This window comes from Rhinolophus sinicus, chromosome 3 (assembly GCF_057876585.1).
Source record: "Rhinolophus sinicus isolate RSI-liver-muscle chromosome 3, RSI-T2T, whole genome shotgun sequence".
In the NCBI taxonomy this organism is placed as follows: Eukaryota; Metazoa; Chordata; class Mammalia; order Chiroptera; family Rhinolophidae; genus Rhinolophus; species Rhinolophus sinicus.
In genome coordinates, this window is record NC_142503.1 from 53,505,844 (window position 1) to 53,577,932 (window position 72,089).

Consider the following 72,089-nt stretch of genomic DNA (forward strand, 5'->3'; position numbering starts at 1 on the left):
AGAAATTTATTGTCAACTTAGAATATTTTTCCTGAAGAGCAAAATAGGTCATTTTCAGACAAATCAAAAGCAAGCTTAGACTGCTAATGGACTTTCTCAACAGGAACAGGACCTTCTAAAAGATGTACTTAAGACAAAGACATTGAACCCTCAAAAGATTCAGATTTAAGAAGGAAAGATGAAGAAAGATATTTTTAAATATGTGGGTAAGCCCTAAAAATTATTGAACACATAAAAACAATAACATTTTTAAACAAGTGTATAAATGTAGCAACATAAACAACAAGATGTAAGATGAAATTGTACTTCAGGAATTAGTGTTCTAAGGCTTTTATATTATATGGGAGGAAGGTAGAGATGATAAACTTTTTAAAAAATCACTGTAACAATGTTAGGGGGTACCAAATGTATATGACTTAAAAACTAATAAAAGAGGGAAAAAATGGAAATAAAATAGCAAAAGATTAAAAAAAAAACTTGGGGGGAAAGGAATCACAGGAAAAATAATACAAATTATAAGCACAAAATGAGGTGGTAGAAATAATAAGTAGATCAGCAATCAAAACATATATAAACAGATGAAATGCACTGGTTAAAAGATTGATATTAACATATTGGCTTTTTAAAAAATTTTAATTCTATGCTGTTTGGAAGAGATATGCCTAACAGGTAAGAACACAAAAAGTCTAAAATTAAAGTGTAGAAAGGAATATAACAAGCAAACACTAATCAAAAGAAATCTGGTGTAAAATCAATGCCAGACAAAATAACCTTTAAGACAATAAAACATATGAGTAATAAAAAGAATTACTACATAATGACAAAAGATTCATTTCACCAAGAGAATAATACAAGTATAATTTTATATACATAGAAATATATAAGTTCTAAATATTAAAGAAACAAGTATTAATAGAACTATAATGAGAAATTGACAAGTCCACTTTAATAAAAGATTTTATGACACCAAAATTGTAACTGATAAAGTATAAAAAACCAAGAATATATAAGATTGAAGTAATATTATTAACAAAATTTGATCTAACAGACATATACAGAAACCTGCTGCTCCAAATACATTTCATAATATTATTAAGTAGACAGGACATATTTACAAAAGTTTACCACAGACTAGGTCATAAAGCAAATCTAAGCAAATTTTAGGAATTCACTGTCATATATGATATAACAGTCAATAGCAATAAGACAATACAAAAGCTCCCATATATTTAGAAATTTTAAAACTTACTTCTAGGCTAAGGATGGAATTAACATGAATTCATTTGAATTTACGTGAATTAATAGGCCAAGGAAAGAATTAATAGAAATATTAAACAAAATTTCAAAATTGAAATTCAATGTTTAAAATAAAAACTAACATATTGAAAAGTACTTATCAAAATTAACTGAAAGACAGTAGCTAAAGCAGTACCAAAAGGATATTTTATAGCCTTAAAATACATATATTTGAAAAGAATAAAAAATAAAATTATTGAACAACAAATTAAATATAACAAAATAGACAACAACACAAAAGAGACACAAAAACAAGATAAATATCTATTTTGACCGGAAATGGAAAAGAAATGCAAGAAATGTGAGGTGGGCTAAAACCCTGGCTGCTAGCATTTTGGTACCTGAAGGGTAAGATGACTAGAAGAGTTCTGCCAAAAATGGGAGCAGGGTGTTACCAGTTCCTAGAAAGACACTGAGGACTCTGTGTGGAAATATGATTGAAACAGGGTATGGATGTAGAAAGGCAAAGTGGGTAGGTTGGGAGGACAACCTCACAACAAAGAACTAAATCAAACCACACTCAAATTTAGATCTTTGATACCTTTCATTTCATCAAAACCCTGAAATGCTATTAAAAGACCTGACTCTGGATGTGTGTCCAGGGATCTGAGTGGAATCAAACACAAAATCTCCTACTCAAAATGGGTCTGACTGGATTTCTAGACCTATATTAAGAAGCACAGCCAAGAGGAATATGAAGGATGAGCTAACCTTAAAAATCTAAAAAGCACCTGGAAGTGTTAAATGCAACATAACAAATGTGTGACATAAAAATTATTTTAGGTATGTGTTCTGTCGGGAGTGATTAAAACTCTGACTACTGCTCCTGATGGAGTTAGTGCCGTTCCTGGGGTTGGTGACAATAGAGTTGTAACCATCCTTAGGTCCGAAGAGAGAAGGGAACCCTGAAGAAGAGACGGTGTCAGGAAGGCTATCCTGAGAAGAATGGTGACCTTCAATGGAGGAACAAAGCAGGCTGAAGGTGACTCCCCAAGAAGAGAACCAGGAGGCAACTTCCCTGATGTCTTTCTCCCTGCCTCCCTTCCACCTGTCAGGATTCCTATTAGTCAAACCCAGCTGGAAGCCAGAGGGCAAGGGAAGCTGTTGTTGTAGTCCATACTGGTCAGCTACCCAAGGCACAGAGCAAGGTGGAGAAAGATGGAGGAGGGTCAAAGAGAAGATGCCTAATCCAAGCTCTTTCTATATAGGTTCTCTCCTGTCTGCTCTCCCTAAAACAATACGTAATTAAAAGGTTTTTCCATTCTGGAACGTATTTCCCTCATTTGTCTAAACTAATTTGTGGTTTGCTTTACATTTTCTTTTGACATAGGACTTTATGCTTACAGATAGAACAGTCCTTTTTTTTTTTAAGGCTTTAGATGAAAAACAGTCTCATCGGCATGTTTTTTTTTCTTTTTTTTTCCTGCTGTCTAATGTCATAGTTATATATTTTTTCCTCTTCACCAAAATGGCTTACTCTGAAATTTCAAAGTACTCTTTAGGGCTGTAATAATGTGATTTCCATTAAAGAGTAAGTAGGACAAAGGTGGTATGAGCAAATCCATCAATGAGACTGTCCCCTGTCATTAGCTCCCAGTGACTTTGCCTTTGGGTAGAAGCATATGGAAAAAGAAGGCCAATCAGATGATGTCTCCAAGTGAGTATCCTTGTGTTCCTTCAAGAAGAGAAGCATGCAGAGCACAAAAATCATTTTAGAAACTGGTCAAAATACACCCAATGGACATCCACTTCTGGGATAATTGGGTAGATACAAGTTTTCCTATTGCTACCACTAAGTAGAGCCAATGATCCTGGAGATAAACTCGTACACAGAACAAACATGGGAAGACTCTGGAAGGTGGAGAGAAGAAATTAGAGCAACTAGGGACCTTGGGACTATCTATCTTTTTATTACTTCCTAATACAGAGTGCCCTTCCAATTGGCAGATTTCATGCCATTATTTCAGTACTTTTTTTCTTCCATTTGTTCTGTTTTTGCTACAAACAACAATGTATACACTGGTATCCCTTTTTCTATCTTTCATCATTTTAAAATCACTTTTGTATCTTTTTCTTTTCCATTTCATTTTGATGTAATTTTGTGAAGCTTTCTTTTATGTCTTTTGTTTACCTTTTATTGTTTTTATTCTGGCTTTCATCCCTGTTGAGGTTTTCTTTTTTCTTCCATTTCTTTTCTGAGCTTTAACTATTTGTTGGTCTTCCGATGTTTCATCATCTCTTCTTTAACCTCATATTTATTTGGGCTGTTTTTGTTTTTTTTCAAAGACTGTATTTCAATCTCTCAAGAGATTATAAGAATTATATGTATGGATGCTCCCTCTTTTGTTTTCATGTCCTTTTCCTTTGAGGTATATGCGTGCATGTATATGTATGTTTGTTTCTATGTTTGTTCCTTTCTGGCTATTACTTACCATGGGACACAAGTAGCTATATCAAAGCTAGTATTTGCTGATGGATAGTGTGGAGAGGGTTAGGTCAGGGATTCAAATCAGTCTGAAGTTTCAGTTCAGGTTTGTTGTCTTAAACATCTTTTGAAGGATTCTCTGTCATGGAAATATATATGCAAATGATCAATAAACACATGAAAAGCACTCAGCACTGTTAGTTATCAGGGAAATGCAAATTTAAATCATAATGCAGTATCACTATACATCCACTCAAATAACTATAATAAAAATGACTGACATTATCAAGTGTAGGAGAGCCTGTGGAGCTTCTAGACTGTCATACACCATTGATGGGAACTGTAAATTGATGCAAATGTTTTGGAAAAGGTTTGGTTACAAAAGTTAAATACATATCTGCTTTCTCCCAGAGATTCTGCAGTAGTGATTGGGTAGGGGCACAGGAAGAGATGGTGGTAATGTTCTCAGTGATAGTTACACGGGTGGGTTAACTTTGGAATAATTCATTGTATACACTTATGAATTATGCATTTTTGGTATGTACGTTATAGTCCAATAAAAATGCTTATTGTAGAAAAATACAACTAGCATCAATTTTTAAAAATTGGTTACCTGCTGTATGCAAAGAATTTGCTGTATTAATTTTATATTTCTTTTCTTCTTTCTGACTTTACTAATAATAAAAATTCTAAAATAAATGAAGATTAATAAATGCATGGTTCACACTGTTTTAGATTGATATGTCAGCATGATCTACTAGATTTAAAAAGACTTATTAGCATTTCTTCAAGTCAGACAGCTTTGAAATGTTGGTAAACTATTTGACACATTCTGCTATCCATTTCTAATTATTGTGCTATGAATTGCTAATTGACTGTTGATTGACCATAGTGCTAACATTTCTCCTAGCTCAGAGGCTTACTCTGAATGTAGGTAGGAAAGACAGGACCCTGGGGAGAGGGGACTATTCCCTGGGCTATACCAGCACTTACCTGATGCTGGTGGAATGATGGACTATCATGATGGAATAAAAAAGCTCAAAGTGAAGAGTGGATTTAACTGCTACACTAATCCTGTTCTGAGTAGCAAAATAGTCAGTCTTTATAAGGTAAAACCTAGTTTCTTATATGAAAAATTTTATATCAATTAGATAAACAAAAGATACAGAAGTAATGTGTGGGGAAATTGTTTTTCATTGAGTCATCTATACATATTTGCTGAGATTCGCTATATATCCCCCAGCACAGATGCCATTACAAGGAGCTAACACCTGGTAGGAGGAGGTGGGTACTGTAAATACACACAGTGCAGTGCTGTGTAGCTGGGATGAATATGTACATGGTTACAATGAGGACACAAAGAAGGAAGTGGTTGGTCTCACCTCAGAGAATCAGGAGCTTCGTACAGAAGGTTACCTTAAGCTGAGTATATCTAGTTATCATTTCTATTGCTATAATTATCATTGTTAAAGCATACAACCATGAAATATATAAACATGGCAAAAATTACAAATTAATAGTTATAAAACTGGCACTTTTGACCTGTAAAGCAACTTCATAAAATGGTGAGAATCAAGAAAGAAAGTCAACGCGGAAAAGAAAGGAACGGATCATTTATTGGGGGTAGAATCTCCTAATTATGACTTTTTAGCTTTGAGTTTGTGTTTATTTGCCACGATTCCCCAGTTTTGACTAGGCACTGAAGCTCGACTGTTTTTCAGGACCAACTCTTCTCCTCACCCCTCGCTCCCTACCTCTCTCCCCACTCTTTTTGTCAATGCACGAGTAGACCCAGTGAGCACACCTGTGAGATCAACTTTCCAGTCTAAATACCTATTTAAAATCATTTGAAAGCAACAGGGTGCACTCACTTAAAGCTTTAGGAATGGGAGCCAATTTTTAATTTGTTCCTCCTGTTTGCTGAAAACATAGTATTTCTCTTTCAAAGACTTTATTAGAAACCTGGTTTTCTTATAAGAACACAGACAAGCAATTTACAGTGATGAATTAGTGATGATGGTTAGAGTCAAGAGGTTCTTCAATTATTAGAGGTTTGTACTATTTTAAAAAGGCATTAGAGCTACATAGATATTTCAGACTTTAATGGAGCCAGTACCAAAAAGAGAATAAAAGCAGATAATAATTACAGTCACGATGATAATAGGGACGATGATGATGCTACCATACCTCCCCATGTGCCAGGCATCATCCAAAGTATTTCATCTATATTTTCTCCGTGAAGGATAAATACAACTGGATGTCAGGTCTTATTAGATTTATGTCAGGAAGTCTATTGTAAAAATGCTGATGGCAGGAAAAAAAAAACCACACAAAAAACTTGCTTTAGATTAATTTTGGAAGCCATAAAAGGAAAATTAGTCCTGTTGCCCAAGGACAGTGGTGCAGTTTTAGAGATACAAAAAGCTGAATTCCACATTCTATTTTGCTTCTCTCTTTTCCATCAAGGAGAATCATCTTGATATGAAAAAACGGTGAGATGAATATGAATACACAAAACGATTCTAAAAGCATCCCTAACAGCTCTAAAGGAGTCCACCTAATGGCTAGAATGAATTTAACCACATGAAAAAATGCTCAACATCATTCAGGAATCTTGGAGGACAGAGGACTGCTGAAAGGCGAGAAATATGTGTGAGTAACTCTGCTATTTTACAACGGGAGAAAAGTATATCCCACAAACTGCTTTGACGTGCACAATTCTAAGATAGATTATTGTATTTTATTGATTTCAAGTCTCACTTTTATTTTTAGCGCATTAACATTTTCAAAAATGGGAGGTATCGAATAACCAAAGACAAAATACCTTCTCCAGCCATCAGAACTAACATAAATTAATGTCTACCAATGCAGTAATGATGATTAACTACCACATGTTCTTCCATTAAGTTATTTGTATTTAACACGTGTGGTTGGATTTGAACTCAAAATTGGATTCTTTTTTTGTCCTATAAAACATCTTAAAAACCAATATGATGTAGCATTGGAATAAAAATGTCTAGGGCAAATAAAATATGCATTACAGAGAAATACAATTTTGAGTGGTCAGAATGGTCAGTTTCTGGAATAGATCATAGATTTTCAAAGTTCAAAGAATTTGGTGTGACCAATATATTTGATGTCCTCTCTCTGCCAAAAACTTTAGGATATATTTTTGAAATGTTATTAATAGCCAAGTCTCAAAGTAACAAGAGATCATAATCGTGAGTGTGGGTTTTGAAAAGAATATCAGGGCAAGGCCAAAATGATTCAAAAGAATCCTTAGGCTCTGAGTGTAAAGAAGACTGAGATTTTTGAAAGTGGTGTGCAATTGTAGGATACCTATGTGCTATTTAATTATAAAAAGAAAAAATAATGTAATTTCCCCAAAAATATTATTAAATTGATGTGTGTGGGGCAGAGCCCCAGAAAGTAGTTTACAGGCTCTCGGCCTCACGTGGAGGGGTGCTGGCTCGGGTAGTAGATGGCCATCAGCTGTGACTGATTGGCCGTCAGAAGTAGCCATTGAGCCATTAGCCACTAATATAACTGCTGCGGCTACGAAGGAGAGCAGAGGAGAGTGGAGGAGAGTGAAAGAGACTCGCCGGTGGGTTGCAGACAAAAGGGACAGCAGGTCGCACGTCCAGTGAACCCAGCCTCCAGTGAGACCGTAGTGGTATGACTCCCCTGCCTATGGCTCCGTGGGTGTTCCTTTTTGGCCTCACCATATCCTGCGTTCTTGTATGGGGAGCGGGACCAGAGACTCTGCATGACACCCCGCACGACAATGTGATTTCCTAGCATTCTGTTATATTAGAATTAGATAAAAATGGCATTAAAAATAAACTCTAACATTTATAGTCAAATGGTTTTAGACACAGGGGCTAAGATAATTCAATAAGTAATACCAGTCTTTTCAACATATGATGATGGGACAAGGTATCTATATGGAAAAAAGAAACAAAAAAATTAGGCCCTTTGCACCATACAAAAAATTAACACAAATTGAGTCATAGACAGGATTGTAAGAGTTAAAATTATAAAACTGTTAGAGGAAAACATAGGAGTAAATTTTCATGATTTTGAGTTTAGTCAATGATTTTTTACATATGACATCAAAAGCACAAATAATAAAAGACTGATAAATTGGACTTCATCAAAATTAAAAATTGTTGTGCTTCAAAGGATACCCCCAAGAAAATGAAAAGACAACCTTCAGAATGGAGGAAAATATTTACAAATCACAGCTCTGTTAGGAGACTTGTAGTTAGAATATATAAAGGACTCTTAAAACTCAACAACAAAAAAGATAACTATTTTTTTAAATGTACAAGGGATTTGAATAGACATTACTCCAAACAGGATGGCTAATTAGCACATGAAAAGCACATGTTCAACATCACTAGTCAGTAGGGAAATATCAATCAAAACCATGTGATACTACTTCACACCCACTAGAGTAGGCGTAATTAAAAAAGGCAGACAATAACCACTGTTGGTAAGGATGTTGAAAAACTGAAACTCTCATTCATTGCTGGTGGGAATATAAAATGGTTCAGCCACTTTGGAAAACAGTTTGGCAGTTCCGCAAAATGTTAAATATAGAATTAACACATGACCCAGTAATTTCACTTTTAAGTATTTATCCAAGAAAAATGAAAACACATCCTCATGCAACAACTAGTCCACAAATGCTCAGCATTATTCATAATACCTAAAAAGTGGAAATAATCCAGATGTCCATCATCTGATAACTAAATGCAGTATATCAATACAATGAAATATTATTCAGCAATAAAAATGAAGTACTGTACATACAACACAGATGAAACTCCAAAACATTATATAAAATGAATGAAGCCAGTCACAAACATACACATATTGTATAACACCATTTATAGGAAATGTCAGGAATAAGCAAATATATAAAGACAGAAAGTAGTTTATTGATTGCCTGTGGCTATAGGGAAAGTGGGGACGGAATTGGGGTGGGGAAGAGGAGTAACTGCTAATGGGTACAAGGTTTTTTGGAGGGTATGATAAAAATGTCTTAAAATTAGGTTACAATGATGGTTGTATAACTTTGGAAACATGCAAAAACTATTGAAGTATACAATTTAAAGAGGTGAATTTTATGGTTTGTAAATTATATCTTTAAAAAGCTATTTTTTAAAGGCATTAAAAGTGAATAGTTCTTGAGCAAATGGAACAGAAACTGAAGATCACAAAGACCCAGACTGAGTTGACTAAATATAAGTCACCTTGCACAAACTTCTTTTTATTCACGGGTGGGGTTACTCATCTACTAGATCCAGAAATGCTGTAAACTTAGTGTATCTGGATTTTATTAAGTTCTCTCATAATGTCTCATTGGACAATGGGGGAAATATTACTTGAAATCATTGACAGTTTGATGGATTCATAACTGATCAAATGTACCAAAATGGGATTGATTTAATGAATGTATATAATTGTTAGAGGGATACTTTATTGCGAGATGCAGGATTATTTATCAAATATTCTTCTGATTAGCATTTTTATCAATGACTTAGTATATGACGGATCATTAGGAATATTCACTTACTGAATGCTAGCAACAAAATGCTAAATATTCTTGACAAAAGGTCTCAATACATTCACTAATATTTATCTGGGTACACCTAGTAAAAGAAGCAAGCAAAAATGAAACTAAAGATAAGAAATACATCCTTGGGGTTAAATTTTTGCAGATCATCATGTATTCATATGTACCAAATAACTTCTTAAACGTTAACTTTTAGAAAAACAGGGTCTCAAGTTATCTAGTTCTACACTTTCTCCAAAGTGCCCCAAATTTCAATTCTGAACTCTGTAACTAACGCCACTGGAAGGTGCATGTATATTAACAACATTACTGGTCTTGGCCAGTGCAGGCTTCTTTGGATGTGGAACTGTGCCCTGGCCAAAATGAGTACTGGGTTTTGTTCTCACACACAGAATTCACTTCCTTAACAAGGAAAAGCTAAGAGATTGTTGGGGAATTCACAGCCTAAAAAAACCCATCAAGTCAACCTCTGCACTTTCAGCCAGTTTGAAAGAAAATTGATGGTTCTGTGCACATTTTGTCCTTCACCTGGATTGCATGCTGGCTGCTACATGATATTTCTTAAAGGTGGAAGAGCCAAGTACAGCATGTTTTGGAAACTAAATACCTGGTGTTCTAATACACACTTTTTGGATGAGCGATGAGCTTAGTGGGTTCCTTATAAACACTGAGTGAACAGATCAGTGTTCTGTTCACTCAGTGTTTACTGGGAAAATGTTTTCTCCTCTTTCTTTTTTTCTTTTTATTGTTTTTGGTTAGGATATATTTTTTTCTCTGGAGCTTTGAATGAAGTTGGAAGTTATAGTACTGCCAAAATACAGGTTGCAAAACACCTCTAAGTGACCTAAGCTATTATGCCAAGCATGAATCACTGAAGTCCATGCTTTCAACACTTTAGTAGAGTTCTTTCAAATACAGTGTTTGGCCTATTCGCAACGAAACGGATACTCTATGCTTTTCTCCCAGGGCTTCTCTCAGCAATCTACTTCTACAAACAATGCAAAACAGAAAAGTGGTAGCATTTCACAGGATAAATGTTGAAAATCCCATTTCCTCTGTAAAGAACATATACTGAAGGGCTTTAATAATTAATTTAAAGTATTTCACAACATTGTAATTTCTACCTAGAATCTTCTGACAATATTTCTTTCTTTTCTGATAACCTAATTTAGACCAAACCCCATGATTGCTTTGGTTTGGATATGAGATTACTTTGCCTTGGTTCTAGCATTGTCAATGACTCTGGTAATCCTGACAGTACGTATGATTTATTAAGAAAAGTGCCAAATATATAGTATACAGCATTTCCTAATCTTGTAACATTCCTGTAAGATAGATATTACTGTTCTGGTTTTCTGTATGAAGATGTTGGCATTCAGAGTAATTAAATAACTTGTGGAGTCTCATTAGCTGTAAGTGGCAGAGTCAAGATTTGAACACATGTTTGTCTGACTCCAGTATATCACCCCCTCCCTTGAGTTAGGTAAGCCAGTCCCACATTCCTTTTCTGTCAGGTTTGTAAAATTTTGTTATTGCTTAAGTGGAAATATGTAGATATGCTTACAAGGCTATGCTGCATATTAAAAAGAGTAACAAATTTTAGGTGAGGAAAGGAATATTCCATGCCAGGGTATATACTATACATGATTTTACGTCTTCATTTTATAAAAGTTATGGTTATTTCATTTGTTTCTTAATAGCATAGATTATTTTCTTAATCTAAAAACCCCCCATTGTTCTACTTATGTTAAGTCCTGGGTCTTAAGGCTTACTTTTTGATTCCTTGTTACCTTTTCTTCTGATTTTTTCTATATTACAGACTTCTTTATTTATTCTTCCTTCCTTCTTTCTTTCCTTCCTTCCTTTCTACTTTCCTTCCCTTCCTTCCTTCCTTCCTTCCTTCCTTCCTTCCTTCCTTCCTTCCTTCCTTCCTTCATTGTATTTATTATCTTAGCTCCAACTTCACATTTTTCTCAGGTAATTTACACACAAGAAGAATATTATGGACCAAGAATATCATAAAAGGTGAGGCTACCAAAAAAAATTCCACTACATAGTCATACGTTTGTCCTTTCTTTATTGGGTAGAAAGAACCATAGCAGAATGTTGTTTCTCTCTTATCTGTATCTTATAATCAAAGATTTAAGAAGTACTATAATTTCAGTATCTTCTCATTAAGACAAAACAAAACAAAAACTGATCTAGAGGAGGAGAGTAATAAGACCAGATTTGTGTTTTAGGAACCACAGTCTGAAGGTATGGAGCATATTTAGGAGATTATTGTGATAGTTTAAGCAAGAGTCGATGAGTTTTGAATCAAAATAGAGGGTGTGGAGGATGGAGAGCTTTCAGATATGGGAGCTGTTCAGGAGATAGCTATTGAACTGGAGGACTGACTGGATGAGGGATATGAGAAAGAGGAAAGGTTCTTGAGTGTCTCCCAACATGAAGAGCAGTAAGTTTGGGAGGAAAGATGACACTTATACAAGTAGGTTTAAAAATTTGCTTATTACTCTGCCATTAGACTGTAAGAGTCAGTAGGACACAAACTTAGTTTGTTTAGTGTAATGCCTGATATTTAACAGATACTCAGTACAGAGTAAGTTCAATTTGGATTGAGTTTTAGGTGCTCATGGGTTACATAGTAAGAGGTGTAAAGAGTTTAAAAAATAACTGAAATACAAATTGTGATTATCTTTGGTTGTTAGAATTATGCTAATTTTTCCTTTATTATTTTATTCTGAATACCCCAGATTTATCTTAATATTCTACTTTGAATACCGCAAATTGCTACAATGAACATATATTACCTTTATTTTAAGAAAAAGTTAAAGCTTATTTGTTATTTCAAAAAAGAATAAGGCTGGAAAAACCAATATGAAACCACCAGGGCAACCTCGTATTATTATAAATAATATTTATGAAAGAAATGGTTAGATATTTGAACAGGAAATTTATACTTCCATCCAAATTTTGGTAGTGCCTATGTCACCACACAATTGAGCATGGGAATCATAGCTTATTTTCAAGTTTCAAATACGCTGTTATTATTTATTAGGGAATCAGTGTTCTGGACTAAATCATTTGGCCCTTCAGACTAAAAAAGCAAATAGCTGATAACACCTCTGAGTCATTTGCTCCCCTCTTACTGTTACCCGCCTTTCCTCTTTTGTGAGTTTCTGAACAGTCTTTTATGTTAAGGCAAGTGAGGTCACTATATCTATCTGTAACTGCTCTTAGTTGTCTTTCAAAAGCACGTTTTATTAAAAATTTCTTACAGGAGGCAGGCCATTTTACAACAAAATTAAGTCTGAGGAAAAATTAAATAAATGCCATACATATGAATTAGACATACGTAAAATAATTTTTTGTTTTCATTTTTCTAGTCTAGAGTGAAACTTTTAATTAAATTTATCTGAAACAGAAAAGGTAAGGTTTAACATTTTATAAGCCAACAGGGCTGCTTTCCATGGCAGCCTGAAAAAACAAAAGAACAAATATAAAAGGTCAAAGAGAGTTCTTTCAAAAACCATGAGAAATGAAGAATTAAAGAGTGTGTAGTGCAGTGGAGGAGTGGAAGAACTGTGACCTATATGGGGAAAACAGGAAAAAAAAATGGCTTAGCAAAGAAGAGAATAAATACAAATACACATATTTTCTCCTGGCATTAATACACAAAATATTAAGAACTCATTTACAGACACCAATGAGAGCAAAACAGAAGAGATGAAGAAGGCAAAAAATAACAAAGGCTGTCAAATGTCGTACTTTGTTTTCTGTCATTAGTTTGTATCAATTTAAACTCTAACCAAGTGTACGAAGCCCTGTTTTTTTACTACAATCTGTAATGTAAACATATACATTTGATATTTCTGGAAAACTTGGCTTTTACTGTCAGCACTCTCTCTGCAAGACATTTCTTGGAGGCGAACATATTTTTAGTGAGATTTGACTGATTAATGATGTACCAAGTACAGAGAACAAAAGATCTAAATGGTCTCGAGTGTCCCAAGGAAAGAAGAAGAAAAAGATTATTTGTGGGAGAAAGGACCAATCTCAAAACGATGATCATAATTCAACATCAGAATGAAGTTCAGAGAAGTTATCAAGTTCCTCTTTCAGGATTTTATTGTGGGCATCTTCATTATAAAGTCACTAGGCAAGTCATCAATGCCGTGATGAAAGACCATGATGTAAAGTTTAGATGTAAGGAAATTCCTGACTTTCCCCATGTAGAGGGAAGTAGTATAAACTGTTGGCTGGAATATGCCACAAACACAAGGATCTGTATTATTCATGTATAATTTACAAGTGAAAGTGTTGATAGCTAGGCCATCATGCACAAGAGCCGTGGCGATGTTGCAGAAGTCAGCTGTGGACCAGGTTCTAGATAGATTTGAGGTATTTATAGAAGAACATAAATATAAGTGACAATTGTGATGAAGAGAGACTACTATAAACCAGCTATCAGGACTCTTTTTCATAACAGTGAAAACCTTCAGAAGATATATTTGGCTTTAGATACTCATTATAAATTTGGATTTTAGATGCACTTAAATTTGACTTGTGCAAAATTTAAATGTTTCAATTGCAGTCAAGAAAGAAATGCTGCAACAAAGAGAAATATATGTATATAGTATTATTTGTTTGTGAACAAAATTTATATTTGTTCTAGGTGTAAAGGATAAATGGAAGCAGTAACTTGGGTAAGACAACTTGTGGGAAATACTGATAAGTGCAGGAAAGGGAGAAGGCAACACAAAGTGGTATTGAAAGGGTGAAACATGCATACATTAATATATTATGATGCATGAAAGTTACTGGTCCAAGTTGTAAATTATATTAACCTAGTACACTCTGTGTTAAAGATGTACATGAACATGAGTATGGTAGACTTATAGCATTAATGATCTCAGTTCTTCACCTACTCTTCCTTGGTCCATATACTTTGCCACATGACTCTGCAGCTTTTGCCATATGGAGGCAAAGGATATTTCCTTGCCTATTGATTCAGAGCTCGGCCATGTGGCTCACTTTGGCTGATAGGATTTATAAGATATGACCAAGCAGAGATTTGGAAAGGTGTTTGCATATTTCTGCTTGTGCTTTTTCCCTCTTTCATCACCATGACAACACATCTGAGCTAACCTGCATGATAAGATCCAGGCAGAGTAGAATTGAGTTATCCCAGTTAACCTGGCCACAGCCATCCTAGATCAGCCATTAGCCAACCAACTCCCAGACATTGCATGTGAATCCTGCCTACATCACAGAGATGCTTAGCTGCAGACCCCAGATGTGTGAGCAACCGATGCTCATTGTTCTATGCCACTGAGGATTTGTGGTTGGTCGTTATAGGGCATTTGGGGGGTCATAAGAAACTAATTCAATGGTAAGGTGATTTTACTTGTAATATCCACAATGACCAAATGACTTCTTACGGATAGACAAAATAGATCATATATTTTTGGTTACTTGTGACTTTAAGATTTGTTTTGAATAGTGAAATGATCAGAGTTTCAAAGACTTTTGTAAACATATCTTCCATTGTGGAAATCTAATATTTTAAGTATTTTATCCAATGAATTCAGAACCTAGTTTTAACCATCTGGCCCTCTATTTAGAAGGATTAATTACAAAATACATATATATAAGACCCCATATAAATTTTTCATTTATATGTGGAACTAAAATTAAACCTAATTTTTATCTGCATCCATTTTCAAAAGATTTGAGTGGTTTTCAGTAGTTAACATTGCTGAATACTTGCTGTCTGTGCACAAAGTTCTAAGAGAGACTTACTAATATTATCTTTACACTGACAAAACGAAAAATCACATAGCTAGAAGCTGGCTTAGCTAGGATTTAGTAAGGCTTCAAACTCCACACTTTCAACCCCAACATTTCTCTAGCATGAAAAATAGGGAATAATTATGTGGCAATATACTTGTGGTTTTCTTTTTATTTTTAAGACAGTATTTCAGTGTAAATGTATTTTAATCTTTTGCAAGTGCCTAATACATGTAATTGTTTTTTACTTCAATAAAATGAAAAGAAAAAAATGTGGAGTTAAGCATTTGGGCACCTGCTGCTAGTTTTTTCACCTTTATTTTTAGATAGACACTTTTATACAAACAGATTAACCACTTTTGTTTTCATTTTCATCATACAAGTTTGGACAATTAAGTTTGCAAATTCATCCTAGAAAAAGTGCTACATACCTCATTGCCAAATATCACTATGGTCACCTTCTAAGTACTCTCCTTGGGAAGCTATGCACCAAAGCCAGCACCTAGTCCACCCTTGAATGCAATTTTGGAACTCTTTTTCTGGAATGGCCCTCAGAGCTGTTGTCATATTACCTTTGATGTCCTGAATGTCACAAAAATGTCTACCTTTCTATATTTCCTTTATCTCTGGGTAAAGAAAGAAGTCACTGGGGGCCAGATCAGGTGAGTAAGGAGGGTGTTCCAAACAGTTATTTGTTTACTGGCTAAAAACTCCCTCACAGACAGTGCTGTGTGAGCTGGTGCATTGTTGTGATGCAAGAGCTGTGAATTGTGGGCAAAAAGTTCAGGTGTTTTTGTCTTTTTCATGCAGCCTTTTCAGCACTTCCAAATAGTAAACTTGGTTAACTGTTTGTCCAATTGGTACAAATTCATAGTAAATAATCCCTCTGATGTCAAAAAAAGGTTAGCAACATCGTTGCAACAAGTTCGCAAACTTAAGTGTCAGTACTCATGTATAATTGGGGAAAATTTGATTCTTTTAAAAAAATACTTTGCATTTCTTACATTAAAAAATACAGAATAATTACATTGTTATTATATTTGTTGCATTAATGTGTAAGAGTTGGTAATGGATGGCAAACTTTTTATCTAATCACACAATTCTTCAATGTATTGATAGAACATTTACCTGTTGATGGCACCACACTCGTCAGTATACTCATAGATGTCAAGACCTTATGCAGTGTTCACAGTCCTAGGCTGATAATAAACTATGGCTTTGCCATTTCTAGGCTGTTGGAAGTAATAAAACTATTAGTTAGCAAAGAACTAGGCCTGGTGAAGGCAGAGTACATCAATTTTATTTGGTTATGCCAACTAATATTAGACACTTAGACACATAAAACTTACACATGCTTAACGATTGCACCTCCAAATATTGTGGAGGCAAGTTGCAATACTGGATATGGTTGGCTTGGGCTACAGATAACTAGAAGGAAAAAAAAAAGAGTTAAAACATTTCACCTAGTTTTGGGGAAATAGCTAGAGAAAATGAGTGATACAGGTCATCAATTTTTACTTCTTTTTTGAGCAGAGTTTTTTATAAATTTATTCCTATCATTCTTAAACATCATGAAATGATCACATAGTGAAAAAAGCATGGGTCTAAAGCAAAATTCTTAGTATTTTGGACCATGGTTCCCATTGGTAGTCTAGTGAAGTCTACGGATACCTTCTCAGTAGAGTGTTTTTACTGCATAAAACAAAGTACTACCACAAAGGAAATTAAATATAACGAAATGTAGTTATCAGAATACTTTAAAATGTAATACAGTACTATATGAGTTGTTTTATTAATGTACTGAATACCTAACGAGATATTTAAAATACAGGAAATTCATTGTTACATGTTGTATTTTAAAGACATAGTGTAAAGGCTAGAATGAGAAAATTAGTTATGGAGTGGTCTTTAATTCACTTCCTTCCAAGTATGGGCCACCAACGATTACACGTGTGAAGTTCTGGAAAGTAACCAAGGTGACTGGATTACCAGAGCGGGAGCCCTCAATGTCACCATGTTGACTGAACTACAAAGCATCGAGTGCCCAAATAGTTCCCATGAGTATCTGTAAGCAGAAAGGCTTCAATCATATGTGCTTCAGCAGTGATTTTAAAGTAGTCGTGTATGTAAATGATACATTTACAACTGTACAGTGATATGAAAATATCTGCTGTTTCTATTGGTGACTGTTACGAACTGACTGTGCCCCTCCAAAATTCATATGTTGAAGCTTTAATCTCTAATGTGATAGTACTTGGAGGTGGGGCCTTTGGAAGTAATTGGGTTTAAATGAGGTCGCGAGGGAGGGATCTCCATGAGAGAATCCCTCTCTCTCTGTCTTTTTCTCTCTCTCTGTCTCTGCCATGTGAGAACACAGAAGGCAGCTATGTGCAAGCTGGCAAGTGGTCCTCACTAGACACCAAATCTGCCAGCATGCCAGCACCTTGATCTCAGACTTCAAAGCCTCCAGAAGTTATAAAATAAAGATATAAATTGGTTTTCCTATCCAAGTTCATAGATCTCCTGAATTAGAATCATAAATCTAGGTTTAAATAAGGGCTCTTCCACGTATTGACTGTGCACACTTTGTCAACTCATTTTAACTTTCCAAGCGTGTTTTTTTAATTTATAAAATGAGGGCATAGATCTGTACTTTATAGTGTTGTTTCATAACCAAATGAGATAATGAACATGGGAAGGCTCTGCAAACTATAAAATGATAAACAAATGTTAGCTAATTTCATTATGTCTTTATGCTTGCATCCTTAAGGAAATTTTGAATTTGGTTTGAATTCAAGCCAAACATAATAAGATTTGAATACAGTTTGTTCTCTCATGAACTCAAATGATTCTTCAAACTACCATGAGCTTCTATTTGAGATTGAAGAGAAAAAGAAATGAAGGAAGCTAAATAAAATAAAATAAAACAAGAACTAGAGGGAGGAGACAAATTAAATCTTGCCTTTTGGACTCTTTATTTTTAAATTGAGGTCAAAGATGCATACGGTAAAGTACATAAGATGCTCTAATCTTAGGATTATACAGTTTGATGCCTTTGTATTTATGTACAGACCTGGGTGGGTACCATCTAGATAGAGCTATAGAACATTTCCCTACCCTAGGAGTCTCCTTCATGCTCTCTCCCAGGCAGGTCCAACCCTCACCCCTGGAAATAACCACTATTATGACTTCAACAATTTTGCCTGTTCATGAACTTCATATAATGAATCATATAGTATGTAGGCTTTTATGTGTAGTTCTTCACTTAATATGTCTGTGAGACTGCTCCATTTTGTTGCATGTTATCAGTAGTTCATTGTCTTTATTGCTGTGAAGAGCCCTTTACTTTTATCATTGGTTTCATCTTGCTCAGAACCCTACTAATTCAACTAATAATCTGTATCTCCAGTATAGAGATGAAAAAAAAAAATATGATGATCAGTTGCCCTCTTAAAAGAAGTAGAGTTTTCAAAGACAGCTCATAATTCCCCTATCTTTCCAATTCAGGAAGAAAACTCTTCCATTTCCTGTGGGTATCCTCTCTCTAGGTCTGGAATGCACAAAAATGTGAATAATCTATAGTGTGAAATGAGATAATATGAGCATTTTTTGGTGGTATTTTCTGCCACCATCTTTGAACAATTTCCCAATAGTACACATGAATGTTGAATCAATAATAACTATTGTTATAAGCTAAAAATATATAGAAAAATAAGTTTCCAGATCTAACATTGACAATAGAACAGAAAATCATCTGTGAATCTAATATAAACCTCTTTGGGAATTTGTGAATATAACTCTGGTTCCATCGTATTAAAGATTGTTATGCTTGTAGAAAAGCTGAGAGACTGGAATCTGTTTGCAATTACCAAATCAAAATGCAATTAACTAGTCACTGGGAACAAACAATGATGTCTTTAAATGCCGTTTTGGAAAAGTAGAATTGGTAACGGAGATCAGGTTCCCAAGGTTCGGATGTTTTCACTTATGAGCCTTCCTATGAAATATCTGTCTGAGGACCTCTGCAATAGTTTCTCTTAGGAGAGAGAAAGGCAGAGAGAGAGAGAGAGAGATGGAAAATAGAAAGCAAATGGCACTTCCATCTGGGCATTGGGGCTTCTCTTAGTCTCAGAACACTTCAAAGGAAACTTTCCTGCCATTCCCTGAGTCATTTTGTTTTGATCTCACTTATAATGTATAAATACATTTCAAACTAAGGATTGAATTTTGCTGGCACATGATCCTTTTTCCTTACAAAATTATTACAAGAAGTGTCTCTGATATGGCTGAGATGTGTAATTTGGGTTGGAAAAAAAAAAAAAAAAAAAACTTTGCTGCTTATGAAAGTAAGAATATTTCATTTCGCTTTCACTAGGGCATAGTTGACAAGATAGAAATGTGCATTTTCCCCCTTCTCATTTGCAAAAGCATTTCTCTAGTATATGATTTCCTAAACATTCATTTGATTTGTGTTAGCTATATATTGTTTCTCCTAAAATCAGTCTTCAGTCAGCTTTTAGTATAGCTTTTAATGGAAGGCAAAAACATTGAAATATATTCATAATAGTGGCAATAATAACATTTTTATACTTCCAATATATGTCCATTACAAAGAACATTAACTCAATGAAATTAATAGCAATTTTCTTTATATTTATCCTGATACTGTACCAGTGGAGGTGGGAAAAGATAGTACAATGGTTTAAAGTTGAGCAGGAGAAGCACTGGGAGATGAAATAATTCCTGAACTGGTTTATTATACTGAGTTTTATTCATTAATGGCTCCATAATGATGGTCTCAGACAGGAACATGGGAGCTGTCAAGGATTCTCCTTCATTCAGTTGACTTCTAAAGCTCATGCTCAGCTCATTCAGAAACAGTGGGCTCCAGAGGTAGATTAGTTGACGCCAAGCACTTTAAGCAAAGGAATAGGAAATTTTGTTATTTCTCTAAGGAGTGCTTCTCTCAGCGAGAAGTAGCTGCAGGGTCACCCCTAGTGATTGCAGACCTGGGGCAAATGTATAAATGGAGGCCCTCTACATTTGACTGAGTACTTAAACATTATACATGAAGAGAAAATATTGTTAAATAAAGTGTCCTAGCCTCCTGCCTTGACAAAGTCACCTTAATAAGCTGAAAGGCCAGGTTAAAACTTAGAACTCTTAGATTCCTCAGAGTTCCCAGCTGGAATGTGGCAGTATAGGGTGAGGTGGTTCAGGCTCTGCACCCTACCACCCTATCCCCAGCTCCTTCCCAAATCTCAAGATGTCTCCTGAGTTCACATGTGAACACCGTAGCCCTCTGGTCCCAGCTCCATCCACAATCCTGCAAAGTCATCCCATGGCCAGGCCCCAGGCCTAGGGTTGTATACATTGTTGGCTCAGGGGGATCTCCCAGGATGTCACACCTGCAGAGAGGTCTGCTAAGACCCTTCAAAAAGTGTTTGAGGCCATTTCACAGAAAATTCCAGCATCCATGCATCTCCAGCCTGGTCCAGAACAAAGGGAGTAGCCCTCGGCCCCAGAGAAACCTCACCCCATTGGGAGGTGCATGGCTGGAGAAGACCAGAGCATAGCCCTTCCCAGAAGGGGCCCCTCTTGCTTGCATCTAAGACAATACTGAGTGACTGCTCCTGATTTTAGTTTGTGCTTGAGTCCTAGCCCACGGACTGCTCCCCATTCCTTTCCTCTGACTGCAATTTCTTAGTTAGAAACACATGAGAGGGGAATCCCCCCACCCCCCCAGCCATCCAGTGCCCAGATTAACCTGTCTGGGATTTAGAATCTTCTTCAGCTCCTGCCAGAATCTTCCTGAGCAGTGGTCACATACACCAGTGCTTTGCCATGGCCTAGACTAGAACCCATGGGAGATGGCCTCTGGGTCCCTTGATTTTCCAATCTCACCACCTCCAACTAGATTATTTGAATAACCAGACAAATTTAAAAGGCAGAACTACTGGCCCTGTCCCTTGAACAAACTGAGGTCATAAAAAATGATTGTGCCTGATTAAAAGAGACCTAAGGAACTTAATAACCAGATACAATGACTCTTCTTGAATCCTGGTTTGGACAAACCTACTGTGAACATGTTTTAGGAACAGTTAGGTAAATTTGAATTTGGTTTCAGTATTAGATGAGATGAAAATTTATAGAAAGGGAAAAATGGAGTTTGTTAACTGGGGGGAAAAATACATGCAAATGCAAGTTGGCAAAAAAAAAAAAAAAAAACTTGCAGAAACATCTAGAAAATTACGCCAAAGAATTTATGGTGGTCATCGCTGGGTGGTGGCAGTGTTAAGGTGTTGTCATTGTTGTTGTTTTTCTAATTATCCACAATGTTTGCATACTGCTATAATAAAATTATTATTTAAAATAATTAGAAGATGTAATATTATATTTATATATGTTTAGAAAATTACTACACACCTCTCACTCAGCCTATCCTTCCAGACTAGCTGAGGCCTGGTGCAGACATCAGAGCAAGTTGTGATATAAAACTTAGGAGTTCCCAGAGGTATTTTCAGACAGAGCCACATTAATCTTTTACCCTCATAAGTTTATTGAGTTAAAGTTTAATGTTATTCCTTCAGCTTCCACAGAAAGATGAAATGGAAACATCTATTTGAAGATTGATTTGTTAAACTATAATGGAAGTCGTTTTGTATTATTTCATGTGGTATCTCTTAAGCAAGTACCTAATTTATGAATTCTTTCTAGAGTTCAGTGCCTGGAAAAAAATTGTCTTTCCTTTTATCAAAAAAAAATTTTTGTTGCACAAGAGAACTCATAATCTATCAGGTTTTCCTGTTATCTTGGCTGCTGAAGAACTCAGATGAAAATTTTGCATGTAACTGCATTAACTAATTACCTAGGAGCTTGAAAGAGTAATCTCTTTTTTTTCTTTATATTGAATTATTAGTTCATAAAAATCTATTTTCACAACAATTCTAATTGCCCTTTTCTGCTCATATGACCATTTTCTACACCACTTAAAATTCATTCTGGAAGAAGGTAGAGTGTTAAAAAATGATAGGACTGCCCTACAGATATCTCTGGAGGAATAACAAGTAGTAGACAGTGTTTCAGAGTGTCTGCCCAGCCACTTTTCTCACTTTCTCTGAGTAGTGAGGTCCATAGGGGCGAACCTTTTCCACTCCAATCACAATTGCAAAACTGGATCAGATGGACTCATGACCAAATCCAGGTATGAGAGTGTCGATTCTGGGAATTTGGAATTGAGAAAACGATTCTCTCTGGTCTTGACTGCTTACTCAGAATCCAGCGAGGCATAAATAGTAAGCCAACAATTAAAACAACCGGTGTGTAGTAGTCGTCTCTTTTTACCTTTAAAAGGAAATACAAATTTAAACCATGTTGAATCATCTTGTTTTGCTTTTTTCCAAAAAATGGATATTGGACCTGGGAGGATATTCTAAGTTCTGAAACCAAAGAGAACCAAACAGTAGTTTAAACCCTCAGCAGTGTTCAATGAAATAGCTTTAGTGAGGTGGGTGGGGGCAGGAGTACGTTACCATCACCTGGGGAGCAGTGATGCACCGAAGCACGTTTCAGTGCTATGTCTCCACTTCCACGTAGAGAGGGCGGCTTCAGGGAGGTTTGTTTTCAAAAGGCTGCAGATAATTCTGATGCCTACCTACTTCATTACCTTCTCCAAGAATGAATGAAGAAGAGATCTGTGTCCTTTTTAGTGATGACTATTCCACGGAACTTCATTGTAAAAACAACGATGTATGCATGACAAAGTCCCTGCCAAGGAAGTGGACTTACTTCCCTATATGTTATTAGCATTTTCAGTCGACTCACCTTTGTAGCTGCATACAGCAATTTTTGTTGTTGCTGTTGTACTATGTGGCATTTAATGCACTGTTTCGCCAACTTTAGGATTATTATGATTGCTGGAATGGTCCCCAGAAATTATGAATGATACCAAATCCATGTTTTGTCTCATTAACTCAGCATCTGTATGTAGGTTGGAATAAGAATTCTCTCTTCTCCCACGCAGAACTAATAAGACAAGCTTTCAATAAACAGTCACTGATTTTAATTGAATTAGAATTAAGATCACACTATTTTAGTGGAATAAGATAGCAAACTTGTTAAATCAATAAGTTCTTTCTGGTTTGGAAGAGTCAATGAGTTTCTCAGATGAGATTGTCTCAGTCCTATTATAACTAAAATGGGGCAGTGAGAGGTGGCTCGAACTGGTTAAACCTCTACCATATCAAGGATCTACCATAAATCCACCGCGCTTCCCATCCACACTCCCAACCACAGACTCATTCTCTACAGATTTCTGATCCCTTCGTTTTCTGATTTTCACGTCTGTTAAAAAATAAAAAAAATTTAAAAAATGATGTATTCTGAAAACAGACACAGATGTGAAATCTAATTTCTTATTGGAAGTAACAAAACATACAAAGATTAGGCAAGATACTTATTTTACACATTTCAAGATTTTAAAAATAGTCGTCAAATAAAAACAAAGCTAGATAGCAGGGTGTCTTTCTGTGGTTTCTGTGTTCCTTTTTCTAAGATTCTCACAATGGTCTATTTTCAATAAGATATAGAAAATACAGGAATGTCACATATAATAGAAAATATTTAAATATATTGTTAAAAATAATGATTTAAGAGAAAAAACAGTAAATATTATTTTAGTTTTAGAGAAAATATAATAATTTCTACATTTCAATCTAACTGTAAACTTTCATCAAGTCACCTTTGACCAAATGAGCTTTTTCTATCAAAAAGAAAAAAAAGCTCAGAAATGAATAATTTTTCTCGTTAAATTCTAAAGGCAATTGCTGTACAGAGCAAAGAAGTGGATGTAATAGCTTTTAAGAGAGAAAGATGTGAGGAGGCATATACTGATGAGTATGTGAGATTGCAGTGAGTAAGTAAATTTGCATTTATATAGCACCATTTTTCAGGTGAGACAATTGGTAATATATTTGCTACAGTGAAGTGCTGTGATATAAAATCCATACCACAAAGAGGTGAAGTGGCTCATTTTAAAATACAGGCATTTGGATCTGAGGAACATTTAGCTAATGCCTAAAATGTACCAGGCATTAGTCTTGCTGTTCTTTAACTTCCACGATGAGCCTGTTTGGTATTACTACCTCTATTTTTGAAAATGAGGAAACTGAGTGTCCAGGAAAATGAAATGACTCGAAGTCACATATTTGGGCAATTGTAGGTCAAAGACTGAAATGCAGACCTTTCTGGGTCTAAAGTTGTTTTCACTTTACCCCAGTGAAGTCAAGGGAAAATGTTACACAATTTCAGAAATCCTTATATTTGAATAGTGCTTCAAGTTTGCAAGTTAACTTTGCAATCTTTAAAAAAAGTCCTTAAAACAGCTTGTAAGGCACACAGGATATACTGGTAGAGAGGGGAAATGGTTCAGAAAGTTTCAGGGACTTGCCAATGTTTGTGCGTGGTTGGTGACGGAACAGAAGCTCGGCAGCATTGTGGGGGGACCTGGGCGAGGGCCTGACACTCCACTCCAGTCAAGCACAGCCCAAAACACATTATTGTATGTGTTGCATGAAAAATCTGTTCTCTTTAGAAGAGTGATCTTCTAACTGTGTCTTGAGGAACCCAAGGGCTTCTGTGAAGAGCCTCCGCTGGGAACCTGGGAGGGAGAGGAAGTATTGATAGCAGCTAGAGAACTACGATTGAATCCATACCAATGGACCTTGAAGCTACCTCTCCCATTCAACCAGAGGTGTCCTCTTTCATTTTCTTTGTATATTTCTCTCCCACATAAGATTTTGCTTTAAGTAACATGTTCTGAAGAAAAGGCTTTAAAGTGTTTGAAAATTATTATATCATTAGCCCACGGAGACATGGCATTGTTTTGAAGTTTTTGTACTTTTTGTTTCCAGGCATTTGAGGAATCCAGTGAAAACGAGTGATTACAAAACAGACAAGAAAGGAAGGTGGAGCAGAGTGCTGAAGACAGCATAAGGTTATGCACTATTTTACGTGTACGTCACAGTCAAGATTCACCAGCTGGTTAATGTTTACGAGTCATCTGAAAATTAACCGACTATGTCTATGTTGAGGCTTCTGACATCAAGCCTAATAGCTGTTCCTACTGAGAGCTTGTTAGTGCACCCTAACAGCTGTCTGCGGAGCCTGACGGAGTGAGCATAGGCTGCTGGTTACACTTCCAATTCTCAGGGCAACTGCCTGTCTTAAAACAAAAGTAAGTTGTGCTAAGATTTCTTCAAGAGGGAGACAAATAAATAGATCTCATTCTAGGCATTCTCTACCAAATTATTTTTTTTTTCTGAGTTTATTTTAAAAGTCTATCTTTTTTAAATTAAAGTTTATTGGGGGTGACAATGGTTAGTAAAGTTATATAGGTTTCAGGTGTCTCTACCAAATTATAAACCACTTGGGGGATATTCACACACACACACACACACACACACACACACACACGTACATTTTCTTCTGGTCACTTCTGAGTCTATGCTCTCACAGATTTTGTGCATCCCTTCAGTGTAGTCTCTACTGCACAGCTCGTTCTGTGCCTGTTTCTCCCACTGGACTGTCAGTTTATCATAAGGATCAAATCTTACTCATAATTGTAATCCCTGAAGTTAGTACTGAGCATGGCACACAAGTGCCCAGTAACAATTTATAGAGTATTAAATCACTATATATATACATATATATATATACACATATATATATACGTATATATGTGTGTATATATATATATGTATATATATACACGTGTATATATATACATACATATATACATATATTTTTAAAAAGAACAGGAACATATCAACTCTGATTTTATCCTTGCTAATACAAAAAGAGAGGTTTCTCTTCATACTGAAAAACAGTATGCTGCCTTACAATTTGATAATATTTATAGTTATTTCTATTTCAGAAGTATTTACAATTAGAAGACTAGTGGTAGAAACAATGTGTGTATCTGCATCTACCTTTCAAAGTCAGTTTGCTTAACAGATGCCTTTTTATAATAAGGGTGTTGACTATTTAAGCTTGAAGGAAGAAGCGTATTGGAATAGCTTCCAAGATTCTTTAATACCAGTATCAAAACCATCTTGACTGTTATACATTGGTTTTCTGCCACCTTTCTTTCACTTTTTCTCAATTTTAATTGTGTTTAAGTAAAATGGTGTGGCATCTGTCTTGTGTCACTCAGAGAGATTCACCATTGACAATCCAGACCAATCCAAGCTCAGGGATGGACCCAAATCCCTGGGGACAACTTTCCCTCCATGGCACCCAGAGAAGCTAGGCTAGTCAGCCAAGACCAAGATCCTGCACGTGCCAAAGTTCTTACTACTGGTTGGGACCTCAGAGGTGTTGAGGGGGGCATTGTGATCATTGCTCCATCCTGCACCTGCTGCCCATAACACCTGCGTTATCCCTTTGTTTAAATGTCTGTCCCCACTTAACTCTGGGAGGTGAAGGAAAATATGGATACATCTACTTCCTGAACGAGAGACATCCCGTTTTAAGATATTTTTTACCATTCTGTCCCTTGACTAATCTTTCTTCTTCCTTCTGGTGTAGGAGTTTACATTTCAATTCTTAATCAAATCTGTGCTCTGTGTGTGTGTGTGTGTGTGTGTGTGTGTGTGTAAAAGAGAGAGAGAGACAGAGAGAAGTGATGGACTCAGAATTCAGGCTAACCATTAATATTTAGAGTTCCATAAACTTGGCTCTGTAAATTTCTGATAGCTGAGAGTTCACCTTCCACACTGTTCTCAGAAATGATTCTATTCTCCTCTTATAGCAGAAAGTAACTGAGACAAATGCAGTGACTTGAATTATGAAGCACCTTGTAACTTCCCACTTGGGTGGCTAGAACATGATGAGCGAAGTTTTAACAATACATTCTGGAACAGAGTTTCTCAATTTTGGTAGCACGTGAGAATGCCATCGTAAACATGAACCCAATCGTACAAGAATCTCTGGGAGCGGAACTAAGGCATAGGGGTCTCTTAAAAGTTTTCCGGGTGATTCAAAAGCATTGCCAAGCAATCACTGTTCTAGAGAGAGTTATGATCATTCTACAGAAATGGTGATTAAAGATAATCTCCTTTAAACATATTTTATGGTTTGGTTCTTGCTGCCACAATAGACACCTTTCCATATCCTAGAGGCAAAATCCATTTTTTTCAAATCTAAGTCAAAAGAAGAAAATTTAACCAAACCAGATTGTTTTCTTCTGTTCTCTTTCAAAATTAGGTACATCATGTAAACAGCATAAAATTGAAACTCTGCTGTCTCAGATTAGCTCAGATGCAGATAACATGTCTTTATGAGAAAAAAAAAATACTACATTTAACATTTATAATTCATTTTCACTGTCATCCAAAATAAATTGCTCAATCACTGATGATTATAGGTTTCATGACTCATGCTAAATGATAGAAAAAAAGGATGAGTGTCTGATTTCCAAAAGCTTTCTCTTATAAACCACTTCATTCTTTCCCCTTCTGTGAAAATTTGGTGTTGGGGATGAAGATTTATTAAGAAGTGGATCTAGAAAATCTAATATTAGTCCAAGAATCATAGATGTTTTTAAATAGTCGGTGTCTTCTGCATGGGTTTCAGTTTTAAATTTCAGTTAATGTTTTAAAATGCATGACTCATTCAAATTCCAAATATTTCTCTTTTCATCCAAACCCAGACATAATTCTTCTACTTTTTGAAAATGGGCAGAGTAGAGATGGTTGTTATTTAGAATGCTTCTTGCTGGTAAGAAGGTAAGGCCTCCATGTTTAAAATGGAGTGAAGAAAGATCCTGGAGAGTTGATGTCATAGAGCTGTGAATTAGGCAAAAGAGGAAAATACTGTTTTCCGACACGGTTTGCAAAAGAGATATAAGCTAAATTTGCTTTGTCAAATTTGATGGATATGCCATATGTGAGAGCTAAATTTATTTTCCTAGAGGAAGAGGATTAATCTCTGGTTGGTAACTACACTCTGTGCATTGCTTTTTTCTTTAAAGTGTTTAAAGATGGGGTGCATGGCCTAGTCTGAATAGGGCATTGGGAGTGACTGCCTCACTAATTACAAGGGCTTGATCAATAACTACCCAATAACTTTGTCTTGTGGTGGGAAAAACACTGCTTTCTCTCCCTACTAGGAGCTGTGTAAATTAACTGGTCTAATAAAGCTGTGGATACTATTCCTATTTTCTGGAAGAGAAAGGAGGGATACATTTAGAAATAGCCTCAAAACTGGGTTGAGGCAGAGTTTCTCTTTATAAAATACCTTCCTTCCTCCACACCCAGACAAAGATAAGAGAAGGGGAACCCTGCTCTCATTTAAAGAATGGAGTATGTTCCCGTTTATTAAAACATGAAATATTTTGATTTGTTCCTTTCTGAAGAACTTTGAAATCTACACTAAAGTTCCAGGGACTTTTTGTTTTGGGTGTCGATTATGAACATAATCAAGACCTAACTCCACTGAGAGAAAATTATTCAGGTAAGTTCAAGAAGGCTCTGCATAGAAGAAACCTCTCTTTGCTCACTCATCTTTAGACCCCTTCCTCTATCACATCAGACCATACAGTAGACTTTGTGGCTAGGAGTCTCTGCCTTTTCTGCCTTCCACCTGCCATTATTTAAAATATTCTCATCTATAAAATGATGTATCAGTTTAATTTATTCCTTTCTATTTCATGATTACTAATCCTCAAAGACTAAGATCCTGAAACTGCTGGATCATTAAAACTTACAAGTTTAACTGTTGTATTATAACGGTATTACACATCAACAGTGTGGTTATGACCTTTATTTATATAAAAACCATATACTTAGTCAACTTACCATGTCTTAATTTAATCTTTGTACACCTTTCATTTTTAAGTGCTTGAATGAGTACTATATTGCAATGAGAATGTAGTAATATAATTAACCAGTCATTAAAAATTACTTCTACAGAAAAAAATAAATAAAACTTAATGTCGCTTATTCTCCCTCCCTGCCTTCTTCCCTCCCTCCCTTTCTCCCTCCTTTCTTTCCTTCTTTTTTTCCTTTCCCCACCATTTCATGACCTAGAAAGTCAGGGTGTGATGAGGGGAGGAGGACAAGAATTTTGATCTGAGTTTCTACAAGCCGGATTGGCATTACTGCTCAGCAATAGAAATATTCTCAAGGAAAAGGTGGTTTTGGGAGAGGCTGAAAATGAACTAAAGAGCAGCATAGCATAGTAGAAAGAGAGAGAGAAAAAAAAATTGTCAGCACAAATTGTGGTTCAGTAACTTGTGGCAGAAAGGACTTTGGTAAAGTTATTTACTTCTATGCATTTTTGTTTCCTTATTTTCAAAATGGAAATACTTAATGTTCAAGGTCGCAATAGGGACTAGAAAAATAAAATACTGGTAAGATACCGATATAATTCATTATATATTCTTAATACAACAATGGGAGGTAAGTATTGTCGTTATCATTTGTACTTTTCAGACAAGGAAAACTTCCATTTAATTCTCACAACCTCACTGTACAGTTGAGGATACTGAAGCCCAGAGAAGCTCTTTAGATGTCTGAGGTGGTTCCTTGCTTCCTGGTCTCTTACTTCCTGGAACATGGAGAGGCCATGTTCTCTTCCTTTGCTAGCTCCAAGTTCTACTCAATAATTGTCACAAAGAGAGCCACTGTCTCTATTTCTCTATGATATGTTCTACTATGTTTATAAGCCAATGGCCATCCTAGATAATATTACTCTTTTATTAATTTCTGTGGGGCCCAGTTGGCTATTTCCTACAAAGGTAACATTTATTAGTCAAGTGCCTTGTTCCAGCTGCATTCTTTATTTAGTGAAACTCTACCATTTGGAATAAAAAAGCAGAAAAGCTAGTTAAAGTTTCTGAACCCCATTTCTAATGTGTGTGTGTCACTGGGAGGGTCTCCACACCACTAATTCTTGGACACCAGTTGGGACAATGCAACTCAATTCTAAAACTATCTACCTGAAGATAGTGTCAGATTCTCTTGCTCAGCCTTACAAGACTACACACACACACACACACACACACACACACACACACACACACACACACTTCAGACACCAATCCTAAGCCTAGGTTATCACCTGTTCTTCTGACCAACTGGCTATAGATTGGAGGTTCCCATGACCCACTTCTTGGGATCAAATAATGAGCTAGAATGGCTCACAAAATTCAGGAAACATGTTTACTCACTAGGACACTGGTTTATTATAAAAGGATATAACTAATGAACATTCAGAGATGCATAAGGCAAGGTATGGGGAAAGGGCTTGGAGCATCCTTGCCACTCTCCCAACACTTCTACATGTTCAGCACCTCAGAAGTTCTCTTAATCCAGTTATTTTGGATTTTTATGGAGGCTTCAGTACATGTGCATGATTGATTAAATCATTGGCCATTGGTGATTGATGCAGCCTTCACTCCCTCTCCCCCCACCAGAAATCAGAGGCAGAACCGAAAGTCTGACCCTCCAGTTACATGGTTAGTTCCCCTGGTAACAAACCCCAATCCTTAAATGAGGGTCCAAAAGTCACCTTATCAACATAACAAAAGACACCTTTATCACTCTCATCATTTAGGAAATTCCAAGGGTTTTAGGAGCTCTGCCAGAAAGGAGACAAAGACCAAATATACATTTGTTATCATAAATTACAATATCCCAGAAATTCTGATTTTACTTTCAACTGGGAGTATAACAGAGGTTATTTCAGCAACCTTGGTACTCAGCATTCTCAACTATAAAATGGAAACTATCAAGAAGATACTTTCTAAGTGTACCTAAATTCTACGGCCATCAGAGAGAATTCTATTAAGTGAAACTAATCAACAAGAAACTCAGTTGGAAATAAGGCAGTATTTTCATTTACAATGATTTTTATGTTCTGTCTGTAGTTGAGCCTAAACAGAAATTAAAGATGAGTGAAGAAGAGAAGGAGAAAAGAAAAAGAGAAGGAAACTTTATAAATAATCTAAAATATACGCACTAGGAAACTGAGGACAAGGGTTTGAAAATGATGTTACAATATCACAAAATAATTTTCAAAAGAGAAATGTCAAATGTCTTCCACATTGCCATGAAGGTTGTTTTAATGTCAAAAATGTGTAAGAGCAATGTGACTTGAATTTTGCCTCCAAATAATGTTTCAAGATTTTTTTCTGTCACTTTTAAGAAAAATCTGCTCGTAGATAACTCTATCTCAAGTTGAAAACTAGTATGAACTAAAATCCTGTTTCTTGAGTTAAGTTATTTTACTTATATTTCATGTAAAATTAAGAAAATAGAAGAATTTCACTAGTTCTGTCTCAGTAAAAACAAAACATATTGCTGCTAGTGTAGCATTAGAAAATTCCTCTTTCATCAAAGCTTTTTTAATCTTCTGAGCCTAAAGGATTAAAAGATACCATTGAAAAATCTCTTGATGATCCTAGGATATGCACTTAAAGACTCAAGTTACACTATATAATTCTATGTTCCATTAACTTGTGCATAATTTGCAATCCAGCAAATTTCAGGAATATCATCATATCATCAGACTGTATTTTCCCAACTTTAAAGATATATACCACTTTCTCCTAACTACTGGACATCTATTTTTTCTGAAGTCCTTAAATTGAAGATTCTTAAGAATCCTCCAGAAGCCACTGACTTCAGAAATAGACTCAAGATGATGCAACATAATTAATTTTCTGATTCTTCAACACCTACTTCTGTCCCTCTACTCTACTACTAATCTTGTCTATCATTCCATCTTACTTCATGCAGGAGGAAACATTCCCGAATGAAATTTGTCAACATTCAGCCACGGCTGTATTGTAACAAGAAAGAAGCTACCTTTTCTCTTTATGATTGGCAAGTAAATGTAAGAAAGGGATGTCCTCTGCTACCAGATGGATAACTCTCTTACTCATGTTGGATTCTTCTGTTTGCAATGTGGTTGTTGAGATCCCAATCCACAGCCCTTGTGGATATAGTGATGGATCTCCTCTGAGGGAAGTAGACATTCACAACTGTCTGTCATACTGAAAATAAGTGGATCCAGGGACAGAAAATGACAAAATGGTAGGCTGAATTTAATCTGGAGGGAAGCTTAGGGTGGGAAGGTTCTCTGGGTATTCTCAGACCTGGGTAAGAGGTGATCATGGGACTTCCAAGATGGTGAGGGAAAGAGGACCTTAGCCAAACAGTCACAACAAGAACTAAGAGGTGAGGAAAGCTTATAAGTGGACAGAGACGAGCCTATGGCCTATCATGGAAGCACCATGAAGGGTTTTTCTTAGGAGGAATCAGGGTTTGTGCTGCAGGGTCTGTCCTATGGGTAAAGAGCCAGTCTTGCATCTCTGTTACAATTCTCTTCCATTAACTTGGAACCTTTACTAAAGTCTTGTTAAACTTTACAGACTAATCTTAGATATGCGGAAGGGAGGGATTGGGTAGAGGTGGGGATGGGAGGGTGGGACAAGGCTTGCATTGTTCAAAACTTTCTAGGTTGCAAGTGACAGAAAACAACTCATATTCACCTAAAGGTTATTTATTATAAATTCACCTAAAGGTTATTTATTTATTCACCTAGAAGTCACAAAACTAGAAAGTCATGGAGACAGCTGGCTTAATTCATGGCTAGATCTAGAAGCACATATGATATTGCTGGAGCCCTCTCTCTCTCTCCATCTCTTGGCTCTGCTTCTTTTTCCCATGATGTTGCATTGTTCCTCTTCTGCTGTGGCCTTTGCCATAGTGGCAGAGAACACTCGCTGGTAGCCTGAGCCCCAGTTTCTCACCAGTCCTTATTTGTTCTTTGTATTGACAACCAAGTATTTGAATCCCAGGTCTGGGGGAAAAAAACAAAACAAATCTTCTATATTTTAGGTTCTTTATGCTTCAGATGGGAAGGATAAGAAAGGAAAAGGAAACTGGAACTTCTGAATTTTAGAAGAAAGAACATCACAGATATGACAAACTGCTTTCTTTATGAATTAGAGAAAATAAATCTATTTCACAATACAGGTAAGAAGACCGCAAATGTTATCACTGAAAATTGCAATGCTGATTTCTGAAAACAAAATTAAAAGTAATTTTTATTAATCATAAGCTAATTACAGCCACAAAGTGTATATGGTTGGGATCTAAGACAAGAATGTAAAATGTTTTTTTTCTTTTTTAGAAAAAAAATAGTGAGATGAAAATGGGATACATTTAGGCCTTAAAAGAGGTAAATCTATTTTATATCCACAAAGTGCCATTTCTGTTTACCTTTCAGAAGTCAGTCTTTTTCAGCTGCAAACTATGCTAATAAACAGGAATATGAAATCACTATAGATAGAAATAGGATTGTTATTCATGTTGCAAGACCACCTTTCCTTCAGGCATCGCAATTTCACGTGAAGGAAGGCAGGATTAACACTGCTGGCCATTTTCTGCCTCCCTTACGCCTGACCAAGGGGAAAGGAGAGACGAGGCACAGGGGCTCAGAACTTCTCAGCTGTCTTATCAGACCACCTGGTCTGCCCGCCATCAGGCTTCTGGAGCCTGCCACTTCAGGGGACCTGCAGATTCCCGCCTTTGTCAGAAACTATTGGATGTCTCTGGTTAATGCTGGATTATACAATTATAAGCCCTTTTGGCTGCAGATCTAAAGGCACATTGTTCAGTTTATCAATAACAAAAATGACACTTTGACCTGCATGTGTCTGACTCTTGGTTCTATCTCCCAATTTTGGTTCAGAATTCAGACAGCAAAGAGAAGGATGCTGCATATGGATCCCCTAAAATCCCAACATTTTAAAATCCCAACATATAGTAAACCACAGCAATATTCATACAATGAAGGGCCAGGTCTTCTAAAGTTGTTTTTCACAGTAGCAAGTGCATAGACACATACAAATGATGTTTGAAAGAGCAGTTTCCAACACTGAATTGGAACAGATGCCAAATAGTTTTTCTCCCTGTGGAGCCAAAAGAGGAGAGTAATTCAGGCTGAAATCCAATGTACATTTCCAGCCTCATGTGGGGTCATGGAGCAGCCCTGAGACTATCAACAACTTTGCCACTAACTTTCTGCTTTGCTAATGCTTGTCTTATGTCTTTATTTATTTAATTTTTCTGAATAATTAGCTTATAACTTGACCAATCTAAAAAAAACTTCAGATACATTTTTTCTTTTGTTTTATTCTAAATTCTCACTTCAATATATATAATTGGCATTTTTGTGCTTATAAGAAAAAAAAAGTATTCCATTTTTGCACCAGTCTCTCAACTCTTACTTATCTCTTCTCAGTTCCTTATAATTCAGTGTGCTTTGCAATTGGGGGAAAAAAAAAAAAAAAAAGCCAGGTCGTCTAGATTTTTGGTTGTGATCCAAAATTACTTCCAAGGATCCCTCTGGTCTTTGGCAAAGGGCAATCTCAGTAAATTAGGTGATTGAAATAATATGACCCCAAGAGAATTGACTCTAAGTGCATGCTTAGCTGCTAAAGTGAACTTGTTTAGTTACTTAGGAAACAATGCAAAATTAAAAAGTAATAATTACACATAAGAGCCACGCCTCCCATTTGTTTTTCCAAGTTGTTTAGGCTCGGTCCACTTCCAAGTCCATTTTGAATTCCAGACTCTGGTAATGAAAGAGCCTTTTAATTCATCATCTGCATCCCTTGGCCAGTCTTCTCACACATGGACAGAGACAACTCAGCTGTACAATTAACACAGCATCACATACAAGGCAGACCAGAAAACAAACCCACCCATCAGCCTCCTTTTTAGTGTTGTTTGTTGCTTTTCTCACTAATGCATTACTATGAGAATTTATGAAAGAACTTTCAGAAGTCAGAGCTTTTTATTTGTTTGTTCATTACGTTCAGCATGAAAGAAGAGAACTGAAAGAGCAGCAGTCTGGGTGACTTTCCTTCCTTCCATTGTCATAACTCATAGTGCCTGTGTAAAATGCACACAAGTTTACTTTTAGAAAGAACTCAGCTAGCACAATTAAGGTCACCAAAGAAAGGAGCTTCAATATGCAGGACTGAAATAGCTCAATCCAGCGTTTCACACCCCGTACCTCTTCCTTCCCATTAATTCTTTGCCTCTAGATGTTTTTCTTCTCTGACAAGAGTTTCTGACAGCTGGAAAGTGGGGAGTAGGGAACGTTCACTCATCTAGTTTTGGGGATTGAAGAGCTACTGGGAAGTCTGGAGTGCCTTCAGAACTTAATGGCCTCACTCGGCCAGCTGTTTATAGTTGATGTGTTATTTATTCCTACTTATTTCATACATATGTTTAGCCACCTTGTTACCGTAGACAGAAAACATAGGGCAAGAACAGGGCTGTGGGGAGACGGGGGAAGAAGGGAAGGAGAAAGTATGGGACACACAGAAAAGAGATGAGATTATTCTTAAGAAAAGGTGCAGCTACAGATAATTATAATGACTTATAACACTATTAGCAGTCATGGAAAAGTCTCCACCCCCTGTATCCCCATGATAGTTTCTACAAGGGAATCCCATCTCCAGACAGGAAGGAGTGGTTAGTAGAAACCCTCCCTGGGACTGCCCTGGGAATATCTGCCACGCCACGCCTGAATGTTTCATGCCCTCATTCAAATATAATCCTAAATTTCTTTGTTCTTGGTTGAGGTTGCCCTTTTCCCTGAACTGCCCACTCTCATACCATCTTGAGAGTGTACTGTGCTATTTTCTTTCTTTTAATAAATCCTCTGCATGCTGGGCTTGTGTGGGGAAAGAGTCCCAGAGAGCAGTTTCCAGGCTCTTGGCCTCACGTGGAAAGGTGCTGGCTTGTGTAGTAGATGGCCATCAGCTGTGACTAGTTGGCCATCAGCTGTAACCACTTAGCCATTAGCCACTGATATAACTGCCGTGGCTGAGCTAGCAAATGCAGATTGCAGTTAGCAAGGGGTTGGTTGGCAGAGAAGCGGGTGGCAAGTTGTGGATCGTGCGGTTCCTGCTTCCTTTGTTTCCAACCCAGCCGCCAGCAAGACTATGGTGGTATGACTCCACTATCTATGACTCCTTTAATGTTCCTTTTTGGCCTCACCATATCCTGTGTTCTTGTGCGGGGAGCGGGACCAGAGACCCTGCATTGACACATGGCGCAGCAAGCAGGGTATGATGCCGACCTGAATTTTCAAAGGGGTAATGGAGCAGTTTATACGTATGAAAGCTCAGTTTCGCGAGCAGGATACAGTGCCGGCCAGAGCTGTCCAAAGGATGGTGGAGCAGTTAGTGCATATGACCACTCAGTCTCAGGAAGCCCTTGAGGAGCAGCGCCAGGAACAGGAAATGGTATCTGCTTGGGAGAAGCATGACCCCTCGGTGAATTGGTGGTCCTCTGGAGCCTCTGGATGGCATGCTGCCCTACTGACCAAAGCAAGTGTCATCTTCCTCTTGGTGGTCTGTTGCTGCCATGGACTCCTAGAGTTGTGAACATTTTGCACCGAGGCCCCCACCCACTCGGACATCTGGCATGACGAGCAGGATTCCGGCCAGGTAGGAATGGTGTCTGACTCTGGGCAGGAGGACATGTGGCCCCCACACAGTGTGTGGTACCTGGTAGCCACTGTTCTCAGGAGTTGGACCCCTGAGGAGGGGTGGGAGGACATGGATGGCTCTCCAGCCAGCGTGGAGAGGGCCCTGTAGGTTCTAGCTGAGCGGTTACGGGAGGAGGCAAAGGGTACAGCCGGTCGTGTGGGCTGGATGTTCCTCACCGCACTGCAGCGTAGCACGGAAGATGCTCTTAATGAAATAGCCCAGGTGCTGGACCAGCAGCCGTGGGGGGAAGTGCTGGGAGCTTGGGACCGCTGGTTCGAGGAGGTTCTCACTGTGGTGCATCATATCTCAGAGGAAGCACTTCCTGGAATAGCCCAGGTGTGGGACCAGGTGTCCCGGTGGGAGGTGCTGGAAGCTCGGGTCCCCCTGTTAGAGGATTAGCCCCACAGTGGAGACTCTGAGGCAGAGGCAGATGATGCGAGTGGAAACATGTAGCTCCCAATCCCCACACCCAGCCCATCATAAAGCAAAAGGTAGAGCATGAGCAACATTTGGGCCCCGGGGTCATTGCTGCTGGTAACCCAGCTGTGAAAGTTCACAACCTATATGCCTTACACTCACACTGAGTTGCAGGAGCTGGGGAGGCAGTGCCAACAGCGCCCTGGAGAGCCAGTCTCGGCTTGGCTACTACGTTTATGGGATGAGGGTGTAGACAGCATTCTCTGCTCCCCAGGCAAAATGGAAAAGCTAGCCTTCATGTCGGGGCATCCATCCCTGTGACAAAGGTTACAGAACTGCCATAGGTTGGCCTAAGACCAGGGCAAACACACTCTAATGGAGTGGCTCACTGCTGCGGTACGCACAGTATGGGGACAGGCTGGTGAGCTGCCAAACACTGTGAGTAAATGGCAGTCGTATACGGAACTTACTCAAATCATCCATGAAATGGGTATGAGACATGCTATGTTCAACCCTAATATGCAGGGGCCGGATGACAAACGTTTTACAAACAGCATGAGAGATCTGGTTTGGGATACTGCCCCTGCAAGTGCTTTTGGATCCTTGGTTGCCATTTTGATTGCCATTCTTACACCTTATGTGGGGCGGCAGATCCATTAAATTACCATTGCCATGGCCACCCTAGGGGATGTAGAAAGCCAGTAGCAAAGGAAGACAGAAGGTCCAAGAGGTCGAGACCTGGAAGCCCAAATCAAAAGTAAGGGGGCGAGGTCGCAAGCCTCAGAGAGTAACACGCACGCAGATGTGGCGTGATCTCATGGCAGCAGGGGTTGATCGGGGAAAAAATAGACCGACAACCCAATACACTTTTGTTGGAATTTTGGAAACAGCTGTGTCTGGAACAGCAATTCCGGCGAAGCCTAAATGAGAAGAATGGGAAAGCGAAAACTGTGTCCCTCCAGGATTTCATGCGGCCACTTAAGGCCGACTCCTTTCAGCTTGATTAGTGGGCGGGGTGGGGCAAGGTACCTGGTCAGAGGGGATGAGCGGGGACTGGAGGCCCCACATGGAACTGTCCATACATTGGTGCCCTTCTAATGTGCAGAGGGTTTTGGCCCTAGTTGACATTGGTGGTACCCTGAGAACCCTGGCTGTGCCCAGGATGTCTGGTTGTGCCCAGGATATTGCATCCACCTCTAGGTTCCTGACACAGGGCCCCTTGCGGAAGACTCTTGTCACGTAGATTGTGAGGCAAGACCCTGTAGGGATGGAGTGTGGGGACAGTCCCAAAGAGCAGTTTCCAGGCTGTAGGCCTCACGTGGAAAGGTGCTGGCTCGGGTAGTAGATGGCCATCAGCTGTTACCGGTTAGCCATTAGCCACTGATATGCCACTGCCATGGCTAAGCTAGCAAGCATGGATTGCAGTTAGCATGGCGGATTGCAGTTAGTAAGTAAGGTTGGTTGGCAGAGAAGTGGATGGCAGGTTGCGGATCGTGTGGCTCCTGCTTCCTGTGTCTCCAACCCAGCCCCCAGCGAGAGTATAGTGATATGACTCCCCTATCTATGGCTCCGTGGGTGTTTCTTTTTGGCCTCACCATATTCTGTGTTCTTATATGGGGAGTGGGAGCTGAGACTCTGTATTACAGGTTGCTTGGCTTTGTTTGCATGGATTACAATTTTTACATCCTGGAATGCCTTCCTGTGATGATACAAGGACCTGATCTTTGGTGACAATCCTTTGAGTGTTCCCTTTCCCTTTGTGCTGGTTAACACCCTGCACAATGCAAGTATGGCTATAGATTTATTAGACAGATACAGTCCATGTTGATGGTAATGGAAAAGCAGCGCCGTCTAAATTCCAAGTCTGAGATCAAGCTCCAAAATCCAGTCGTGTTGACTTTCTTTTGTGGTTTTGCTACTTTGACTTGATTTTAGGAAAGGACTTGACCAAAGAGCCATTGTTTCTCAAGATCGGTGGTTCTTAAACATAATGTGGATGATTTTTTAAAAATCCTAGGTTTCAGAGACTTAGGTTCTCAGAATCACAAAGCATTTCACTTTCATCTAGAGTTGTCCTTTCAGCCTGCACAAATGTCCTCCAGTGTTTCAAATAGAAAATCCTGGCTAGAGGTAAAAACAGCAAGCAAATATAGTCATTACACTCTGCTACCGACTAGTTTGCCTCCAGTTCTCCTGTCCTATGAGCACCTCTGCCTTTCTCCGACTTCTTGTGATTAACAACACACACACACACACACACACACACACACACACACTCCTCCCTGGAAACACAGTCATGTCATTTTCTTTTCTCTCAGGCTATTCAGTGATAAGAACCATATTTAAAAGCCAAATCGAACAAAGTTAACCTCCCTTATGGCTAACACACAAGATGCTATTTAGAAAAACGTTGATCCAGTCACCACTGGCTCTGTTAAATAAGAGATCCCTAATGTGGCCTGTGATCAAACTCACTTCCTCGTTAAGAGCATGAGCATAAGGAAAGACAGAGCCTCCTTTGTTTAAAAGAGGCTGTGTGAACTCTGCCACGAGTCCCCAGACACCCCTAAGTCCTCTGTTCTGAACATGTAATTAATTCGTAAGAAACCAGGTACCACAGCAGCCATGGTTTGACAGTGGATTTATTCAGAACCAGCCAGATGTGAAAGGCTTTCAAAGGGACCAAAAGGCGCGACTATGGCCCAGGGAAGCAGGAGACAGTAACCTCTGGTTTGCAGCCTTATCGTCACCCGGCAATGCCATTTCTAATGCATTTCAATTCACTCTTAACAGTCACAGATGTGTTTGCAAAACCAAAGGTTATTGATTAACCCAGAGTAGGTAGGAGGTCCCTATTTGAGTTCTTCTATTTTTCAACCTAAAAACCACCCAGTAGGAAATCCTCACTTCAAGTGCTTATTACTATTTTTAAGCTCTTTTTCAAAAATGGATAAAGAGTTATTGTAGGGATTAAAGGGAAACACATTTTCTTTTAAAAATTGTAGGTTATTTGCAGAGAATTTGCTGTATGGAGAAGAGTGATAAAAAATTTCCTCTGGAAAGACTCCATGAGAGTGTCACTAGATTCAGTTCTATACAACCTCTATCAGCAATTTGAGAGATATAGATGTCTTTGTTACATTTTGAAATGACACAAAGCTGGGAGAAATACTTAATGCAATAAGGTAATTCAAGATGGAGAATTATCTTGACATCAGAATCCATAATATAGAATTCATCAGCAATAAGTATGTCAACTTACATTCAGAATTTAAAACTCAATTATACAATAACAGGATAGAGGAGCTAGGTTTCTTTGAATTCATGAGAAAACAAATCTGAGGATTTTAATTTATCATAAATATTTATCATAAATTCACTAAGCATTGGCAATGTTGTTTGGTTATTTTAAAACCTAACATAATTTTGGAGTACATTAATAAAAGATCATTTGTATATTAGTAATTTTGTATTCTTCCCTAGCTAGAGCATATCTACAATATTATATTGAATTTTGAATGTTGCATTGTCCAAACTTGTCCACAGAAAATGGCAAGGAATTTGGAAACTTTATCAGACAGTGTTAATCAAACTGAGTAAACATCTTCTAATACAGCCTCCCAACCAGTGTGAGACTATACTGTGCAGTATCCGTGCCTGATGGTCATTTAGCTTTAGGTAGAATACATTGTTGGGCAATTCCCATGTTTAAAGTCTTTTTTAACTCTGCCTTTTATTATTGCACTGTTTAATGGCAGATTATTAGTAACCTATTTCTCTTGACAACCCATTATAGGTTTGAAAGCCTATTATGACTTCTTTGGAGTATTTAAACAAATTACTTCTGTCCCTCACATAAATCAACTATGAGAAACATTTGTCCATGCAATAATGAACAAAGATGTCTATCAACTATTTAAAATACCAGGGTAGGTACAGGTTATAATTCTCAGAGGTTATTTTACTTTTTGATAATCACATTTTTATAAAAGTTCTTCACCAATTGTTATGCTTTGTCATTTGAGAGCCTGGGCTGATCTTTCAACACAGTTAGCAAATGTATCTGATCAAGCAACTTCGACTTACTACAGAATTCTCCTCCGAGTTCATCTCTCTAGTCAATCTCCTGATCAAGTGAGCTAAAGCTGGTAGTTTGGGAATTATTTGATTTTTATCTTTAGGAATATCTAAAATATAAATCATGCCCTAACTAATAAGGGTAATAGGTGTACTGTTTGAGCTGGCCCTAACTACTCTTTCCTCCACTAAATATCTACCACAAAAGGGTGAAGAAAAACTATTGAAAATAATGGGTTTCATGTTACACCATGTTTTTAATTATTTAAGGTCTATTGAGAAAAGAAAGAGAGAGAAAGAAAAAGAGATATTCAGACAGACTGAGATCAGGTCACATAAAAAGAATGGACAAGAGATAAGAGCTAAGAATGCAGAATTTAAAGCAGCACTAATACCCCTAAGTATCAATACCAAGCGTATTTACCAAAGCTCACAATTCAGCCCTAATCTGTTAAATTTTACATCTACCTCTGACAAGACAATGACCTAGAAGGCAGTGAGGAGTCCTTGAACATATCTCCTGAAAGGTAATTGTTATCCAATGTTGCTCCACATTCTTCACAAACATCTGGTTGTTCAGAGTAGGGTTCTCTTCAGTCTGTGTCTAGCAATAGCAGAAAATATTTCCTTGGCTTCCGAATTCGAGGACACTCATATGTAGAAATTCTATTTCCTTTAATTTTTGCTAAATCTTAGTGGCAGGAAGCAAATTTCAGGGTCCCTGGAGGTCCGTCTGAAGACAGATGATGTCCCCGTGTGAGATGTCACCATGCGTGAAAAGGGCTCTGGACGATAAAGACAAAAGAAAGGAAAAGAGAAAACGACCCACATGGAGACCTCATACCACTTGGGTGGGAGCGCTGACAGGCAGTAGTTAAAAGGGAGGTTGTGCTTATTGCCCTGTTAACAGGTTTCTCTGTAAATCCATCATTTGAGGGGAGTCCCCGAGCAAGGTGTGGGAACTGAGAAAGGGGAAAACAGGGAATACACACCAACAATAAAAAGTAGGCTTTTGAATGGAAACATATCTACAGCATCCAAAATTCAAAAATGAGAGATGTAAAATTCATGGGAATACTTACTAGTGAGGCAACTGGGCCATAGTTCAGGTTCCTTACAATGATCTTTTCCCATCTTCAAAGGGAAGAATAAGGAGAAAAATTCATAGAATTAAAAAAAAAATCCATAAATATATAATATCATATGAAGTATATTTCAATGCATTGTACAGAATTAATATCCTTGCTACTTACAATGCTGCAGTTAATTAGCCTAGCCTATGTGAAAAAAATGAAAAATGAGAGAACAATGAAGTGAAGCAGATGCCAAAGGATCCTGGAATGAGAACAAAGACAAAGAAATGAGGCAATTAACAGCCACAGAGCAGTAATCCACAGGCATATTTCCAGAAAAGGTTTACAGATAATAGTTCAGAAATATTTATTCAGCATTTATTTTGTATAAGACTTTCCTAAGTACTTTAAAAAAAAACTATCTAAAAATATATACAAATAGATAAGAAGCTAAAGAACAAAATAAAGCCATTTGTCTCCACTAATGAATGTGCATATGAATAAAAAATAAAAAAAATTGTGGGTGAATTTGGTATAGGCAAAGAGGAATCTGGAAATGACATAACCTTTTAAGGTTTTCAATTGCATTAGAGAGAATGTGATAGTAGAAATCATTCAGAAATTAAAGAGACTCTTCCCTTTTACTTTCTTTTCAATCTCAGTCTCAAGAACAGGGGGCCTTTGTTACATACCTTTGTACACTCAGCAGATATATGGGGAACATCCTGTGTGACTTCAGAAATAAACAACCTCCTAGGGTCACCAGCCACTCCTCTACAAAATGTCACTAAGAATTCTGAGTCATCTTTAAACTTGGTCTTTGAGATCAATTGGTTATTAAAATGGTTATAAGTGAGTTTACGCTTTATATACGTATTAAATAATGATTATTAAACAACCTTAACTTCAGGTTCTTTTCCCCCATTTACATCTCACAACTTTAAAGAAAAGCAACAGAAAAGCTCTCCCCATATTGGAAGTACTACAGTGACTAGAGGAAATGAGTAATCAAGATAATTTATGATCTTTCCCATAACTTACAATGAACGAACATAGTAATCCTTTGTTATTCAGTTCACTCAGTGACCAAACTCCAGGACCTTGATGGAACATAATTAAAATAGGATTTCTGTAGATTCAAGTCTTTGCTTCATATCCCCAAATGGTTTTACTTCATTTTAATATACTCATTTAATAATATTTACTGTTTTTTACTTTCCTGCTATAAGATCACATCAAGCTAGTCTCAGTAAGAAATTACTTTTTAAATGAATAAAATACAGTTCCTGGTTTCTAGGAGCTTATAATCTATAGGAGAAAACGAGAAGCCTCAAAGAGTTGAAATGCTCAGTGAAGTATGCTAAAAGTCACCAGAGAGATTCAAAGTATTGGAAGAGAGAGAGAATTTGCATTCAAACCAGGGTGTTTTTTTTTTGTTTTGTGTGTTTTTTTTTTCAGTTTTGTTTTTTTGAGATTTGAAGCTTCTGGATCAATGTGGAAAAACTAATTAGGTGTGATTTTTAAAACTCTGGTTATTTTTTAGAATCTTTTAATAGGAAAGACAAAAGGATGTTTGTTCTTCACTTCATTTCTGGGGAGGGGGAGGGGAGATGGTGAACAATTTAAGAAATCTAAGAGGTGGGTAGAGTCTTACATTTTTCAAAATAGTTTAATATTCTCTATGTGTTTGTCAAATTTCACTTTCCAAATGCATTTCTAGGTATAGCACATATTACTTTAAATATTACCCGACCTTGAAATGCGAGTTAGCTTGATTGGGTGTTGAGGGTTGTCCTCAGGCCCAGAGCAAGAATAGCCTTTCACATCCTGTCTTCTTATTTACAAGAAGATACATGCTTTGTTATGCTTTATGCCACCATAAAGCATTTATCTTAATACCTTGGAAAACTGGGCAAGGCTGGCCTTGTCTGCTATATTATTTATCACATAGATGAAACCCATTGACAATTCCAGACATCATGCATGGGAAAAGGAATTTCTAAAATAACGCATCAGGAAACTCAATTCTGTGTGGGAATACTAGCTGAGTCAAACTCTTGTTTGGAGAGAATATTTTGTTGGGTGGATCCAATTCAGTCCTTAAAAGAGTCATGTGACGCACTGCATGAAGAACACTTATTGGACATTGCTTAGTCCTGGCTATCCTAGCCTGTGACAAACCCTCCTGGAGACAATAGACCACATAACTATCTGCAAATGGGCACATGCATGTACCACACACAGTTCTATCTGACATAAGGTCAGCTCCCAATTGTTCATTCGAATGCTAAATGTATTTTCCTAGAGGTTAGGTGTTTACCAAATTATGTAAAGCCATGAAGGTTTAAAATATTTTTTTTTCCATTTCTAGAGAGTGGGCCCCAATTTTTGGTTTAGAAAATATAGTCACCAAATACATACAATGATGTTTCTGACCCACCATCAATATGGCACATAATTTTTGCAATTTCCTTGTAATAATCCATGCAATTTTATCTTCTGGGAATAATGAATTTGTGAGATGCCTGACTAGATCTTACAATATTTGTCTATCACACTGGATTGGAAGAAACTAAGTTATGTCCCCTACAAAGAATAATTGGGGTCAAAGAGAAGTATGTGCTTTCCTAAGATGATGCACTGAATAATTGGGAAATAGTGTGATGCATACAAATTCCATGCAGGACAGAGATTCTAAAAGAAATCAGTGCAAGCACAATACGATACCTCCAGTTTTCTATTTCTCAGGTGTTTGTTTATCATTTCTCTTCTACAAAAGCTTTTCCAAAATCTGATTCTTCAAAGGCACACAATTTGTGTTCCTATGTGCTGCTTCCCACATTTGGCACTTGCATTTAGAAAGATTTCTACACACGTGGGATTGATTTTTAAGTTGTAGATATGTAGAAAAAGAATTGTTAATTAGTCATGATGTTTAATAAACATAGAAACACCTAAACTTGATAATTCAGATCTTAAGTCTAATGCTACATTAGTCAGTTTAATAAATAATGAGTAATTCTTTCCTTACTTAAAGGGCAAAGTGGGGTGCAGGAACAGGAATTAATTTTTTTTAAATAGTCTATAACGAGTTGTGCATTTTACACACAGTATCTATTTTCACTTAATGACAAATGCTATTCTTAGCCCTACTTTACTAATGAGAAAGAAATGGAGATTCAGAGACATTAATAACAAGCCTGAAGTCTCAGTACTCAGCAGAGCTGGAGCCTGAATTTTGGGTGGCTGCAAAATTCAGGCTCTTTTCCAAATATGTAGCTGCCTCTTTATTATCCCAGTTCAGTTAATATTGCCCAAACGAAGAATGGTAAACTAAAAACATAAAACCAAAAAAAGATGGTGAGTAAAAATGTCTCTTATGATCCAAGTTTACTTTGTTCCTTCCTGGCAGCTCAAATAACCATAGAATCCCTGGTGATCCTAAGCATTTGAAGATGAATGCATAAGGTATGGAAAGCACTTGCACTGAAGAGCTAACTGATTAACTAAACATTCCAATATGTAGTACACAGCAGCCTCGGCTGCAGTGTGTGCTGGGGAAATTAAAATATAAAAGAAAGGCAGTACCACAGCTCTTGTTATTAGAGCGGAAACATAAAAAAGGAGGTTAAGCGATAACACATATGAACATTCATTTGCGATTTCTTCTGTTCTAATTTAATGTAGGGCCTTGGGTTATATGATGAACCAGCAGTGTGGCCACTTCAAGGCATCATTACTTCCTCTCTTTCCATACATAAGAGTAAAAGAATAACTCTGCCAAATTGTGCATTCCTGTTAGTCTCTACAATTAGGCTTTGGTGCTAACCAGCCTATTTTTCAGCCTTCTAAATGACCTTTTAACACTTTCCTTCAAAACCTGGTGCTTGTGCTACGCTAAATCTTCCACATTTCTTTAGGAACTGATTTCGTTTTACTTATTTTACATTGCCTTCCCTTATTAATGGCAGTACTAAATTTTCCAGTACTTAAAGGCAGTACTTAAATACAACATGTAAATCAGGTACATGGGATTGAAGTGAACTTCCAAAATGGTTGTTTATGCAAATAAATCCAAAAAGTACAAATAATAAATGATCTCTCAGAGCTGTGGAACTAAATAACATTCAACTGATCTCTAACCATCATTCGTAGCAAAAAGAAAAATGTATTTCCAGTTCTGTATTCATTTATTTATTCATGAAATATTAATGAATGCTCACTAAGGGCCAGATAGCATGGATAAAATGATAAGCAAATACCTGATCTCACAGAGCATTCTGTCTAGTGTTTAGACAGTCAATTAAACACACACACACACACACACACACACACACACACACACACACTATGATAAAGGAAAGTGTGGGATGCTTCTAGATACACTACAGGGACATGTAACAACTTAAATGATGAACCAGACAGAGTAAGCAGATAGAGGTAGTGACCAAGAAGAGGAAACAGATCATAGGCAGAGAGAACGTGTGAAAGGTAAAACAGGAGAGAACACAATTCACTGAAAGTACTTAAAAAATCTGAGCGAACTGGAACTCAGCTGTAAAGGGGGTTATGACAAGGCCAAGCTGGGTGGACAGACATGGGTTGGGGCTCACAGAGCTGAGGGGCCAAGTGAGAGAGTCTAAACTTTTTCCCAGGGAAAAGAGGAGAGTTAAAGCAAGTCAATAACATGGTCATATATTTCTTTTTAAGACATGCTTGTCAAACTTGGGAGTGCATAAAAATCATCTAGAGAGCTTTTTAAAATACAGTTCCTTATTTCCTACTTATGAAGAGTATGAATAGTAGGCCTGGAGTGGGGCTTGGGAAACTGCATTTCTGGTAAGCTCCTAGGTGATGCTGATAGTGCTGGTCCAGGAACCGCACTTTGAGTAGCACTGTTTTATAATACTCACTCTGGCACTCTGCACAATGTGTTGGAAAGGGCTGAGACTGGGAACAAAGAGCAATCAGGAATTCCAATCTGCCATTCATACGTTCATTCATTCTTTCATTCTTTCATTCAACAAATGTTTATTTTGGAACAGTATATACCAAATTCCATTGCAAGCATGGGTGACATAGAAGTGAACAAAATAAAATCTCTTTTCTCATACAGCTTACATTCTAATCAAGAAAACGAAAAAAAAATCTAATAAATTATATTAGTTGGTGATAAGTGCTATGAAGAAAACTGAAACAAGATAAAGGGAAGTGAGAACGGTGGTGGGGGTGGGTGATGCTATTTTTAAAAGGGTAGTCAAACAAGGTCTCCCTGAAAATGTAATATTTGAGTAGAGGTCTGAGCACAGATCTGTTGTCTTTGAGGTAGGGTTACAAACTTGGAGGTAGGGTTACAAATATCCTAGGTCTTTTCTTGTGTGCCCTGTTTCCTACTTCAGGGTTTTATTTGTGTTTTTACCAGATAAACATTTTCCTGGTATCTGCAGAGCGTATAAATAGTCCTAATGTTTAATTTCTCTGGCATTTGTCTTTCCCATTTTTATTTATTAATATTTTACAGGCAGGTAGAGGAGAGAGAATCAGGAGTAAACAGTTTACTGTCTTCCTGATTAAGAATAAGAATTTAGTTCAGCAATTTGAGGCTGGGATTGGTGAGGGGAGCCAGTAGAGAGAGAAGAGGATGAGCAACATAACTAGGAAACTTTTCAAATTATACACGTAGCTTTCTGGTGCGTTGGTAGTAAATGGAAAGGGAAAGTTTGAGGACCATCACTGGTACTTTTTAATGGAGAAATACTGCAAATATAACTTTTCCAAAATTTATTGGGAAATTGGGAACATTTATCTTTCATTTTTATCTGAACTCTAGTTATCACATATAATTTGAAAATTCTTTTTACTCACAAAGTATGTTATAGAATCTGACTCTTAGCAGTTAGCATGAGCTACATTACCTTTTGTTGAAATTATTCTTTGTCTGTACCTACCTAATAGGTAAGATAAAGTAAGAGATGCAGTTTCTGGAAATTTTGAAGACAGAAAATGGTTTAGAAAGAAATAAAATTCTAGGAAAAGCAGAAGTATTCTCAGTACTCTGTCCACAGTCAGCCCCCTTTAGATACCTAAAACCACTTTGTTTCTGATCAGGTAGTTTCCTCTTTGATTTAGTCAATTATCCTTTACAAAGTGACCTTAAGGCCATGCAATCCTCTGGGTCAAATTAGCATTTAGTGAACTAGAAGTTTCTGGGATTTATGCATACAACCAAACTAGCTTGAGGCTTTAATCATACTAAAAGTCCACTGTCCTAAATCTGTCAACGTACCCTTGTCATACACAGTGAGAAGGTTCTCCTTCATAGTTCAAATGCTAATTCTAAATGGATCCCAAAATAAAAATAAGCATGTAATATAAGTTGATAAATAATTAATAAAATATAAAAATATGCTTAACCCCTCTCATGAAAAAAGAAATGGAGATGAAAACTATACGAGGACACCACTTTTTACTATTACATAGGCAAAAATTAAAAATATTCCTAATAAACTATGTTGGGAAACATTGTTATAGGGAAATAGACATTCTCATACTTGTCAATAGGGCATAAATAGTTGCTCTACTAGATCATATTCAGGCACTACCGTATCCATACCCTGGCTTGCAAGCAAAGGAAGAGAGGACATATGCCCAATATCTTTAGGTCATTAGAGAGTCACATGCATAGGAGCTAAGGAAACGTGGAACCAGTTTGGAGCCAGGGGCCCAGGAATAACTAACTCTATCCCTATGTGAGAAGGGGAGAATGGAGTCTGATGGACTACACCATACCGTTAGATATATACCGGAGGTGCCAAAAAAAACTGTATACACGTTTTAAGAGATGTTATCTATGTATTACTTTTCGAACTGAATTACAGTAGCAATGTGTAGTATGACATTTGCTCAAAAGATGTTTTGGGGAGTGATAGATTTTACTTCCAACAAGTATTACAATTTTAATACAGTTTTTTCCTTTCTTAAAATGTGTATACTTTTTTGTTTTTGGCACCCTCTGTATATACCTAAAGAAAACACCAAATGCAGACAATATTCAATATTTTTAAAGATAATTTTCTGACTCATTAGAGGAAGTCCTCTCAAGAATGAAAATGTTTGTGCATAAGCTTGATGAAGAGGGGTAGTTACCTACCATAAAAACACCCAACCCCTTTGGCCTGATACCACCCAAAGGACTTGTGTTTCTTGGTGACAGTTTATTGCGGTTTACTCAGAGTTTGTCTGTTGACATTTGGGGCTACCATGTTTCCCTGAAAATAAAACCTAGCTGGACAAACAGCTCTAATGCTTCTTTTGGAGCAAAAACTAACATAAGACCCAGTATTATATTATATCATATCATATATCATATCATATCATATTATACCAGGTCTTATAGTAAAATAAGACCGGGTCTTATATTAATTTTTGCTCCAAAAGACGCTTTAGTACTGATGGTCCGGCTAGGTCTTATTTTCGGGGAAACACAGTAGATAATTGTTGTAGGCCCTGTCCTGTGCATTGCAGGATATTTATTTAGCAACATCCCTAACCTCTACCTCCTAGATGCCAGTAATGCCTCTTCACCCCCAGTCTCTATTGTGGCAACCAAAAATGTGTCCAGACATTGCCAAGTGTCTCCTGGAGGGCAAAATTGTCACCAGTTGGGAACAACTGGTTTAAATCACCAAAACTGCAGACAATATGGCAATTTTGATAAAACTTACTTTTCAATTAACCTCTTTGTATGAATACACGGTTAACCCTCTAACTATTTAACCCAACAACAAAAGCAGTTGTATTTTATAAGCGATTTCTGTTAGCATCAATAGTCTCTTTTCTTACTTTATATTAAATCGTGCTGCTTCAAATGTTTTTAGTCATGGTTTATGAATCATGATTGACATCAAGGTTTATTTACTAGGTTAAGTAAAAAGCAATTTGTAAATGATTCAGTGGTGGTAACAAATAAGATATTTATTCAAGAATGTGAATTTTGTGGGATCATAAATTTGTAAAGAGTGAGCAACAGCTCTTTTAGGAGAAAGTGTGACTGCATCTGATTGGGTTCATTAAATGGATTTTCATCCCAAGTGCAGGATTTGCCTCATCCTGTTCAAATTATTATTCATTCACCTCTGACAAGATAAAAAAATCTGCAAAAGAAAGAAGGTTAATTTTTTTTAACTTATTTAATCTTTCTGCCTTTGGATTTAGACAAGTATTTGATTGTCAAAGCACAAAGCTAGGTAGTACACAGTGCCCCCTTTCAAAGGGTTGGCACTGGGGGGATCAGGGAGGTAGTAAGAAGCCTGAGCAGTGAGACTGTGCTCCTCCACTCCCAACCCTTCTGAAGGAATTTGAGGGAAAAATGAATCACCACCTAGTATTGAATAGCATCCCTTTGGACTTTGTTCCCTTGTATTCAGCCTGACTACATTGCCTGCTCTGCCTACCTCATAAGGAAAATTCCCACACCCGAGGCCTTTTATGCTTGGTTAGCCCTGTTTTATATCTCCTAAAAAACCTACCTAGCAACTGAAGCTGATTGGATCAGGGGTGGATACATGACCCAAGAATCTCTGATTCCTGACAGTGACTTATGACATTGGTCCTAAAAGATGAGCTAGATATGCTGTGAAAGTTGAAATAAATAAACTGTAGAGAGAGATGGGCTGTGAGGCAGTCAGGATCTTAAGATACACTCAGAGCTATAAGGCATTATGCCAAACTAGCACTATGGATAAGAAATTATCCGTGAGTACTGACAAACTGAAAATTCAGAATAAATATATTAAGAATAGAGGAAAAGAATAACTTGTTGACTAGGAGTTTGGGAAAGAAAAACCCTATTTTTGAATTCCCACCTCTCTCACTACAATTATTATAAGGACTCCAGCAAACGGTAACAGTGTGTTAACAGTTGAGTGAGTTTGCTGTGGAGTCAGGCAGCCTGGGTTGAATCACAGCTTTACTCATTAATAACCGAAGGTTCATAGTTATGCAAATTACAAAACTCTGTGCTGCAGTTTTCTCCTTCCTCAGAATCTGGAGAAGATAAAGCTGGAAGGAACCCTTTTAAATAGTTTTCTTCTTAATGGGTGGGTCTCTGGATATGCTCACCTTGTTTTATTCTAAGCCCTCAACATTAGCTGGAGTCTTCTGTTGCCCCGGTACTTTTCCAGTTCCTGAGTATGTTAAAACAAAACTAACACCTACCCATTGTAAGCTAGTCATTAGCTGAGGATATTGCACCCTGCTGAGGGGCTTTGGGGCAAAAAGTTACTTTATAGGATACTAACAGCTCAAAACCTCCCAGGTCCCTACACAATACAGCTCCACCTTTTCCACCTTTACCTCTATTTTTTTCTGAGATAGTCCCTCTAGTCCTGACAGATTTATTGATTTCAAATATGTCTTTTTCATACGTTTCTCAGTTCTGCTCACAATATATCCCTTACCTCGAATTCCTTATATGTCCCTCCTCTGGCTTCTCCTGAATCTTTTCCTCCTACAAGACCTTCCATGACCCCTTTTCTGATCATCCCACACATGACAAAGATTCTCTCCTGGGTCTTGGGCTTCTCTCTCCAACTTTGTACAGTCCACTGTTAGCAAGAATCTTGCTGAGTCAATTTAGCCAAAATCCCTCATCATAATATCTGATCACCTGTCATATCTACCCAAATTTCTCTTCCCCCATCATCTCTTAGGTAATACCTGATCAGCCTGACCTGCCTTCAGCAAGAATCCTATTAGGTCAGTTTAGCAAATAAATTACCCTTCACTCTTAGTAATTGCTACCTACAAACGCCTTCACTCTGCTCATTGGCTATAAATCTCCACTTTTCCTTGTTATATTTGGAATTAAGCCTGGCTTCTGTCTCCCCTACTGTAAAACCCCATTGCAGTAGTCCTATACCTATGGCAATAGTCCCGAATAAAGTCTGCCTTACCATTTTAAACTGCCATGATGAATGTTTTCTTTAATACCCACATTGACCTTGCCTTCCTCTAGTCTTGCTGTGTGTACAGCTCATTTCAGCCATTATCAGCTATTTGCGATGTTATTTCTGTGTCGCAGGGTCTGCACCAAATTGCTCTATGTTGTCCAGTATGGTGCCTCAAACACTAAAGTGATTAATAAATACCTGTTAATTCTGCTGGAGAGAAACATAACTCGGTCAACTTGATACAAGACTGGGCAACGCGGTGGCTGAAAAATCCCCAAGAAACCTACCCAGAAGCTTTGTCAGTGACTTGTAGAAGAAGTAGGGGAAGAGCACATCATTGCAGGTTGGATTATCTGGGAAACAGATTCTAGGATGAAGATTAGTATGCAGGAGGTTTATCAGGGAGTACTCTTGGAGTGAGTGACTGTAGAAGGAGAGAGAAGGAAGCAAAACAGGGTAGACAGAAAAACCAGGCTACAGAGACTTACAGCAAGACCTGGGCAGAGGCCCTGGGGGACACTGATACCAGGATAACCCCTCAGAGACTTTCCAAATCGGAGCAAGGGGACAAGGCCTTTATATTCACTCTCACCCCATTGATCAGTTTTTAGATTTGGGCTGCCCCTAGGAGGGGCAGATATCTTCAGCTGAAGCAGAGAGGGCTGAAAACTGACTTCTATCATCTGGCAGCATTCCCAGCAGTTGGGGGAAGATGTCCTTCAATCCTGAAACGGGACCCGGGAGACACAGCACAGGGTCCCAAAGAGAAGTCTGCAAAGACCTAAGGATATTGAGGCTAGAAAGATCTAGTCTAGACTGTATCAAACAAGGTACATATCTATGTTGACAATCTGCTTCTGACTCTTCCGTAGGTGTTCTCCTGAACAGGTAGTAAAGTACAAACTCTTCTGTCTGGCATCCTGGCCCCATAATGGATCTCGATCTCTCTCTCTCTCCCTCTCTCCCTCTCTCTCTCTCTCTCTCTCTCTCTCTCTCTCTCTCTCTCTCTCTCTCTCTCTCTCGTTCCTTCACAAAACCCAAAACACGGAATCACTTCTCCGTGCCTCATGGTTTTTAATCTGCATGGAATAAACTTTGACAATCCAAGCTGTGACCACCTTAGAAGCCAACCCTTTCCTTCCCATATCGTCCCTCACTGACCCCTCACCCCAGCCTTGGCTACCAGTTCCTTCCACAACACACATAGAGTGTTCTATCTGCTCCATTCATTGGGGCCCTTGAATATACCCTGCTGTGTGTGGCCATATATCTGGGAGATGTGTATCTCTTACTCTGCCTGTGAGACATTAAGCTCCTTGACACCCGGCATAGGGCCTGGTACATAACATATTTGCTTCTCAAACCCTGACCCACCCTAGTTCAGCTGTGTAGGAGAAAAACAATCTTCTTAAAAGTGCTCATGAATTTGTCTCACTTAACTCTCCTCATACATGGGTACCCTGCTTCAGTGAGAACTCATAACTCACAGCTCAGTAGATAAAAGAAAAAAGAGAAAAAACAAAGGATGAGGCCCCTGCTCGGATGTTCTCCTCACTCACCACATACTTCAGGACAGGAAATAAAGACTTCCTGCCAATTCAAATGACATTATTTTTGTAGAAGCTCATGCACAAGCATGTAAAAAGACATGAGCACAACATGAGTTAATCATACATAGCATGAATTGGTTAAAATTGAGTTCAAGTAAATCAGAAAATTTTGAAGAGTCAACAAAATTTCAAAATTCACAGTCATTTCCTGAAAGTACAGTCTGGTAAAATTGGCTTATCACCTCACTTTTAATGCACATATGTGATTTCCTGCTTACAGCATTTCCCAAAGGGATGAAAAAAATATTTTACAACCAGGGAAGTTTTATAAGAGGGATTATCTATAGTTCCTGAGTCAGAAGCCGTCTCCCTCCTAGCACACCTGCAGCTCCTAATAACTGACTTACGCAACTTTCCTCTCTACTTGGATCAAAATTGGAAACAAACATTGTGTGTCTCAAAAAGTGAATTTTTAAATCCTGTATTTATTGGTTCATGAAACTGGTTCCCTCTAGTTTACCAGCATGAAGGGGTGGGTTTGCAAGGAGTAATTAGGGATAAGATAGCCAAAGGAACATAAAGTCAGTTGGAAAAAAAAAAAAAATCTGTGTGTCTGGCTCTCTCTATGAATTATGACTATTCAAGGGGGAAAAAAATCTGAACCTTTGCCAAAAGCCTGGCGTGTAAAGGGACAGCTGGAGTTTTCTGCTAGGGATTACAATGCATTACTTGTTCCATAAGGGAGGAAGGGGATCACTTACCACAGCGACTCACACATTGCATGAGACGCTGGCACATCTCTACCTCATGAGGCATTTTCTTCAAAGGGAAAGAACCAGATATTTCAGGAAAGTCATTGAAGATTTTGGGGTACAGACATGTTGACCTTTCTGGTAGAGATTCGTAGCCTTTGTTGTGTATGTACTCAGTCTCTATAGATGCCTTCATTGTGCTGTGACTTTTATACAGGATGTATTGTTTCAACTGCCAACCCTGATTCCAATTCCCTTGGCGACTCAGGAAATTCTAACCAAATAAAATAAAACCCCGTTGTATTTTCCTTTGGTTGAGATGCAAATAACATTTTGAACAAGAATGTGAACAAACACATAAATGTGGCACAAAGTGGGAACTTTCAAGGGGACTCTAAAATTTAAATGGTTTAAACAGCAAATACAAAAGAGTGAAGAAGAATGGGAATAGAATTTTAGGTTGGTGCAAAAGTAATTGCGGTTTTTGCAATTATTTTTAACCTTTTAAACCGCAATTATTTTTGCACCAACCTGATACATTTAAAGATCTATCACAGGAACCAGAGACTCTGTCAGGGCTGTGTTATGTCCCTGAGTCTGTGTTCACATAGGTCTGCTGTTATCAGCCCTGAGAGCTGTGCTAACTAGTGTGGCTTAAACTCGGAAGGGTAGCCCTCTCCATCAGGGTCAATGCAGACATACAGGGAGAGTCACATCTTTTCCTAATTCTAGGTTTTAAAAAACGAACAAACAAAAATTTTAAAGTCTGATTGGGCAAATAACGTTCAGTGAGCTGTGACTGGTTTATTGTATGCAATTGGGATTAATATCCTAGATTTCCAAAATTAATGGATCAGACTCCATCTTTCTGGTTGAACATATCAGGATATATTTAAAAATGTATCACATATTTGATTTGCCTTAGAAAATCTTATGTTTAAATAGATACTCATAATGCCTATGGAGAGGGGGGAAAAAAAGGACTGGTGCATTTAATCTAACCTTGAAGTGTTTGTTGTGGGGGAGGGGATTCCTCAAACAAAGGGGAGTGAGTTCCAGGATTCATAGTAAGAACGTTCTGGGAAGCAGCTAGCCGGAGATTCCACTTAGTTTCCTTAAGTGTGGAGCATATTCCAGGGCTTGTTTTTTTCTTGGACCATGGCCTCAACAATGATGCTACACTAGTGGACCAGGGGGTGTTCAAATTCAAGGGCAATTCTGAACCATAGTAGCGGAGAGTAAGCCCCTCACTTGCTAATAGAGAGCCCCTCAGATATATTTTAGACCTCTAGCATTTGTGGTGAGACTTCAACAGAAAAAAGTAACTATAATAGATGTGGAGAGTATTTTCCAAAAGAGCTCTAGTTGCCTGAAGGATTTTCTAGCATTTAAAATGTCAACAGACAATATACTTGTCTGTTGACAAATATACTGATTAAAAATAATTTTTTCTCAACAGGATTTTACAAAATTGTGACTGCTAATATTAATAAAAAAGACCTGAAAGGAAGTAAGAGGAGTCCACGTCATATTTTATATTTATACTCAGATCACATATTAATGTTCCAGATAGTAGATCATTACCATTTCTTTTGAAGAGGTTCCTTTCTACTTCATTTACCAGGTTTCTTTATTATCTCACTGACTAAAGGAGTCTGTTTAGTATTTTTGTCATTGAGCTTTCATCTTTGTTCAAATTTTACTCTATAATATCTTATGTGAGAGTACATATTTCTTAGAATGAGTAATGTCTGTGATCTTTTAAAATATCATACAAAGAAAAAAAAGGAAATCCTTAGTAGTTGATTGGAGAATGATAGCTTGCAATCACAGTTCCTTTTTTATCATTTAATTTTTTTTAATTGTGGCAAAATACATTAACTATAAATTTACCATCTTAACCATTTTTAAGTATATAGTTCAGTATTGTAGTGTATATTTCCTACTGTTGTGCAACCAATCTCCAGAACTTTTTAATCTTGCAAAACAGAAACTCTGTACGTGTTAAACAACTCCCCATTCTCCTCCTCCCCCAAACCTCTGGAAACCACCATTCTACTCTTTGTTTCTATGAATTTGACTACTAAAATACCCCATATAAGTGGATTCCTACAGTATTTGTGTTTTTGTGACTGGATTATTCACATAGTATAATGTCCTCAAGGTTCATCCATACGTAGCATGTGTCTGAATTTCCTTCCTTTTTCAGGCTGAATAATATTCTGTTGTATGTATATACCACATTTTGTTTATCCATTCATCTGCTAATGGACACTTGAGTTGTTTACATTTTTTTGGCTATTGTGAATAATGCTTTTATGAATATAAGTGCACAAATATGTGTTTGAGTCCTGGCTTTCAGTTCTTTTGGATCTATATCCAGAAATGGAATCGCTGGATCATCAAGTAGTTCTATTTTCACTTTTTTGAGGAACTGCCATACTGTTTTCCATAGCAGTTGCAACACTTTACATTCGCACCAACAGTGCCCAAAAGTTCTGATTTTTCCACATCCTCACCAACATGTTATTTTTTTCCTTATTCTGATAGTAGCCATCTTGATGAACGTGAGGTGATTTCAATTTGCATTTCTCTAATAATTAGTGATGTTGAACATCTTTTTGTATGCTTGTTGATCTTTGTATATCCTCTTTAGAGAAATGTCTATTCAAGTCCTTTGCCCATTTTTAATAGTGTTGTTGTTTTTACTTCAAATTGTAGGAATTCTATATGTCCCCTTTATATTAATCCCTGATCAGATATGTAATTTACAAATATTTCCTTCCATTCTATAGGTTGCCTTTATTCTGTTGATTATGATTTTTGATGCATGGAAATTTTAAATTTTGATGTAGTCCAATTTATCTATCTTTTTGTGTTTGTTGCCTGCAACCACAATCAGTTGAGATTTGTACACTGTATAATGATTAATCAAAATTCTATATAGTAGAATTTAATGCTGTAGTTGAATTTAATGCTGTTCCCATTTGGTAATATTTTCTAGCAGTTTTTCAAGTTTTTAAGCTTGATGGACAAGATGATGATTCCATCCTTTTAAAGAGTTAATTGAGTTGGTACAAATATAGAGATTGGAGTATATTTAGAGAACAGCGTTTTTTGTCCAGCCAAATTTATGCTGCTCATTTGTTTTCCAGTGATAGACTAAAGGGTTTTTTTATTAGCTCTCCCAAGCATAGTAAAAAGGAAGAAATGATGCTTTTAATATATGAGTATAATCAGACATTTATGCATTCAAACCTAACAGAGAAAAACAAATGTTGTTCTTCGCAATAACTACAATTAACACAACCTGCCTTTCTCTAAAAACCAAATCTTGTGATCTACATTGAGACTAAATTGGAGTTTTTTGGTACAGTCCTAAAAGCTGATACAGTACCTGTGGGGGATAAAATATTAAAGAAGCTCTCTGTGTTAAGAGAGTTACTGCTCAACATTTCTTGAATACTCAGTTACCCCACTTTGGTGAAAACACTATGGTAGAGTGCAGTTTCTTGATGGAAAATATAGTTTAAAAATATCAATAAAGCTTATGTGCACTTAGAGGAGAAGGAAGAAAAGTATAACAATAAAACATAAACATTTACTATTCTTTTATTTTTTTATCAAGTACAGTTTATTGGGGTGATAACTGTTAGTTACATAAATTTCAGGTATACAATTTGTATTACATCCTCTATAAATCATATTGTGTGTTCACCAGCTGGAGTCAGTTCTTCCATCACCATGTATTTGATCCCCTTTACCCACATCTACCAACCCACTCCCCCCTTACCCTCTGGTAACTACTAAATTATTGTCTGTGTCTATGAGTTTTTGTTTCTCATTTGCTTGTCTTATTCTTTTGTTGCTTTTGATTTATATAGCACCCATCAGTGAAATCATATGGTTGTCTACTTTTTCTGACTGATTTCCCTTGCATTATAATCTCAATATTCATCCATGCTGTCACAAATGGTCCTATTTCATCTTTACTTACAGTGAATAGTATTCTATTGTGTATATATACCACAACTTCTTTATCCATTCATCTATCATTCCAATCAATGAGCACGGAATGTCTTTCCATTTCTTTGTGTCTTCTTTAATTTCTTTTTAAAATGTCTTATAGTTTTCAGCATATAGGTTTTACACATCCTTGGTTAAGTGTATTCCTAGTTATTTTATTCTTTTTGCTGCAATTGCAAAAGGAATTGTTTGTTTTATTTCTTTTTCTGAGATTTCCTTGTTAGTATATAGAAATGCAACGTACTTTTGTATGTTGATTTTGTAGCTGGCAACTTTACTGTATTCGTTGATTGTTTCTAATAGCTTTTTGGTAGCGACTTTAGGGTTTTCTATATATAGCATCGTGCCATCTGCAAAGAGTGACAATTTAACTTCTTCATTCCCAATCTGGATGCCTTTTATTTCTTTCTCTTACCTGATTGCCCTGGAGAGGACTTCCAACACTATGATGAAAAGCAGAGGTGATAGGGGACAGCCCTGTCCTGTTCCTGAATGTAGAGCAAAGGGTTCCAGTTTTTCACCATTACTTATGAGATTAGCTGAGGGTTTGTCATGTATGGCCTTTATTATGTTAAGGTATTTTCCTTCTATACATATTTTAAAAAGTATTTAATCATAAATGGATGCTGTATCTTGTCAAATGCTTTCTCTGCTTCAATTGATGTCATCATATGATTTTTATCCTTTATTTTGTTTATGTGATGTTTCACATTGATGTATTTGCAGATGTTGACCCATCCTTGTGCCCCTGGAATAAACCCCATTTGGTCGTGATGAATAATATTTTTAATGTATTGTTGCGTTCGATTTGTTAGAATTTTGTTGAGGATTTTTGCGTCTGTATTCATCAGAGATATTGGTCTGTAATTTTCTTTTTTTGTGTTATCCTCACCAGGTTTTGGTATCAGGGTAATATTGGCCTCATAAGATGAGTTAGGGAGTACTGTCTCTTCTTCAGGTTTTTGGAAGAGTTTGAGCAGGACAGTTAATAGATCCTCCTTGAAGGTTTGGTAGAACTCACTAGTGAAACCATCTGGTCCTGGACTTTCGCTTTTGGGAAGCTTTTGGATGATTGATTTAATTTCCTTACTGGTGATTGGTCTATTTAGATTTTCCAATTCTTCATGATTCAGCCTAGAAAGGCTATATGTTTCTAAGAACCTGTCCATTCTAGGTTATTGAATTTGGTGGCATATCTTCATAGTATTCTTGGATGATCCTTTGTATTTCTATGGCATTCATCATAACTTCCTCTCTTTCATTTCTGATTTTGTTTATTAGTGTCTTATCTCTTTTTATCTTAGTCTAGCCAAGGGTTTGTCAATTTTGTTAATCTTTTCAAAGAACCAGCTCTTTGTCACATTAATTTTTTCTATTGTCTTTTTCTTCTCTGTTTCATTTAGTTCTGCTGTGATTATTTTATTTCCTTTCTTCTGCAGAACTTGGGTTTCATTTGTTCTTCTTTCTTTAGTTCTTTAATGTGTAACGTGAGTTTATTTGGGATTTTTCTTGTTTCTTGAGATAGGCCTGTAGTGATATAAATTTCCCTCTAAAAACTGCTTTCACTGCATCCCAAAAAATTTGTTAGGATGTATTTTCATTCTCATTTGTTTCTATGTATCTTTTGATCTCTCCTCTTATTTCTTCTTTGACCTGGTCATTCTTTAAAAGTATGCTGTTTAATCTCCACATATTTGTGGTTTTTCCTGTTTTCTTTTGCAGTTGATATCCTACTTCAAGCCTTTTGATCAGAGAATATGCTTGGTATGATTTCAATCTTCTTAAATTTACTGAGGCTAGTTTTGTGTTCCAATATATGGTCTATCCTTGAGAATGTTCCATGTACACTAGAGAAAATTGTATAGTCTAATGTTTTAGGATGAAGTGCTCTATAAATGTCAATTATGTCCATTTCATCTAATGTGTCATTTAGAGCTGCTATTTCTTTATTTTCTGTTTGGATGATCTAGCCATACCTGTCAATGATATATTTAGGTCCCCTAGTGTAACTGTGCTTTGGTCAATTTCTCCCTGTAGTTCTGTTAGTAGTTGCTTGGTATATTTCGGTGCACCCTGAATGGGGGCATAAATATTGATGACTGTTATATCTTCTTGTTGTATAGTCCCCTTTACCATTATGAAATATCCATCTTTGTCTCTTGTTATCTTTTTCACCCTGAAGTCTGTTTCATCTGATATCAGTGTGGCGACACCTGATTTTCTCTGGATACCATTTGCTTGGAGTGTCAATTTCCACCCTTTCACTTTGAGCCTATGTATCTCTTGGAGACAACATGTGGTTGGGGGTAGTTTTCTGATCAATCTGCTACTCTGTGCCTTTTTATTGGTGAGTTCAGTCCATTTACATTTAGGGTGATTATTGATATATGAGGATTTCCTATCATTCTATCTTTAGTTTTCTGGTAAGACTGTGTCTCCATTGTTTCTTTGCCTCTTTGTTGTTGCCTGTTATTTCTGTGTGGTGGTATTCTCTGATTTTTCCCTCTGTTTCTTCTTTTATTACAGTATCTTTCAGTTCTGGATTTTTTTTTTTTTTGAGTGGTTACCATTGAGTTTATGTAAAAAAAGTTTGATATTTAGAGTATTTAATTTTTCCAGTATGCTTACTTTCTCCATTCCCATATTCCAGTTCAGGCCTTTACTCTGCCCCCACTTTTATGTTTTGGTTGCCACAAACTGTCCCAGTTGATGATGGTCGAATAGCCTCCTTTAGTATTTCTTGTAGTGCAGGTCGTGTGTTAGAAAATTCCCTCAGCTTCTGTATGTCTGGAAATTTTATTCCTCCTTCATATCTAAAGGATATCTTTGCTGGATATATTATTTTTGGCTCATAATTTCTCTCTTTCAATAGTTTGAATATTTGTTTCCACTCCCTCCTGGCTTGTAGAGTTTCTGCTAAAAAATATGATGATGTTCTAATGGGCTTTCCTTTGTAGGTTACCATCTTCTTTTCCCTGGCTGCCTTGAGGATTCTTTCTTTGTTGTTGATTTTTGACAGCTTCAACAGAATGTGCCTTGGAGAAGGCCTGTTGGGGTTGAGGAAATTAGGTGTTCTATTTGTTTCTTGGGTTCGAGGATCCAGTTCTTTCCACAAGTTTGGGAAGTTCTCGACTATTTGTTTGAATACACGCTCTGTTCCCTTCTCTCTTTCTTCTCATTCTGGTATGTCCATTATTCCTATATTGCTCTTTCTGATGGAGTGAGAAAGTTCTTGTAGAGTTCTTTCATATCTTTCCTTCTTTTTTTAAAAAATTAAAGTTTATTGGGGTGACAATTGTTAGTAAAGATACATAGATTTCAGGTGTACAATTCTGTATTACATCATCTATAAATCACATTGTGTGTTCACTATCCAGAGTCAGTTCTCCTTCCATCACTATATATTTTATCCACTTTACCCTCATCTACCACTCCCCTCCCCCCTTACCCTCTGGCAACCACTAAACTATTGTCTGTATCTATAACTTTATTTCTCATTTGTTTGTCTTGTTCTTTTGTTGTTTTTGGTTTATATACCACATATCAGTGAAATCATATGGTTCTCTGCTTTTTCTGTCTGATTATTTCGCTCAGCATTGTAATCTCAGGATCCATCCATATTGTCACAAATGGTCCTATTTCATCTTTTCTTACCACCGAATAGTATTCCATTGTGTATATACACCACAACTTCTCTATCCATTCATCTATCAAAGAACATTTTGGTTGTTTCCATGTCTTGACCACCGTAAATAAAGCTGCAATGAACATTGGAGAACACGTGTCTTTATGGATAAATGTTTTCAGATTTTTTGGGTAGATACACAGGAGAGGGACTGCTGGGTCATATGGCAATTCTATTCATAATATTTTTGAGGAATCTCCACACTGCCTTCCATAGCGGCTACACCAGTCTGCATTCCCACCAACAGTGTTTGGAAGTTCCTTTTTCCCACAGCCTCTCCAACACTTGTTACTATTTGTCTTGTTGATGATAGCCTTTCTAACTGGTGTGAGGTGATATCTCATTGTGGTTTTTATTTGCATTTCTCTGATGATTAGTGATGTTGAGCATTTTTTCATATGTCTATTTGCCATTTGTATGTCCTCTTTGGAGAAATGTCTCTTCAGGTCCTCTGCCCATTTTTCAATTGGGTTGTTTGTTTTTTTTGTTGTTGAGTTGTATGAGTTCCTTATGTATTTTGGATATTAGCCCCTTATTGGAGGTACTGTTTGCAAAAATCTTCTCCCATTCAGTTGGTTGCCTCTTTATTTTGTGGATAGTTTATTTTGCTGTGCAGAAACTTTTAAGTTTGGTATAGTCCCATTCGTTTATTTTAGCCTTCACTTCCTTTGTCTTTGGAGTCAAATTCATAAAATGTTCTTTGAAGTCCAATTCATAAAATGAACCCAAGGTCCATAAGTTTAGTACCTATGTTTTCTTCTGTGCAGTTTATTTTTTCAGGTCTTATGCTTAAGTCTTTGATCCATTTTGAATTAATTTTGGTACATGGTGACAGATAGCAGTGCAGTTTCATTCTTTTGCACATGGCTTTCCAACTCTGCCAGCACCATTTATTGAAGAGGCTGTCTTTTCTCTAGTGCATGTTTTTTGCTTCTTTGTCAAAAATTGTCTATATGTATGTGGTTTTATTTCTGGGTTCTCAATTCTATTCCATTGGTCTATGTGTCTGTTTGTCTGCCAATACCGTGCTGTTTTGATTATTGTTGCCCTATAGTACAACCTAAAGTCAGGGAGTGTGATACCTCCAGCATTGTTCTTTTTTCTTAAGGTTGCTTTGGCTATTTGGGGTCTTTTGTGGTTTCAAACAAATCTGATTACTTTTTTATTCTATTTCTTTAAAAAATGCCATGGGATTTTTGATGGGGATGCATTTAATCTGTATATTGCTTTGGGTAATATGGCCATTTTAACTATTTTGATTCTTCTAATCCATGAGCACAGAATGTCTTTCCATTTCTTTGTGACTTCTTCAATTTCTTTTAAAAATATAGTTTTCAGCATATAGGTTTTCACATCCTTGGTTAAGTGTATTCCTAGGTATTTTATTCTTTTTGCTGAAATGGCAAAATAAATTGTTTGTTTTATTTCTTTTTATTTCTTTCCACAAGTTTGGGAAGTTCACATTGACTATTTGTTTGAATATACTCTCTGTTCCCTTCTCTCTTTCTTCTCCTTCTGGTATGCCCATTATTCTTATATTGCTCTTTCTGATGGAGTCAGAACGTTCTTGTAGAGTTCTTTCTTTTAAATCTTAAGTCTCTTTCGTCTTCCATCCATGTCATTTTCAGATTTCTAGCTTCGATGTCACTGATTCTTTCCTCCATCTGGTCAACTCTACTACCTAAGTTGGCTATTTCATTCTTCATTTCTTCCTTCGAGTTCTTAATCTCCAAAAATTCTATTTGGTTCTTTTTTAAAAGTTCAATCTTTTTGGTAAAATGTTCATATTGTTCTTTGATTGTGTTTCTGAGTTCATTAAACTGCCTCTCTGTGTTTTCTTGCATCTCATTGAGGTTTTTTTAAGAACTTCAATCTTGAATTCTTTGTCACTTAAGTCACATATTTCCAGATATTTAAATTCATTTTCTGGAGACTTTTCATTTTCTATCTGAGCTGTCTTATTGCTTTGGTTATTCATGGCAATTCATGATTTATTATTTCTCTTCCTAGACATCTACAGGAGTGGATTCTTCAACAGGTTGATAGGAAGAGGTCTTTCTTTTTTATTACTTGTAGGTGTTGGTGGAATATATTATTACCTCTCTGACTGCAGCCTTTTATTCTGTCTTATACTATAGTGTTATGTTTTCTCTGCACTATTCTGGCTTCTCACACAATGGGGGGTTCCCTGGAAGGCGGGCTTCTCCTCTGTGAACATTTCGCCTGTGTCATATGGTGCCATGTCTGTGTGGGGATGCAGAGAGCTTCTGAGGTTTCAAAGCTCTTCCTGCCCCAGATTCAGAGCCCGTGTGCTTCAGCAGCTCTGTTTACTCCTGCAGGGATCAATCCAGATAGTTGGGGACCAGGGGCAAGGTGGCTTGTGAGAGGTGGCCCAAAGCAATGGTGGCAACCACCACCACAGCCAGTCTTTCTTCCACAGCTCCCTCTCCTTTGCTTGAACTTGTTGGGCTGTGAGTCCATGTCTGTGGACCACAGTTCTCAGAACTGCAAATATTCTGTTCTTTTGATCTGACAGTGCTACTTTTCTGCTTCTAGCACTGTGTAGGTGGGGGTGGGGCGAGCTCTGGGAGGGTAGGCAGGGGACGGCTAGTCAGTGCCTAAGGCTTCTGTGCTTTGCTCAGCAGTGAGGGCTTAAACCACTGTTTTCAGCCTTTTTCCCTCATTCTTTGCTCTGAGGTCCCTGCCATGCATGTTTGGTTCAGCTGTGTTATATGCTGTCCCCTTAGCCCTGTGGGTCATAAATGGAGCTCTGGCAGTCCCAGTTCTTCCCTCTCCGCAGCGGCAGTAGTTCTGGGATGCAGCGAGCTCGGAGCACCAAGCTAGGTCTGCGTCCTGAGCCCATTCGGCCCCGTCTCTGCACTTCTCCCTTCCCTCCTCCCCTGCTCATGCAATTTGCCCACCTTTAGGTGATTTCAGTAGTGAGCCTCTTCGCCTTGCTTCTGCTGCACAGGGAGTCCTTTGTGGAGTTATAGTTGTTCAATTTGTTGTAAATTCCAGGGGAGATTTCCAGAGGCTCAGCTTACGTCACCATTTTTATGACCAATACATTAATACATTTATTATTCTTTTCAAATCACTATCATTAAAATCTCTTTTCGCTATTCCCCCTCCCTTTTGTTGTGACATATGTTGAAATAATACATCTCCAACATGGGCCATTTCGTTGTTGTTGTTCTATGCACATCTATGATTAATCAGTAAGAAGTTTGTACTTTCCTTTTTTGGATATAATCCAAAAGCTACTAAAGTGGGTAAAGTTTAGGGTCGATAGTATCTGCATTATTCTCCCCGTCTTTCTTATTGGCCAAATCTACAGGATTCTTATAGGTCAATTCTGAATTTAGTCTTTGCAAAAACATTCAAGTTCTCAAGGTTATCTCAGACTTTGCTGCCATTTGCCACTTTTCACTTTCAACTTCCTGCGAGAGAGAGAGAGAGTGCATTCCTGCTAGTCATGGTTGCCTTTTTGTTCCCGTGTATGTGAGATTTATAAGGACCTGAATAATGTTGTCATGGCCATATGTCACCATCTCAAGACAAGCACCCAGTTGGATGATGCCAGTGTGGCTCTTCCTGTGGAATATTTGATTATCTATGGAAAGACAAATTAGACTTATTACATTCAAAGAAATATTTTTCTTCTCTTTCTTTTTTTTTCTCTTTGTGACTTTGATATGAATATTGCTTTTACTTTTTATATTGGAAGGAGAATACATGTTTTGGTGAAGAAATTTAGAAATAAAGTGGAATAAAGAAATAGAAATAAAAGAAGTGATGGAAGATGAAGAGACAGAAGGGAGAATCATTAGGAAGTGCAGTTGGGGAGATAAGGAAAAACAAAAGAGCAGAATATTTTGATCTGGCTCTGCTAATTTCCTACAGCTTTGGGATTTATACTGTAACATTCAAATGACCTCACATATCAGGATAGTAAAATGAGAAGAGTTGATTAACTGAGAATTCAAACTGAAAGAGACTTCGAAAGAACTTTATCTAGCTTAGGCTTAGCTCCACAATTTGGAAAGGAAAACACACACACACACACACACACACACACACACACACACACAGTGAAATGGTTTTCTCAAATTCTCCCTGGTAGTTAATAGCAGAACTGGAATTATTAGGTTGGTGCAAAAGTAACTGCAATTTTTGCAATTATTTTTAACCTTTTAAACCACAATTACTTTTGCACCAACATAATAGAAGTAATGACCAAATCAGTATTATAAAGTGACAAACAGGTACTCAAAATTCTGAGATGAAGCCATCTCCAAATTTAATGAAGACCACTCCCCTTACATTATACATTCTAAATTGTTTTATTGCAGCCTATGTGAATCATGACCTTGATGCTGTGCAACAAAATGGAGCTGCTTCAGAGGCCCTGGAAAAGGTGTTAGGAAAAGGATTGGGCTCTGCCACTGTGGCAAATCTCTTCACTTTTCTGGGCTTCAGTTTCCTCATCTGTAAAATAGAGTTGAACACATGACTTCTAAAGTCTCTTCCAGATCTGAAAATAAATCCCTAGGAATAGATTCTCATTCAAGTTCACATATAACTCCCCACATACTCAGTCCTGGAGCACTTTGCCCAGAGCAGTATTTGCCTAGTAGATCTCATCAGCATGCAGCCTGCCATGCCAACAGTCAACCTGGGGGCTGGTTGCTCTACTCACTTTGAAGCAAGCAGAGAGCTTCACTCCTTCTCTGTGTTCATGCCACCCAAGTATGTATTCCTGATCCGGCCAAACAACATTGTTTAAATGGCTCAAAAGGGGAGCTTTGGGGGAGGAGGGAGGGTTGTTGTTTTTTCTTTTTAAATTCTCAGTAGAGAACAAAGAATAGGGCATATATCCTACAGCCCCTGTGCTAGACTCTGTACATCATCCTAGAGAGCACAGGTCTCTCATCTCCAGGCCTGAAAATCTCAAAAAAAACCACCTTAAATTTGTAGAGCAGGAAGTTAACTCCAATACACTGTGGAAAGAACCTCAAAAATAGACTTGGTTTCTTGAAGGACAAATAAATGACAACAGATTTAAGAGTTTTGCAATGTCCTGCAGATGGATGGATAGACCACCATAAGAGCTGACGTACTTATAACTAAGTAGAGTGAGCACACATCCTGTTTAGCCTGGGAGAGTGCTGATTATTTCTGTTATCCCAGTGTAACTATTAATAGCACCTCCTTTTACTCCAAAAGTGGCCCACTTAGGACATTAAGTAGCATGGTCACCACTGAAATAAGCCTCACTAATGAAAGTCTTCCCCATCCCAGGAGCGGAGGGGGAAGCTGTCTCCAAGGCTCGCTTTCAAGATCCTCACCTTGCATTCCAAATTCAAGAACATTGGCCAGCTCTATGTCCATTACAACCACATTCATTGTCCCACCTCAGTTGCCTTCTTGCCTAATTATGAGAAAGCTTTTTGATCATACTTATGGCTGACCTCACCCCTATCTAGGGCAATATGAGAGCAGATTCCCAATGGCAGCATCTTCTGAGCCACATGTCATAACCCTGGGAGAAGAGACCTTCTTCTTTGTTGAGAAACATTGGCTTTCTACAGCTTAAGAACAACTTAACCTTTATTCTCCCCTTTTCAGGAGAAAGCTAGGTTCCTCAAAGATAAGAGATGGGGGAGAGTGTGTTAACTAACATGCCAACACTACTAAGAAGAGACAGTTTTGTATTGGAACACAAAAGATTTTTAAAATCTTGCTTGTGGTCAAGAGAAGTGGATTTTCAATCCACTGTGTGTTTTCATAAATATGAGGGGAAATTTTCATTTATTTATGGATCATTTGATTGGGGAGAGGGATAGTTGTTGCTGTGCAAGGCAGGCCTTGTAGCATCATCACTCATATGAAAGTCAAATCATCAGATGTGAAGCTTCTTCAGGAAGTGCTGCATGTCCCACATTATAGAGAAACACACGTGGATGAACGAGGCATTTTTTTATTCCTTGTGAACCCAGGCGTGTCCTGGAGGACCAACGGAAAGGGGATGAACCATCCGCAGGAGGCATGTTTATTCTGCAAATACACCCCCCCCCTTTTTTTTTCTGGTAGTTGGTTTTATTTTTAATTTTTGTTGAAGGCTATGGTGAATAAACTGCAAAGATTCACTTTCGCTTTATAAAAAAATAGAATTTCTGTAAATAGGCAGTTGTCTCTGCATTAAACAATAATCATCCTTATTAGGTATATCCTAGGAGAACAGCAAGAAAAATAAGATGTGTATGACCTGTGATTTTGTGCACAAGAGATAAAAACTATTTTTTGCAGAAAATACTAATTGGAAATTTAATGTTACCGTATCTTAACTCTAGGAGATTTTTTTTTAATTGAAGAATTAATAAAGTATTTCAAGACCTTTCAAAGTAACAAAATCATAGTGAATAAATTACTCACTTCTTCCTAGGACAAGTATCAGTGCTTTTAGTAATAGCATTAATATTTAAGTAGAAGAAAAAAAGCCATTTATTATGAAAATATTTTAGTGAACTCAGACTTAGTTTACTGGCAACAATACTGCTCCCATATCTAGCTTGTTCATCCTGTGTAAAATTTTTGTTTTCTTTTTAAGAAATTCCTCATCAGTCATATCCCTGAAGCCACATCTTTCTGTCATGTTCTTTTGATGACTCTTATATAAGGCCTTCCTCCTTATTTCTGGGAGCCATTTCAGCTAACCTCTAAACCATTTTAAAGATCACAGAAAGAGCTGGATTGAACTAAATCCCGTACTTTTTCAACCTAGGGTGACTCTGTTCCCTCAGTAGTAGTTATTTGTCCAAAGTTCCCAGGGAATTTTCCTAAGATATACAACGAAGAGATGCAAATAAGAGGCCCTGAGTGTTCACACATAACATTGCCATTGTATTTGCATAGGCCTCCACTGAGCATGAAATTTGCTATGCTTGGGTTTATTGTTTTCCCTCAATATTATATCTTATCTATCTTTGTATCCATCATGTCACTTATTCAAAAGTGTTTATTGATCATAACTATGTCCGATAAATTTACTGATGAGAATAAATAGGTCCAAGCAGTCCTTGGGAAGTTTTTAATCATGGAAAGGATTCCAATCCTTGAGAATTTTTTTTCTTTTGCTCTTTTTTTTTTTCTTTTTTCCTTTTTGTCCCATTAAAGACAGTATTCCAACTAGGAGGCTCTTAAATGACGTTCTGCATGAAGTTCAGTCTTCTCTCATTTTTTTTAACTTTCTAGTTTATTAAGAAAATCTAGAAGTGGAAGAGGAAAACAATTGAGTAAGAGTCAGAGGAGAGTCTGAGGAAAACGTTACAGCCTCACTGTTTTTGTCCTCTAGACTCCCATGGTCCCTGATACGTACCATCATCACTATTGTTCTACTTCTTTACATGACTATTTCCCTCATCAGTAAATGGAGCAATTGCTTTAGAATCTTGAGCTCCCACTCCTCAAGATGTAATTGCTTACTAGAATTTAAAACAGTTTTTCAAAAGTTAAATTAAAATGTGCTGAGTCGGGTTGCATCATTGTCTCATGCTTACAAGAGGGCCTAGAAAGACTTGATAACTGATTCTTATTAGAACATTGTACTGTTATAAAAATTCTTCTCAGCTGTACCAACTATCTGTAAAATAGACATTTTCTTTGCCTTTCAAGCCAAAATAGCAGTCTTACTTTTCATCTCTGTTCTGGGTTTAATGTTACTTGAAATGAAATAAAAATCATGTCCAATTTTCTCACACATTATGTTTCTTCTTATGTGAAGACATTTGCTTTCTTACTTCAAAGCAATAATCTGATTATTGTCCTTTAAAAAATAATGTCTTGAATGGCAAAGGTCATCAGTATTTACATTCTGTTTATTTGGATTCCATCCCTTTGAGAAAAAGGCAAATCCTTTCAGTATGCCAGCAGGAGAAGAGGTGTGCTTATATATAAAAGCAGAAAAAATTTGTGTTTTTAGCAAATCATTTCTTAAAAATCTGGCTCAAACAAAGATTTCTGCACAATCCCTTAGTTGATTCTACCACACAATAAATCGGATTCGATTGTTTAATTGACAGGAAACTCGTTTGAATGGGTTTACATTTTTTAAATTTTGTTTTAAAGAGTTCAGCCTCTAGGAATACCATTTTAGAAATCAGAGCTTAATTCCTTTTTAGAAGTGCAATCACTCAATTCTCTCTTGTGCCTTATTCTTTTTTTGCATAATAGTTTTCTAAATTGTTTGTTAACCATTTTACAGCTATTATACAGCTCCATGAAGCAATTTGTTAGTCTTAGTATATAACAGTGAAGAGCTAATTATAAGTATAATACTAATCAAAATAAAATAACCTAACACTTCAATATCCATGTAGAGTTTTATCTACCAAAAAAATGATTATCACTTGGCTTGGTTAATCTCCTATCTTGTGTACTAAATGCACAATACTCACCACTTTCTTCAAGTCAATTTTGTATTCATTTGCTGTGCTTAAAGATATTCTTAATTAATAAGTAAATCATAGTAGAAAAGGTAGATACTTAGCAGTACTGGAAAACCATTTTTCTAGTAACTACAATTCTTGTTTTTCATATGTTTTTATATTGATAGGAAAAAAGGAAGCTCTCTATCTTCTGCATCTAAAGCAAAAGTGATTTGTTTTTAAACTTCAAAAACCATAACTCCTTATAATATCAGAATCACTGGATTTTTTTTATCAGATTTACAAAGAGGAACATAAAAACAGTGACATTTTTCACCTTCTTTTACAGAACTTTTTGCAAAAAGTTTCTCCTTACCAATTTGATGCACCTTGGTGTAATTTCCTCATGTTTCTTGTGCTTGAAGTTTATTGGGGGTCTAGGATTATAGTTTCGTTAGTTTGAATAATTTTCCTCAGTCATTCCTTCAAATATGTTTATGTTTCACCCTTCTCTCGCCTCTCCTTTTGGAACTCTAATTATATGTATATTTGGTCATTTGAAGTCATCCCATACATCACTGATTCTCTGTTCTTTTCTATTGTTTAGACTTTTTTTCTGTGTTTTTCATTTTCACCTATTTTTATTGTTACGTCTTCAAGTTTCATAATCTTTTCTACTGCAATGTCTAATAGTGTAATCAGCTATTAATCCCACCCAGTGAATTTTTAAATCAGACATTATCGTTTTCATCACTATAAGTTAAATTTGGGTTGTTTTTATATTTTTCATGTCTTTACTTGTTCAATCTTATTTCTAGATTCTTCAATGTATGGAATACAATTATAATAATAACTGTTTAAATGTTCTAATCTCACTCCATCATCTGTGTCAACTACAGGTCAATGACAAATGATTGATATATCTAATTATTTTCTTGCTTCTTTGCATACCTTTAGATACTATGATTGAGGCAAGACTCTTTTTAGTACTTTAATGGCCACTGGATGTGAGGTTCTCCCGTCTAATTTTTGGAAACAGACACTCTTCCTTGTCTTGTGTGAGTTCTGGGTACTGTTCCTCTTAATTCTTTCAGGAGATTCCACCCCCACCCCCCACCCCCAGGTTGGGGTGGGGTACTTTGTTCACACACATGCCTTAACCGGTACTCAGCTGAATGTGCCTCTGCTGACACCTGGAGTTCTCTGTGCAGTTTTATCCTCACTGGTGCTCTGCAATCTCCAGATACCTTGGCTTCCCATGACTCACTGCTGTCTCGTCACCTCATGGGCACACTGGGCCCTGACTGGCTTCCCCCTCCTTAGTTGTGGCTTGGAAACTCTCCAGCCTATAAGCTGGGCAATTCTAGAGCTCAACTGATTTGTTTTCCAGCTCTCAGACATCCCTCTCTACATGATGTTTAATGTTTTAAAAGTTGTTGTTTTATGTATGTTGTCTGGTTTTCCAAT

The 72,089-nt window shown here is 37.2% G+C and overlaps 1 long non-coding RNA gene across 2 annotated transcripts; it reads right to left on the reverse strand.

Annotated features, from left to right (window-relative positions):
- Window positions 1–39,767: 39,767 nt before the first annotated feature.
- LOC141570417 (uncharacterized) lies at window positions 39,768–43,552 on the reverse strand. 2 transcript variants are annotated; one of them, XR_012494422.2, is made up of 4 exons: window positions 43,275–43,552; window positions 42,414–42,495; window positions 42,243–42,294; window positions 39,768–41,945 (listed from the first exon to the last, which is right to left on the reverse strand). It is a non-coding gene; the product is annotated as an uncharacterized LOC141570417 (long non-coding RNA). The 2 variants fall into 2 exon arrangements; XR_012494423.2 differs by lacking the exon at window positions 42,414–42,495.
- Between the last annotated feature and the right edge of the window lie 28,537 nt (window positions 43,553–72,089).